The sequence below is a fragment of the Arachis stenosperma genome, chromosome 4, assembly GCF_014773155.1.
Source record: "Arachis stenosperma cultivar V10309 chromosome 4, arast.V10309.gnm1.PFL2, whole genome shotgun sequence".
Taxonomy (NCBI): domain Eukaryota; kingdom Viridiplantae; phylum Streptophyta; class Magnoliopsida; order Fabales; family Fabaceae; genus Arachis; species Arachis stenosperma.
This window is the reverse complement of record NC_080380.1, coordinates 37,020,075-37,092,163: the sequence shown is the minus strand read 5'-3', so window position 1 is coordinate 37,092,163 and position 72,089 is coordinate 37,020,075. Positions and strand designations below refer to the sequence as shown.

General features: G+C 39.7%; 2 non-coding genes across 2 annotated transcripts; one reads left to right on the top strand and one right to left on the bottom strand.

The window, feature by feature from the left end:
* Positions 1–10,929: 10,929 nt before the first annotated feature.
* Positions 10,930–11,037, bottom strand: LOC130978095 (small nucleolar RNA R71). The gene has a single exon (XR_009085758.1). It is a non-coding gene; the product is annotated as a small nucleolar RNA R71 (small nucleolar RNA).
* Positions 11,038–34,907: 23,870 nt separating this feature from the next.
* LOC130978808 (small nucleolar RNA R71) lies at positions 34,908–35,011 on the top strand. Its single transcript, XR_009086421.1, has one exon. It is a non-coding gene; the product is annotated as a small nucleolar RNA R71 (small nucleolar RNA).
* The last annotated feature ends 37,078 nt before the right edge of the window (positions 35,012–72,089 follow it).

Sequence of the window (72,089 nt, the reverse complement as noted above, 5' to 3'; positions counted from 1 at the left end):
ACTTGATTCTCTGTCCCTTTTCTGTCTCTTATTTCTATATCAAACTCCTGCAGAAGCAACACCCATCTTATGAGCCTGGGTTTTGAATCCTGCTTTGTGAGTAGATATTTAAGAGCAGCATGGTCAGTGTACACAATCACTTTTGATCCTACTAAATAAGATCTGAACTTGTCAAGGGCATAAACCACTGCAAGTAACTCCTTTTCCGTGGTTGTGTAGTTCTTCTGTGCATCATTTAGAATACGGTGGCCGTAATAAATGACGTGCAGAAGCTTACCATGCCTTTGTCCCAAAACTGCACCAATGGCATGGTCACTGGCATCACACATTAGTTCAAATGGTAATGTCCAGTTTGGTACAGAGATGACTGGTACTGTGACCAGCTTAGCTTTCAGAGTCTCAAACGCCTACAGACACTCATTATCAAAGATAAATGGAATGTCAGCAGCTAGCAGATTACTCAGAGGTTTGGAAATTTTTGAAAAATCCTTTATAAACCTTCTGTAGAATCCTGCATGCCCCAGAAAGCTTCTGATTGCCTTAACATTGGTAGGTGGTGGTAATTTTTCAATTACCTCCACCTTAGCTTGATCCACCTCTATTCCTTTGTTCGAAATTTTATGCCCAAGGACAATTCCTTCAGTCACCATGAAGTGACATTTTTCCCAGTTTAAAACTAGGTTGGTCTATTGGCATCTTTTCAGAACAAGTGCTAGATGGTTAAGGCAGGAGCTGAATGAGTCTCCAAATACTGAAAAGTCATCCATGAAGACTTCCAGAAATTTCTCTACCATATCTGAAAAGATAGAGAGCATGCACCTCTGAAAGGTTGCAGGTGCATTGCACAGACCAAAAGGCATCCTTCTATAGGCAAATACTCCAGAAGGACATGTAAATGCTGTTTTCTCTTGGTCCTGAGGATCTACTGCAATTTGGTTGTAACCTGAGTAGCCGTCCAAAAAGCAGTAGTATTCATGACCTGCCAGCCTCTCTAGCATCTGGTCTATGAATGGTAAAGGAAAATGATCCTTTCTGGTGACTGTATTGAGCCTTCTGTAATCAATACACATGCGCCACCCTGTAACTGTTCTTGTAGGAACCAGTTCATTCTTTTCATTATGAACTACTGTTATGCCTCCCTTCTTAGGGACAACGTGGACAGGGCTCACCCAGGGGCTATCAGAAATAGGATAAATAATCCCAGCCTCTAGTAACTTAGTGACCTCTTTCTGCACCACCTCCTTCATGGCTGGATTTAGCCGCCTTTGTGGTTGAACCACTGGCTTAGCATCATCCTCTAATAGGATCTTGTGCATGCATCTTGCTAGGCTAATGCCCTTAAGATCACTTATGGACCACCCAAGAGCTGTCTTGTGTGTCCTTAGCACTTGAATTAGTGCTTCCTCTTCCTGTGGATTTAAAGCAGAGCTTATGATCACTGGAAAAGTGTCACCTTCTCCCAGAAATGCATATTTTAGGGATGGGGGTAGTGGCTTGAGCTCCGGTTTAGGAGGCTTATCTTCTTCTTGAGGAATTTTTAGAATTTCTTTTATTTCCTTTAGTTCCTCCAGATCAGGCTGAACATCTTTAAAGATGTCCTCTAGCTCTGATTCAAGACTTTCAGTCATATTGACCTCCTCCACCAAAGAGTCAATAATATCAGTGCTCATGCAGTCATTTGATGTGTCTGGATGCTGCATAGCTTTGACAACATTCAACTTGAACTCATCCTCATTGACTCTCAGGGTTATTTCCCCTTTTTGTACATCAATGAGAGTTCGTCCAGTTGCTAGGAAAGGTTTTCCTAGAATGAGAGTTGCACTCTTGTGCTCCTCCATTTCCAGCACTACAAAGTCAGTTGGAAAGACAAATGGCCCAACCTTGACAATCATGTCCTCAATTATGCCTGATGGATATTTAATGGAGCCATCAGCAAGTTGGAGGCATATCTGGGTTGGTTTGACTTCTTCAGTCAACCCAAGCTTTCTGATAGTGGATGCAGGTATTAGGTTGATGCTTGCTCCAAGATCACATAGGGCTGTCTTGGTGCAGGCACCTTCTAATGTGCATGGTATCATAAAGCTCCTTGGATCTTGAAGCTTTTCTGGTAAGCTTTTCAGAATGACTGCACTGCATTCTTCAGTGAGAAACACTTTTTCAGTTTCTCTCCAATCCTTCTTATGACTTAAGATCTCTTTCATGAACTTAGCATAAGAAGGTATTTGCTCCAGTGCCTCTACAAACGGAATCTTTATTTCAAGAGTCCTTAGATAGTCTGCAAAGCGGGCAAATTGCTTATCCTGTTCCGCTTGGCGGAGTTTCTGAGGATAAGGCATCTTGGCTTTATATTCTTCAACCTTAGTTGCTGCAGGTTTATTCCTTACAGAAGTGGTTGAAGAAGCCTTTTTAGAGGGATTACTGTTAGCACTCTCAGGTGTCTGATCCTCCCTTGACGTCTGAACGCCAGGCATGGGTGAAGATTGGGCGTTTAACGCCAACTTCTCTCCCTTTTCTGGCGTTTGAACGCCAGAACTGGGCAAGGAATGGGCGTTTAATGCCAGCTTTCCTCCCCTTTCTGGCGTTTGAACGCCAAAAGTACTCCTCTCCGGGCTCTTACTGTCCTCAGAGGGATTTTGGACAGTGGTTTGGTTATCCTCTGTCAATTGTTCCTTCATTGACTTTTTGCTACTTTGAGCAGTGTTATTCAATGTCTTCCCACTCCTCAGTTGAACTGCTTGGCATTCTTCTGTTATCTGTTTAGATAGCTGCTGTTTTGTCTGATTCAACTGTGATTCTATGTTCTTGTTAGCAATTTGAGTTTCTTGGAGCATCTCTTTAAATTCTGCTAACTGTTTTGTCATCAAGTGTAGTTGCTGATTAAGCTCAACCATCTGTTCTTGAGGATTAGGATCAGTGACTACTGCCATAACTTCTTCTTTTGTAGAGAACTCATTGCTAGAGTACAAATGTTGATTTCTAGCAACAATATCTATAAGCTCTTGAGCCTCCTCAATCGTCTTCCTCATATGCATAGATCCACCAGCTGAGTAGTCTAGAGACATCTGAGCTTTTTCTGTAAGCCCATAGTAGAAGATGTCTAACTGTACTCACTCTGAAAACATTTTAGAGGGGCATTTTCTTAGCATACCTCTATACCTCTCCCAGGCATTATAAAGGGATTCATTATCCTCTTGTTTAAAGCCTTGGATGTCCAGCCTTAGCTGTGTCATCCTTTTTGGAGGGTAAAAGTGATTCAGGAATTTGTCTGATAAATGTTTCCATGTCTTTATGCTTGCTGTAGGTTGGTTATTCAACCACCTCTTAGCTTGATCTTTTACAGAAAATGGAAACAGTAATAGTCTGTAGACATCCTGATCCACCTATTTATCACGCACTGTGTCAGCAAGTTGTAAGAATTGTGCCAGAAACTCAGTAGGTTCTTCCTGTGGAAGACCGGAATACTGGCAATTTTGCTGCACTATGATAATGAGTTGAGGATTTAGCTCAAAGCTGCTTGCTTTAATGGGAGGTATACAGATGCTACTCCCATATGCAGCTGTAATGGGGTTAGCATATGATCCCAGAGTCCTTCTGGACTGTTCAATTCCACTTAGGTCCATGATGGAGAAAGGGAAATGATATGGATTGCAAGTAGATTATTTATTTTTTTTTTGATTTTTTGATTTTTTTTAAAGTGACCGAAAAAATATAAAATAAAAATAAATAGAGAATAAAATAAAATTTCGAAAATTAACAGAAAATAAGATCAAAGCAAATTGAAAACTGAATCAATTAGTTAATTAAAAAGATTTTGGAATTAGCAATTAAAAAGATATGATTGAGAATTATTTTGAAAAAGATATGATTGAGAAGATATGATTGCAAATAAAAATGATTGAAAAGATATGATTTTGAAAATCTTTGACTAAATTAATGCAAAATTTCGAAAATTATGAGTAAAACAAGGAAAGGATATTTTTTTATTTTTAAATTTTAATGAGGAAAGAGAAAAACAACAGAACGACACTAAACTTAGAAATTTTAGATCAAAACAAAGAGAACAAACAAGAAAACTTTGAATGTCAAGATGAACACCAAGAACACTTTGAAGATCAAGATGAACACCGAGAACAAATTTTTGAAAAATCTTTAAGTGAATAAAAGCACAAAAGACACCAAACTTAAAATTTTTAGAAAATCAAACACAAATTTTCGAAAACTTAAAGGAAAACACAAAGAAGACACCAAACTTAAAATATAAAACTAAACTCAAATAAAAGACTCTAAACCAACAAAAATAAAATAGTCCTAATCTAAGCAACAAGAAAGCCGTCAGTTGTCCAAACTCGAACAATCCCCGGCAACGGCGCCAAAAACTTGGTGGGCGAAATCGCAATCACACTTTTGCAACCCCGCACAACTAACCAGCAAGTGCACTGGGTCGTCCAAGTAATACCTTACGTGAGTAAGGGTCGATCCCACGGAGATTGTCGGCTTGAAGCAAGCTATGGTTATCTTGTAAATCTTAGTCAGGATATCAGAAATTATCAGGGTTGATTGTGAAAAGCAAAAGAACATGAAATAAGTACTTGTTATGCAGTAATGGAGAATAGGTTGAGGTTTTGGAGATGCTCCATCTTTTGAATCTCTGCTTTCCTACTGTCTTCTTCATCAAACACGCAAGTCTCCTTCCATGGCAAGCTGTATGTAGGGTTTCACCGTTGTCAATGGCTACCTCCCATCCTCTCAGTGGAAATGTTCAACGCACCCTGTCACGGCACGACTATCCATCTGTCGGTTCTCGATCAGGCCGGAATAGAATCCAGTGATTCTTTTGCGTCTGTCACTAACGCCCCGCCTTCAGGAGTTTGAAGCTCGTCACAGTCATTCAATCATTGAATCCTACTCAGAATACCACAGACAAGGTTTAGACCTTCCGGATTCTCTTGAATGCCGCCATCAGTTCTAGCTTATACCACGAAGATTCTGATTAAAGAATCCAAGAGATATCTACTTAATCTAAGGTAGAACGGAGGTGGTTGTCAGGCACACGTTCATAGTTGAGAATGATGATGAGTGTCACAGATCGTCATATTCATCCGGTTTAAGAACAAGTAATATCTTAGAATGGAAGCAAGCATGATTGAATGAGAAACAGTAGTAATTGCATTAATCCATCAAGACACAGCAGAGCTCCTCACCCCCAACCATGGGGTTTAGAGACTCATGCCGTGGAAGGTACACAAAGAAACGTGTAAAGTGTCATGAGGTACAGATACAATATCAAAAGATCCTATTAATAGTGAACTAGTAACCTAAGGTTTTACAGAAATGAGTAAATGACGTAAAAATCCACTTCCGGGCCCACTTGGTGTGTGCTTGGGCTGAGCATTGAAGCTTTCATGTGTAGAGACCTTTTCTGGAGTTAAACGCCAGCTTTCATGCCAGTTTGGGCGTTTAACTCCAATTTTTATGCCAGTTCCAGCGTTAAACGCTGGAAATTCTGAGGCTGATTTGCAACGCCGGTTTAGGTCATCAAATCTCGGGCAAAGTATAGACTATTATACATTGCTGGAAAGCCCAGGATGTCTACTTTCCAACGCCGTTGAGAGCGCGCTAATTGGGCTTCTGTAGCTCCAGAAAATCCACTTCGAGTGCAGGGAGGTCAGAATCCAACAGCATCTGCAGTCCTTTTCAGTCTCTGAATCAGATTTTTGCTCAGGTCCCTCAATTTCAGCCAGAAAATACCTGAAATCACAGAAAAACACACAAACTCATAGTAAAGTCCAGAAAAGTGAATTCTAACTAAAAACTAATAAAAATATACTAAAAACTAACTAAATCATACTAAAAACATACTAAAAACAATGCCAAAAAGCGTATAAATTATCCGCTCATCACTTATAAATGCACATAGATTTGTAATCTTTCTTTTATGGTTTCACGTTAGTAGGTACCCAAATTCCCATTATTTTATCATGACACATTTCTTTATTAACCTTTGTTCCCATAATCTTTCCATACTCAATTAACACACAATTTCTATCTTAAGCTAACCAAAGATTCAATTGGGATATTTAATTATTTTTCTGCTTAAGGCTAATAATGTGGTAAGATTTAGAACAAATGGGATTAAAACGGCTCAAAGTGGCTAACAAAGGTGATTAAAAGGGTAGGCTTAATTGGGATAAGTGAGCTAACAAACAATGACTTCAATCATATGCATGCATATAACACATTAACATTGGATATATAGGATAAAACAAAATTCAGATTGCAATTATAGAGAAGTAAACACACAAGAAAAAATATTTATGGCTAAATAATGTAACCATGTATTTAGGCTCAAAGTTTCACGGGTTGTGTGTTCTCTAGCTCCGAAACCATGTTCCAATTACAACTTTAAAGAAATTTAACATAAAGGTTTTAATTCAAATTAGTGAAATTTTTCAAAAATAGGGTCTTAAAAGAAACTTATTATCTTTTCAATCAAGTAGAACATGCATGCAATTAATCCTATTATTATGCAATCTATCCTATTCTAAGAAAAGAGAAAATTGGTGTTAGGAAAGAAAAATTACCTCCGGAAGTCAGGTACTGACCGATCTCCCCACAACTAAGGCTTTGCATCGTCTTCGGTGCCATCTATCAGGAACAAAGATGTGCTGGTAGTAGTATCTCCACAGTCGGGACCGTCATGGCTCCCCGTGCTGGTAAAGGAAGTGGAGTCCGAAGTGTCTGGATCTTTGTCAGCTCTGTGGTTGCCTGTGAGTAGCTCCTTGAGGTATTTGAATCGGTGTTGGTTGTGGCGCTCTCATAGCTTCACTTTCTGTTCTTACCGGTCCAACCTCTCTAGTATTTGCTGGAGCAGCTGACTCGATGAAGGTGCTTGTGGTGTTGAAGGAGGAATGTCTATAGCTTGTTCTACGGACTGGGTGGTAGTGGCTTATGGTGGCCTGAGATATTTCCCGATAGGGATGTAATGATCATCCTATGGAAGCAAGGCTTTGGTGTCCCCAGCTCTGTAGGAGACTCCGGCTGCTGACACAAGATCCAAGACCAAGGCGGGAAAAGGTAGGTTGCCCACTATTTGTACGTGTCCCATGGCATTCCAGATGTGTCTTGGTAGGTTTAGAGGCTGGTCCGTGAGGATGCACCATAGTAGAACGGCCATGTCTGCAGTAAAGGAGGACTTATGAGTGCTCAGAAAGACGTAATGGGACATAATCTTTGCCCATACGCGAGTGATGAGCAGATAATTTGTACGCTTTTTGGCATTGTTTTTAGTATGTTTCTAGTAGGATTTAGTTAGTTTTTAGTATATTTTTATTAGTTTTTAGTTAAAATTCACTTTTCTGGACTTTACTATGAGTTTGTGTGTTTTTCTGTGATTTCAGGTATTTTCTGGCTGAAATTGAGGGACCTGAGCAAAAATCTGATTCAGAGACTGAAAAGGACTGCAGATGCTGTTGGATTCTGACCTCCCTGCACTCGAAGTGGATTTTCTGGAGCTACAGAAGCCCAATTGGCGCGCTCTCAACGGCGTTGGAAAGTAGACATCCTGGGCTTTCCAGAAATATATGATAGTCCATACTTTGCCCAAGATTTGATGGCCCAAACCGGCGTTCAAAGTCACCCTTAGAATTCCCAGCGTTAAACGCCGGAACTGGCACCAGAGTGGGAGTTAAACGCCCAAACTGGCATAAAAGCTGGTGTTTAACTCCAAGAAGAGTCTCTACACGAAAATGCTTCATTGATCAGCCCAAGCACACACCAAGTGGGCCCGGAAGTGGATTTTTATGTCATTTACTCATCTCTGTACACCCTAGGCTACTAGTTCTCTATATATAGGACCTTTTACCATTGTATTTTCATCTTCGGATCTTTGGAATCATCTGATATTTGGAATCTTTTGATCTTTAGATCTTTTGATCACTTTGGGAGGCTGGCCATTCGGCCATGCCTAGACCTTGTTCTTATGTATTTTCAAAGGTGGAGTTTCTACACACCATAGATTAAGGTGTGGAGCTCTGCTGTACCTCGAGTATTAATGCAATTACTATTGTTCTTCTATTCAATTCCACTTGTTCTTATTCCAAGATATCACTTGTTCTTCAACTTGATGAATGTGATGATCTGTGACACTCATCATCATTCTCACCTATGAACGTGTGCCTAACAACCACCTCCGTTCTACCTTAGATTGGGTGGATATCTCTTGGATTCTTTAACCGGAATCTTCGTGGTATAAGCTAGAACTGATGGCGGCATTCAAGAGAATTCGAAAGGTCTAAACCTTGTCTGTGGTATTCTGAGTAGGATTCAATGATTGAATGACTGTGACGAGCTTCAAACTCCTGAGGGCGGGGCGTTAGTGACAGACGCAAAAGAATCACTGGATTCTATTCCGGCCTGATTGAGAATCGACAGATGGATAGCCGTGCCGTAACAGGGTGCGTTGAACATTTCCACTGAGAGGATGGGAGGTAGCCACTGACAACGGTGAAACCCTTGCATACAGCTTGCCATGGAAAGGAGCAAGAAGGATTGGATGAAGACAGTAGGAAAGCAGAGAGACGGAAGGGACCAAGCATCTTCACACGCTTATCTGAAATTCCTACCAATGAATTACATAAGTATCTCTATCTTTATCTTTATGTTTTATTCGTATATCACCCATATCCATTTGAGTTTGCCTGACTAAGATTTACAAGGTGACCATAGCTTGCTTCATACCAACAATCTCTGTGGGATCGACCCTTACTCGCGTAAGGTTTATTACTTGGACGACCCAGTACACTTGCTGGTTAGTTGTGCAAAGTTGTAGTGATCCCAATTTCATGCACCAAGTTTTTGGCGCCGTTGCCGGGGATTGTTTCGTGTATGGACAACTGACGGTTCATCTTGTTGCTTAGATTAGGTATTTTTCAGAGTTCTTAAGAATGAATTCTAGTGTTTCAAGGTGATGTTCTTATCATCACCAAAGCTGATTGATTATCATCAATTTAGCTCTTGAATGCAATGTCCTGCTGAAGCTTGGCTAGCTATGTCTAATTCTTTTAGACTAAAGCTTTAGACTAACATTGCATGATTCTTGGAATTCTCATTAAGAATTTTGATACCTTTATTTTCTTTTCCACTTAATTTTCGAAAAATCCAAAAAAAAAATATTCTCATGTTTCTTGTGAGTCTAGTGTCTCATTTTAAGTTTGGTGTCAACTGCATGTTTCTGTTCTTCTTGCATTTTTCGAATTCATGCATGTGTCTTCATTAATCTTCAAGATGTTCTTGATGACTTCCTTGCTCTGATCTTTGAATTCTCTTGACTTGAGTGTTTTGTTGTTTCTCATGTGCATTCTCATGTTGTTAGTGTCCGTAGTATACAAACTGCTAAGTTTGGTGTCTTGCATGCATTGTTATTTGATTTTAGTTGCATTTTGATTATTCCTCATTATTAAAATTCCAAAAATATTTTTAATTTGTGTCTTTTCAAGTCAATAATACAGAGAATTGAAGATTCAGAACATACAGCAGAGGAATTATACAGAAAAAGCTGGGCGTTCAAAACGCCCAGTGAGGAAGGCAAACTGGCGTTTAAACGCCAGCCAGAGTGCCTGGCTGGGCGTTTAATGCCCAAAAGGGTAGTGCTTTGGGCGTTAAACGCCAGAATGTGCACCATTCTGGGCGTTTAACGCCAGGATGGCACAAGAGGGAAGATTTTGTTTTCAAATCAATTTTTTTCAAGCTTTCAAAGTTTTTCAAAATCAAATCTTTTCCAAATCATATCTTCTCAATCAAATCTTTTTCAAAATCAATTTCTTTCCTTTTTCAAAGATACTTGCTAACAATTAATGATTTGATTGAACATTTCAAGTATGTTGCCTTTTCTGTTGAGAAAGGTTTAATGTTTGAATCATATCTTTTCTTGTTAGGCAAGTCATTCATTTTTAAAATCAAATCTTTTTAAAATTATTTTCAAATCATATCTTTTCAATCATATCTTTTTAAAACCATAATTTTTCAAACATATCTTTTTAATCATATCTTTTTCAAAATAGTTTTCAATCATATCTTTTTTTTCTAATTTCAAAATCTTTTTCAAAAATTACTTGATTTCTTTCCCACTCTTGGTTTTCGAAAATCAATTAAAGTTTTTCAAAATGTTTTTAAAATCTTTTTAATTTAATTTTCGAAATTTCTTCCCCTCTTCTCGCATCCTTCTATTTATGGAGTACCACTCCTCCTCAATGCACAATTTGAACTCTATCTCACTAAGTTCGAATTCTTCTACCTCTTCCTTCTATTTTTCTTTTCCTCTGACACCTCAAGGAATCTCTATACTGTGACATAGAGGATTCCATATTTTCTTGTTCTCTTCTCTTTCATATGAGCAGGAACAAAGACAAAGGCATTCTTGTTGAAGCTGACCCTGAACCTGAAAGGACCTTGAAGCGAAAGCTAAGAGAAGCTAAGGCACAACTCTCTGTAGAGGACCTAACAGAAATCTTCAAAGAAGAAGAACCCATGGCAGCCGAAAACAACAACAATGCCAACAATGCAAGGAAGGTGCTGGGTGACTTTACTGCACCTACTCCCGACTTCTATGGGAGAAGCATCTCTATCCCTGCCATTGGAGCAAACAACTTTGAGCTTAAGCCTCAATTAGTTTCTCTAATGCAACAGAATTACAAGTTCCATGGACTTCCATTGGAAGATCCTCATCAGTTCTTAGCTGAATTCTTGCAAATCTGTGACACTGTCAAGACTAATGGGGTTGACCCTGAGGTCTACAGACTAATGCTATTCCCTTTTGCTGTAAGAGACAGAGCTAGGACATGGTTAGACTCACAACCTAAAGAAAGCCTGAACTCTTGGGAAAAGCTAGTCAATGCCTTCTTGGCAAAGTTCTTTCCACCTCAAAAATTGAGTAAGCTTAGAGTGGAAGTCCAAACCTTCAGACAGAAGGAAGGAGAATCCCTCTATGAAGCTTGGGAAAGATACAAACAATTGATCAGAAAGTGTCCCTCTGATATGCTTTCTGAATGGAGCATCATAGGTATTTTCTATGATGGTCTCTCTGAACTGTCCAAGATGTCTTTGGATAGCTCTGCTGGAGGATCTCTTCATCTGAAGAAGACGCCTGCTGAAGCTCAAGAACTAATTAAAATGGTTGCAAATAACCAATTCATGTACACTTCTGAAAGGAATCCTGTGAACAATGGGACAAGCCAGAAGAAAGGAGTTCTTGAGATTGATACTCTGAATGCCATATTAGCTCAGAACAAGATATTGACTCAGCAAGTCAATTTGATTTCTCAAAGTCTGTCTGGAATGCAAAATGCACCAAGCAGTACTAAGGATGCTTCATCTGAAGAAGAAGTTTATGATCCTGAGAACCCTTCAATGGAAGAGGTGAATTACATGGGAGAACCCTATGGAAACACCTATAATTCTTCATGGAGAAATCATCCAAATTTCTCATGGAAGGATCAACAGAGACCTCAACAAGGTTTCAACAACAATAATGGTGGAAGAAACAGGTTTAGCAATGGCAAGCCTTTCCCATCATCTTCTCAGCAACAGACAGAGAATTCTAAGCAGAGCCACTCTGACTTAGGAACTATGGTCTCTGATCTAATCAAAACCACTCAAAGTTTCATGACTGAAACAAGGTCCTCCATTAGGAATTTGGAGGCACAAGTGGGACAGCTGAGCAAGAAAATTACTGAACTCCCTCCTAGTACTCTTCCAAGCAATACAGAAGAAAATCCAAAAGGAGAGTGCAAGGCCATCAACATGGCCGAATGTGGAGAGGAGGAAGAGGCAGTGAACGCCACTGAGGAAGACCTCAATGGACGTCCACTGGCCTCCACTGAGTTCCCCGATAAGGAACCATGGGAATTTGAGGCTCAAAATGAGACCATAGAGATTCCATTGGACCTACTTCTGCCTTTCATGAGCTCTGATGAGTATTCCTCCTCTGAAGAGGATGAGTATGTCACTGAAGAGCAAGTTGCTAAATACCTTGGAGCAATCATGAAGCTGAATGACAAGTTATTTGGAAATGAGACTTGGGAGGATGAACCCCCTTTGCTCACCAAAGAACTGGATGACTTGTCTAGGCAGAAATTACCTCAAAAGAGGCAGGACCCTGGGAAGTTCTCAATACCTTGTACCATAGGCACCATGACCTTCAAGAAGGCTCTGTGTGACTTAGGGTCAAGTGTAAACCTCATGCCTCTCTCTGTAATGGAGAAGCTAGGGATCTCTGAGGTACAAGCTGCAAGAATCTCACTAGAGATGGCAGACAATTCAAAGAAACAACCCTATGGACTTGTAGAGAATGTTCTGGTAAAAATTAAAGACCATTACATCCCTACTGATTTCATAGTCCTAGAGACTGGGAAGTGCATGGATGAATCCATCTTCCTTGGCAGACCCTTCCTAGCCACAGCAAAGGCTGTGATTGATGTTGATAGAGGTGAACTGATCATTCAAGTGAATGAGGAATCCTTTGTGTTTAAGGCTCAAGGATATCCCTCTATCACCATGGAGAGGAAGCATGAAGAGCTTCTCTCAAAGCAGAGTCAAACAGAGCCCCCACAGTCAAATTCTAAGTTTGGTGTTGGGAGGCCACAGCCAACTTCTAAGTTTGGTGTTGAACCCCCACACTCAAACTCTAAGTTTGGTGTTGGGAGGTCCCAACATTGCTCTGAGTATCTGTGAGGCTCCATGAGACCCCACTGTCAAGCTACTGACATTAAAGAAGCGCTTGTTGGGAGGCAACCCAATGTTATATTTTATCTATTTTCCTTTGTTATTTTATATTTTCTGTAGGTTGATGATCATGAGAAGTCACAAAATCAATTGAAAAAGCAAAAACAGAATGAAAAATAGGAAGAAAAACAGCACACCCTGGAGGAAGAACCTACTGGCGTTTAAACGCCAGTAAGGCTAGCAGATGGGCGTTTAACGCCCAGTCTGGCACCATTCTGGGCGTTTAACGCCAGAAAGGGGCACCAGACTGGCGTTAAACACCAGAAAAGGGCAAGCACTTGGCGTTAAACGCCAGAAATGGGCACCAGCCCGGTGTTTAACGCCAGAATTGGCTCAAAACGCATTTTTGCATGCCATTTGGTGCAGGGATGACTTTTCCTTGACACCTCAGGATCTGTGGACCCCACAGGATCCCCACCAACCCCACCACCCTCTCTCTTCTTCTTCACCCATTCACCAATCACTTCAATACCTCTTCCCCAAAAAACCCCTCACCTATCAAATCCCACTATTCTCTTCACCACTCACACCCATCCTTCATAAAACCCCACCTACCTCACCATTCAAATTCAAACCACTTTCCCTCCCAAACCCACCCATAATGGCCGAACCCTACCCCTCCCTTCACCCCTATATAAACCCATCTTCACTCCTTCATTTTCACACACCCTAAACACTACTTCTTCCCCTTTTTGGCCGAACCACAAAGCCATCTCCCTCTCCTCCATTTCTTCTTCTTCTACTCTCTTCTTTCTTCTTTTGCTCGAGGACGAGCAAACCTTTTAAGTTTGGTGTGGTAAAAGCATTGCTTTTTGTTTTTCCATAACCATTTATGGCATCTAAGGCCGGAGAAACCTCTAGAAAGAGGAAATGGAAGGCAAAAGCTTCCACCTCCGAGTCATGGGAGATGGAGAGATTCATCTCAAGGGTGCATCAAGACCACTTCTATGAAGTTGTGGCCTTGAAGAAGGTTATCCCCGAGGTCCCTTTCAAACTCAAAAAGAGTGAATATCCGGAGATCCGACATGAGATTCGAAGAAGAGGTTGGGAAGTTCTCACCAACCCCATTCAACAAGTCAGAATCTTAATGGTTCAAGAGTTCTATGCCAATGCATGGATCACCAAGAGCCATGATCAAAGTGTGAACCCGAACCCAAAGAATTGGCTTACAATGGTTCGGGGGAAATACTTAGATTTTAGTCCGAAAAATATAAGGTTGGCATTCAACTTGCCCATGATGCAAGGAGATGAACATCCTTACACAAGAAGGGTCAACTTTGATCAAAGGTTGGACAAAGTCCTCACTGACATTTGTGAAGAGGGCGCCCAATGGAAGAGAGATTCAAGAGGGAAGCCGGTTCAATTGAGAAGGCATGACCTCAAGCCCGTAGCTAGAGGATGGTTGGAGTTTATCCAACGCTCAATCATTCCCACTAGCAACCGGTCCGAAGTTACTCTAGACCGGGCCATCATGAATCATAGCATCATGATTGGAGAGGAAGTGAAAGTTCATAAGGTTATAGCCCAAGAACTCTATAAGGTGGCGGACAAGTCCTCTACCTTAGCAAGGTTAGCCTTTCCTCATCTCATTTGTCACCTCTGTTATTCAGTAGGAGTTGACATAGAAGGAGACATCCTCATTGATGAGGACAAGCCCATCACTAAGAAAAGGATGGAGCAAACAAGAGACCCCTCTCATCATGAGATCCCTGAGATGCCTCAAGGGATGCACTTTCCTCCACAAAACTACTGGGAGCAAATCAACACCTCCCTAGGAGAATTAAGTTCCAACATGGGACAACTAAGGGTGGAGCACCAAGAACATTCCATCCTCCTCCATGAAATTAGAGAGGATCAAAGAATCATGAGAGAGGAGCAACAAAGACAAGGAAGAGACATTGAGGAGCTCAAGCACTCCATAGGATCTTCAAGAGGAAGAACAAGCCGCCATCATAAAGGTGGACCCGTTCTTTAATCTCCTTGTTCTTTATTTTCTTGTTTTTCGAATTTTCATGCTTATGTTTATCCATGTTTGTGTCTTATGATCATTAGTGTCTTAGTGTCTATGCCTTAAAGTTATAAATGTCCTATGAATCTATCACCTTTCTTAAATAAACAATGTTCTTAATTGAAAAAGAGAAGAATTGCATGAATTTTGAATTTTATAACAAATTAATTATTTTGATGTGGTGGCAACACTTTTGTTTTCTGAATGAATGCTTAAACAGTGCATATGTCTTTTGAATTTGTGGTTCATGAATGTTGGCTCTTGAAAGAATGATGAAAAAGGAGACATGTTACTGAGGATCTGAAAAATCATAAAAATGATTCTTGAAGCAAGAAAAAGCAGTGAATACAAAAAAAAAGGAGGAGAAAAACGAAAAAAAAAGAGACGAAAAAAAGAAAAAAAAAGAAAGAAATAAAGTTGTGATCCAAGGCAAAAAGAGTGTGCTTAAGAACCCTGGACACCTCTAATTGGGGACTCTAGCAAAGCTGAGTCACAATCTAAAGAGGTTCACCCAATTATGTGTCTGTGGCATGTATGTATCCGGTGGTAATACTGGAAGACAGAGTGCTTTGGGCCACGACCAAGACTCAATAAGTAGCTGTGTTCAAGAATCATCATACTTAACTAGGAGAATCAATGACACTATCTAGATTCTGAGTTCCTAAAGAGGCCAATCATTCTGAATTTCAAAGGATAGAGTGAGATGCCAAAACTGTTCAGAGGCAAAAAGCTAAAAGCCCCGCTCATCTAATTAATACTGATCTTCATAGATGTTTTTGGAAATCATTGCATATTCTCTTCTTTTTATCTTATTTGATTTTCCGTTGCTTGGGGACAAGCAACAATTTAAGTTTGGTGTTGTGATGAGCGGATAATTTGTACGCTTTTTGGCATTGTTTTTAGTATGTTTCTAGTAGGATTTAGTTAGTTTTTAGTTAAAATTCACTTTTCTGGACTTTACTATGAGTTTGTGTGTTTTTCTGTGATTTCAGGTATTTTCTGGCTGAAATTGAGGGACCTGAGCAAAAATCTAATTCAGAGACTGAAAAGGACTGCAAATGCTATTGGATTCTGACCTCCCTGCACTCGAAGTGGGTTTTCTGGAGCTGCAGAAGCCCAATTGGCGCGCTCTCAACGGCGTTGGAAAGTAGACATCCTGGGCTTTCCAGCAATATATGATAGTCCATACTTTGCCCAAGATTTGATGGCCCAAACCGGCGTTCAAAGTCACCCTCAGAATTCCCAGCGTTAAACGCCGGAACTGGCACCAGAGTGGGAGTTAAACGCCCAAACTGGCATAAAAGCTGGCGTTTAACTCCAAGAAGAGTCTCTACACGAAAATGCTTTATTGCTCAGCCCAAGCACACACCAAGTGGGCCCGGAAGTGGATTTGTATGTCATTTACTCATCTCTGTACACCCTAGGCTACTAGTTCTCTATATATAGGACCTTTTACCATTGTATTTTCATCTTCGGATCTTTGGAATCATCTGATCTTTGGAATCTTTTGATCTTTAGATCTTTTGATCACTTTGGGAGGCTGGCCATTCGGCCATGCCTAGACCTTGTTCTTATGTATTTTCAACGGTGGAGTTTCTACACACCATAGATTAAGGTGTGGAGCTCTGCTGTACCTCGAGTATTAATGCAATTACTATTGTTCTTCTATTCAATTCCGCTTGTTCTTATTCCAAGATATCACTTGTTCTTCAACTTGATGAATGTGATGATCCGTGACACTCATCATCATTCTCACCTATGAACGTGTGCCTGACAACCACCTCCGTTCTACCTTAGATTGGGTGGATATCTCTTGGATTCTTTAACCAGAATCTTCGTGGTATAAGCTAGAACTGATGGCAGCATTCAAGAGAATCCGGAAGGTCTAAACCTTGTCTGTGGTATTCTAAGTAGGATTCAATGATTGAATGACTGTGACGAGCTTCAAACTCCTGAGGGCGGGGCGTTAGTGACAGACGCAAAAGAATCACTAGATTCTATTCCGGCCTGATTGAGAACCGACAGATGGATAGCCGTGCCGTGACAGGGTGCGTTGAACATTTCCACTGAGAGGATGGGAGGTAGCCACTGACAACGGTGAAACCCTTGCATACAGCTTGCCATGGAAAGGAGTAAGAAGGATTGGATGAAGACAGTAGGAAAGCAGAGAGACGGAAGGGACCAAGCATCTTCACACGCTTATCTGAAATTCCTACCAATGAATTACATAAGTATCTCTATCTTTATCTTTATGTTTTATTCGTATATCACCCATATCCATTTGAGTTTGCCTGACTAAGATTTACAAGGTGACCATAGCTTGCTTCATACCAACAATCTCTGTGGGATCGACCCTTACTCGCGTAAGGTTTATTACTTGGACGACCCAGTACACTTGCTGGTTAGTTGTGCGAAGTTGTAGTGATCATAATTTCGTGCACCAGCGAGCCTCCAAGGTGAGAGTGGAAGCTGATATTCCCTTAGGCCGGGAACAATGGTATCCAAAAGACCATCTGCTGCCAGGTTGTGTGATAACTCTGAGAAAATCGTCCCAGTCAAATTGGTATGTCTGGTGCTTGAGTGCGGCTTCTTAAAATGCGTCCAGTTCTTCTGGAGCAGGGGGGAGATCTAAGGCTCGTTGAATGGCCTCTTCTGCAGGGATGTCAGGTGGAAAAATAGAGTAGAACTCAACCACCCATGATAGATTAACCTGCCGCGGCTGCCTCTGTAGGAATCCTCAGTGTCTGTGTCCGATGCGTGGCTCAACAAATATAGCAATACGGGGCGGGTGGATAAGAAAGTGTTCATTGTTGTAGTTCCTTGCTGCCAGAATGGGGAACATCTGCTCACAGTAGCGGTTGGGAAATCGCACAGTGTCCTTTGCTGGGAAGGCTTTCTCTTTTTCATCGACCTTTATAATCCTCTTAATTCTTTTTGTTGAGGGCTTACCTATAGTTGAAGATGGCTCTGCCACTAATGCTCTTTTTGTTCCTCTCCTTGCTGTTGATTTGGGAATAGCTTTCTCCTTGCCTTTCTTGGTGGCCATCCTGAAAGGGAACGAGTAAAGACATGAAAATTTCAAGGGTTATAGCAAGGAAAAGAATGGGAAAGGTGGTAATCAATGCACAATAAAGAAGAATAGCGTTAACACATGGTCATGACTACATGTGAAAAGTCATCAATGGAAATATAGCAAGTGCATATGATGACAGTTAAATGCAAGGGGTTTATTGGCATGCCGGCAAAGGCATGAGTAACATAGATCAAGCATTCAATGTCCAAGTTAGATTACCAAGTCTGTCAAACTAACAATCAGTTTATAATAACAATTATATTTAATCAATAAAATATAGAAAGGGTATTTGTGAAAAGCAAGCATTTAGAGTAGTAGATTGAAAGAAATCTAAAAATAGTGCAAAATGCCATACGGGCGTTTTCACAAACACATAGCATGCATGGTGAATAAGGTATAGAAAGTATTAAATTGAACATGCATGCAACCCTATAAAAATAATATATAATTGTCAAATAATTTCTCAACAATCCACAAGAAAAGTATAGAAAATAATTAATGACCCAAATAAATATCCAACACCAATTACAAGAAGAAGAGAGAAGAAGAGAACATAGATAATGAAGGTAAAAAGAAAAAAGAAAAAAGAAAACATAAAAATAAGAATAAGAATAGAAGAGGGAAGAAGAAAAGAAAAACCTTGATAATGGTGGTGAGAGAGGGAGTGGAAGGGAAGAAAGAAGGAAGAAGGAAGAAGGGGGGAAAAGAAATAAGAAGGGGGGAAAAAGTAGGATTTGGGGAAGAAAAGATAAGATAATCTGGCAAATTTGAAAAAGTTGTGCGGCGCATGCGACGCGGACGCATGGGTCACGCGTTCGCGCGGGTAGCGCTTAAGTGAGGTGACACGGACGCGTCGGTCACGCGGACGCGTGACAGGATTTATGCTAGTGGCGCGAGGGTAGCCTCGCGCTCGCACAACTCTCTGTTCGAAAATCATATTGCCACTTTTGAGGGTGACGTGTTCGCGTGGTTGACGTGATCGCGTAAGTGGCCAAACTTTGAAAACGGCGTGGACGCGTGGGGCACGCGTACGCGTGGTAGGGCTTGTGCATCTAGCACGTGTTCAGCCCAGCTCCAGCGCAACTTACTGCCAGACACCCTTTTTACATCGAATTGCAGGGCCACGCGTTCGCATGGTTGATGCGGATGCGTGGAGAGGCTATTGCGCACATGACGCGGACGCGTCATTGACGCGGTCGCGTGGATCCATTTGTGCCAAAGGCACACCTCCAGCCACACTCTCGCGTGACTCTCCTGTTCGATTTACTTTTCTTCCCATTGCACGTGCGACGCGGACGCGTCGGCGATGCTTGCGAGTCGCGTGCGTGTTTTTTTTATGCAATACGCAAATAAAATGCAAAATATAGGCAGTAGTACTGAGAAAAGTTATTGAAGCAGGAAATAAGGAGAGAGAAAGGAACATTCATACCATGGTGGGTTGTCTTCCACCCAGCACTTTACTTTAATGTCCTTAAGTTGGATGCTCCACTAGCTCAGTCTTCTGCTGTTGGTGGATCTTCCAAGAGGAAGATCTCGAGCTCCTTCTTTTTCTTCATCTTCTCACCATGATACAGCTTTAAACGATGTCCATTGACTTTGATGAATTCAGAGCTTGAAGGATGACTCAGGTGAACAACTCTGTATGGCTCAGCCTTCTCTACTCTATAAGGGTCGTCCCATCTTGATCTCAACTTGCCTGGCATGAGTCGCAATCTGGAGTTGTAAAGGAGGACTAAGTCTCCAGGTTGGAACTCTCTCCTCTTGATGTGCTTATCATGCACAGCCTTCATATTTTCCTTGTAACGCTTGGAGTTCTCATAAGCTTCTAGGCGAAGGCTTTCTAATTCCTGCAGCTGCAACTTCCTTTCAGCTCCGGCCTTCTCAACTCCCATGTCACACTCCTTCACTGCCAAAAGGCTTTGTGCTATATCTCAACTGGGAGGTGACAGGCTTTTCCATAGACTAAGCAGAAAGGACTCATCCCAATGGGTGTCTTGTATGCTATCCGATATGCCCAAAGCGCATTGATGAGCGGATAATTTATACGCTTTTTGGCATTGTTTTTAGTATGTTTTTAGTAGTTTTAGTTGAGTTCTTAGTATATTTTTATTAGTTTTTAATTAAAATTCACTTTTCTGGACTTTACTATGAGTTTGTGTGTTTTTCTGTGATTTCAGGTATTTTCTGGCTGAAATTGAGGGACCTGAGCAAAAATCTGATTCAGAGACTGAAAAGGACTGCAGATGCTGTTGGATTCTGACCTCCCTGCACTCGAAGTGGATTTTCTGGAGCTATAGAAGCCCAATTGGCGCGCTCTCAACGGCGTTGGACAGTAGACATCCTGGGCTTTCCAGCAATATATGATAGTCCATACTTTGCCCAAGATTTGATGGCCCAAACCGGCGTTCAAAGTCACTTACAGAATTTCCAGCGTTAAACGCCGGAACTGGCACCAAAATGGGAGTTAAACGACCAAACTGGCATAAAAGCTGGCGTTTAACTCCAAGAAGAGTCTCTACACGAAACATGCTTCATTGCTCAGCCCAAGCACACACCAAGTGGGCCCGGAAGTGGATTTTTATGTCATTTACTCATCTCTGTACACCTTAGGCTACTAGTTTTCTATAAGTAGGACCTTTTACTATTGTATTTTCATCTTTCAATCTTAGGATCTTTTGATCATGTTTTTATGATTGAACCCTCTTTGGGAGGCTGGCCTCACGGCCATGCCTAGACCTTGTTCTTATGTATTTTCAACGGTGGAGTTTCTACACACCATAGATTAAGGTGTGGAGCTCTGCTGTACCTCGAGTATTAATGCAATTACTATTGTTCTTCTATTCAATTCCGCTTGTTCTTTGTCCAAGATATCACTTGTTCTTCAACTTGATGAATGTGATGATCCGTGACACCCATCATCATTCTCACCTATGAACAAAGTGACTGACAACCACTTCTGTTCTACAAGCAAACAAGGCTCTAGTGTTTATCTCTTGGATTCCTGATACACGATGCATGGTTGATCGCCTGACAACCGAGTGCTCGCCTGACAATCGAGCCAGCCATTCCGTGAGATCAGAGTCTTCGTGGTATAGGCAAGAACTGATGGCGGCATTCAAGAGAATCCGGAAGGTCTAACCTTGTCTGTGGTATTCTGAGTAGGATTCAATGATTGAATGACTGTGACGTGCTTCAAACTCCTAGCAGGCGGGGTGTTAGTGACAGACGCAAAAGAATCAATGGATTCTATTCCGGCCTGACCGAGAACCGACAGATGATTAGCCATGCTGTGATAGAGCATAGGAACGTTTTCACTGAGAGGATGGGAGGTAGCCACTGACAACGGTGAAACCCTTGCATAAGCTTGCCATGGAAAGGAGTAAGAAGGATTGGATGAAGACAATAGGAAAGCAGAGAGACGGAAGGGAAAGCATCTTCATACGCTTATCTGAAGCTCTCACCAATGATATACATAAGTATCTCTATCTTTATCTTTATGTTTTATTCATCATCTATACCCATTTGAGTCTGCCTGACTAAGATTTACAAGGTGACCATAGCTTGCTTCATACCAACAATCTCCGTGGGATCGACCCTTACTCGCGTAAGGTTTATTACTTGGACGACCCAGTGCACTTGCTGGTTAGTTGTGCGAAGTTGTAGTGATCACGATTTCGCGCACCACGCATCTTGGAGCCTGGTGCTCCAGTCCTTTCTATGAGGCTTGACTATCTTTTGCAGTATACGCTTTATCTCTCTGTTAGACACCTCTGCTTGCCCATTGGTCTGGGGGTGATAGGCTATTGATACCTTATGAATTATTCCATGACTCTTTAGTAATCCTGTTATTCTCCTATTACAAAAATGGGTGCCTTGATCGCTCACGATTGCTCGTGGGGATCCAAAGCGACAAATAATATGGTTTCTAACAAAGGAAACAATAGTGTTAGCATCATCAGTGCGGGTAGGAATTGCTTCCATCCATTTTGAAACGTAATCCACAGCTAACAATATATAAAAGTAACCATTAGAATTTGGAAATAGACCCATGAAGTCAATGCCCTAAACATAAAAAATTTCACAAAAAAAGCATAATTTGTTGAGGCATCTCGTCCCTCTTGGATATATTACCAAACCTTTGGCTTGGGAAACAAGATTTACAAAATTCAGCAGCGTCTTTAAAAAGAGTAGGCCACCAGAATCCACAGTCTAAAATTTTTCTAGCTGTTCTTTGAGGGCCAAAATGTCCTCCACTCCCAGAAGAGTGGCAAGCCTCCAAAATAGACTGTAATTCTGATTGAGGCACACATTGTCTAATTACCTGGTCAGCACCACACCTCCATAAATATGGATCATCCTATATATAATATTTGGACTCGCTTTTCAGCTTATCTCTTTGATGCTTAGTAAAATTTGGGGGAAAAGTGTGGCTGACTAGATAATTAGCTACAGGCGCATACCAAGGGACTACTTCAGATACTGCTTGTAAGTTGTCAAATGGGAAATCATCGTTTATAGGAGTGGAGGCATCCTTAATGTGCTCAAGGTGACTCAAGTGGTCTGCCACTAGATTCTGGTTACCACTCCTATCTTTAATTTCTAAATCAAAGTCTTGTAGAAGCAGTATCCAACGTATAAGCATTGGTTTGGACTCTTTTTTAGCTAATAAATACTTTAGAGCTACGTGATGAGCGGATAATTTATACGCTTTTTGGCATTGTTTTTAGTATGTTTTTAGTATCTTTTAGTTAGTTTTTAGTATATTTTTATTAGTTTTTAGTTAAAATTCACTTTTCTGGACTTTACTATGAGTTTGTGTGTTTTTCTGTGATTTCAGGTATTTTCTGGCTGAAATTGAAGGTTCTGAGCAAAAATCTGATCCAGAGACTGAAAAGGACTGCAGATGCTGTTGGATTCTGACCTCCCTGCACTCGAAGTGGATTTTCTGGAGCTACAGAAGCCCAATTGGCGCGCTCTCAATGGCATTGGAAAGTAGACATCCTGGGCTTTCCAGCAATATATGATAGTCCATACTTTGCCCAAGATTTGATGGCCCAAACCGGTGTAGCAAATCAGCATCAGAAATTCCAGCGTTAAACGCCAGAACTGGCATAAAACTTGGAGTTAAACGCCCAAACTGGCATGAAAGCTGGCGTTTAACTCCAGAAAAGGTCTCTACACGAAATTGCTTCATTGCTCAGCCCAAGCACACACCAAGTGGGCCCGGAAGTGGATTTTTCTGTCATTTACTCATTTCTGTAAACCTTAGGATACTAGTTTACTATTTATAGGCTCTTTTGACATTGTAATCGGTACCTTATGACCTTATGACCTTATGACATTTTTTACACGTTTCTTGTACACTTTCCACAGCATGAGTCTCTAAACCCCATGGTTGGGGGTGAGGAGCTCTGCTGTGTCTTGATGGATTAATGCAATTACTACTGTTTCTTATTCAATCATGCTTGATTCCATTCTAAGATATCACTTGCTCTTAATCCGGATGAATGTGATGATCTGTGACACTCATCATCATTCTCTACTATGAACATGTGCCTGACAACCACCTCTGTTCTACCTTAGATTAAGTAGATATCTCTTGGATTCCTTAACAAGAATCTTCGTGGTATAAGCTAGAACTTATGGCGGCATTCAAGAGAGTCCGGAAGGTCTAAACCTTGTCTGTGGTATTCTGAGTAGGACTCAATGATTGAATGACTGTGACGTGCTTCAAACTCCTGAAGGCGGGGCGTTAGTGACAGACGCCAAAAGAATCACTGGATTCTATTCCGGTCTGATTGGGAACCGACAGATGATTAGCCTATGCTGTGACAGAGCATCAGGGACGTATTTTCACTGAGAGGATGGGAGGTAGCCATTGACAACGGTGAAACCCTACATACAGCTTGCCATGGAAGGAGCCTTGCGTGTTTGATGAAGATGACAGTAGGAAAGCAGAGATTCGGAAGATGGAGCATCTCCAAAGCCTCAGCCTATTCTCCATTACTGCAAAACAAGTACCTTTTTCATGTTCTTTTGCTTTTTACAATCAATCCTGATAATTTCTGATATCCTAACTAAGATTTACAAGGTAACCATAGCTTGCTTCAAGCTGACAATCTCCGTGGGATCGACCCTTGCTCACGCAAGGTATTACTTGGACGACCCAGTGCACTTGCTGGTTAGTTGTGCGGGATTGCAAAAGTGTGATTGCAATTTCGTGCACCACTACGTGGTCTGAGTACACTACTACTTTAGTACCAAGTAAATAGGCTCGGAATTTATCCAGAGTGAACACAATAGCTAAGAGCTCTTTTTCATTAGTAGTGTAATTAGACTGAGCAGCATCTAAAGTCTTAGACGCGTAAGCGATTACGAAAAGATCCTTACCTTCATGCTGAGCTAGCGCTGCTCCTACTGCATGATTGGAAGCATCGCACATGATTTCAAATGGCTGGCTCCAGTCTGGTCCTCTCACAATTGGAGCTTGAGTCAGGGCGTCCTTCAGCTTGTCAAAAGCTTGCTCACAATCTTCACTGAACTCGAACTCGATGTCTTTCTATAGCAATCTGGATAAAGGTAATGCTACCTTACTAAATTCCTTAATGAATCTCCTGTAAAAACCTGCATGCCCAAGGAACGAACGGACTTCCCTCACGGAAGAGGGGTAAAGTAAACTAGAAATAACATCCACCTTTGCTGGGTCTACAGAGATACCACTATCAGAAACAACATGTTCTAGAACAATTCCTTGTTTCACCATAAAATGACACTTTTCAAAATTTAAAAAAAGGTTTGAACTAACACACATGTCCAATAATCTAGATAAACTATCCAAGCAAAGGCTAAATGAATCACCATATACGCTAAAGTCATCCATAAAAACTTCCATACAGGTCTCAATGAGATCAGAGAAAAGACTCATCATACACCTTTGGAAAGTAGCTGGGGCATTGCATAAGCCAAAGGGCATTCTTTTATAAGCATAAGTTCCAAAAGGACATGTAAAAGTAGTCTTTTCCAGATCTTCAGGGGCTATATGAATTTGAAAATAACCTGTATAACCATCTAAAAAGCAGTAATGAGATTTACCTGACAGGCGATTAAGCATCTGATCAATGAATGGCAAGGGGTAATGATCCTTGCGAGTGGCTTGGTTGAGACGCCTATAGTCAATGCAAACTCTCCATGAATTCTGCACTCTAGTTGTCAGAAGCTCTCCTTTCTCATTTCTTATTGTTGTGACTCCAGATTTCTTGGGCACCACTTGTACTGGACTTACCCATTCGCTATCTGAAATGGGGTAAATGATATTTGCTTCAAGTAGTCTAGTCACTTCCTTCTTGACAACTTCTAAGATGGTTGGATTCAATCTTCTCTGAGGTTGACGGACATGCTTTACTCCTTCTTCTAAGAATATTCTATGTTCACAAACTTGAGGGCTAATGCCTACTATATCCGCCAAGCTCCATCCAATTGCTTTCTTATGCGTCCTCAATACACCAAGCAGTTGTTCTTCTTATTGGGAAGTGAGCTCCCTTGCAATAATAACTGGGAACTTCTGCTTGTCCTCAAGGTAAGCATACTTGAGGTGTGGAGGAAGGGGCTTTAATTCTATTTTCTGCTCAGGGCTTGGCTCTGGGTCATCCGGGGTTGGTGATAATGGTGAAGTGCTTTCATTATCACCACACTTGGACCTTGCCCTATGTACTTTTCTTCTAATTCTTCCTGGTGAACTTCAGCTACGGTTTCATCAATGATATCGCACTGGGAGATAGAATGATCTTCCGGAGGATGCTTCATAGCTTCATTTAAACTGAATTTCACTGTTCTGCCATCTATTTCAAAAGAATAAGTTCCTGAAAATGCGTCTAGCTTGAGCTTTGAAGTCTTCAGGAATGGTCTTCCAAGCAGGATTGATGATGGCCTCCCAGAGTCATTAGGGGGCATTTCTAGGATATAGAAATCAATGGGAAATGTGAGCTCCTTGATGCTCACCAATACATCTTCAGCAACTCCAATCACTGTAATAATGCTTTTATCTGCCAACACAAAACAAGCTGCCGACCTTTTTAAGGGAGGGAGCCTTAAAGCATTAAATATAGATAAAGGCATTATACTAACACACGCTCCTAGATCACACATGCAGTCAGAAAATATCACACCTCCAATAGTACAGTTGACCATACATGGACCTGGATCATTATATTTTTTAGATATACCCCCCATTAAAATAGAGATAGAGCTACCTAAAGGAATAGTTTCTAATTTATTAATTTTATCCTTATGTATACATAAAGCCTTTAGAAAATTCGCGTATTTAGGTACCTGTTGAATGACATCAAAAAGGGGAACATTTACCACAACCTTTTTTAATATTTCTACCATTTTGGGTTCAAGTTCCATCTGCTTCCTGGGCTTCTTTATGAGTTGTGGAAAGGGGACAGGACGGGCGTTATCTGCAGCTTCAACATCCTTTGGTGCTTCACCCTGTGGTTGAGTTTCCTCTTCTTCAACTATGTCCTGTATGTCCTCTTCCTCTTCAGCATCTTCCACTTCTACTGTATCTTCAGCTGGGGTGTGTTCTGATGGACTTGGCTCCTCTTGGTGCCTCTCCTGCAATGTGGTTCTGGATCTCAGAGTGATGGCATTGATGCCACCCTTGGGATTAGGTAAGGGTTGAGAAGGAAGTCCACTAGAGCTCGAAGGTTGATTGGTGGAGGTATTTAGTGATCCAATCTGTGAGACAATAGCTTGCAAGGTAGAGTTCAGACCATTTAGAGTAGAAGTAAGGTTATTTTTCATGGCCTGCTGTCTCTGATCAATAGAGTGTAATAACTCATCATTAGAAGATGAAGAGGGATAAGTGAGCTGAGGGGTCTGCTGATATGCTTGAGGCTGCTTTAGATAAGGTGCTCTATAGGCCTGAATCATATTCTGCTATCTGGTGTTATTACTGTTATTGCACCTCTGGTTTCTATTATTATCGCTGCCTCCTCTGTTATGATTGTCCCTCCAACCCTGGTTAGAATTATCTCTCCAACCTTAGTTGAAATTATCTTGCCATCCATGGTTGTAGCTGCCACCGTGATTGTATCCTTGATTGGGGTGGTCGTAGAAGTTATAAGTGGCTGCCACAGTGTTGTCTTCCTGCTGGAGCTGCGGGCATTCATCAGTATAATGACTATAATTAGCACAGATCCCGCATACTCTTTGTGGAACCAACTGTTGGTTTTGCTGTGGTGGAGAAGGCTGAGCTTGCTGAGCTTGTTGTTGACTCAATTGCATCTGCTTCAATAAGTTGGTCATTTCACATATGCTCTAAGATAGAGCAACAGTCTGCTAGAGGATACCTCTGCAACAGCTCTTGACCGACTTTGTTTTTGCCTGTGATTCCTAGTAGATTCAGCTAAGTCGCTGATCAATTGCCATGCCTCATCAGTAGTTTTGTACTTTTTCATAGACCCATTGCTAGCACCTTCCAATGTGGTCTTATCTTGAGGCTTTATGCCCTGTGTAAAGTAGCTGAACAACACTATCTTGTCAATCATATGGTGGGGACATGCTTCCAGAAGATTATTGAAGCACTCCCAATATTCGTAGAGAGTCTCAGATTCGTCCTGAACAATCATGGAAATGTCTTTCCTCAGTTTATTGGTAACCTCAGCTGGAAAGAATTTTTCCAAAAATTCTCTTATAAGCGTATCCCAGTTAGAAACAGTTGCTCTGGGTTGAGTGTAGTACCACTCTCTTGCCTTTCCCTCAAGAGAGAATGGGAAGGCTTTTAACAGAATAGAAGTTTCGTCAGCACCATCACGCTTAACAGTAGAACAAGCTGTCTGGAAATCCCTAAGGTGCTTCATAGGCTCTTGAGCAGGTAAGCCATCAAACTTGGGCATCAAGTTGAGTAGTGCAGTCTTTATTTCAAAATCTACAGCCACCGCTGGGTGATGCGCTTGATACGGCTGCAGTGTTAAATCTGGGGCTCCAGCTTCCTGGATAGTAATTCTCCTAGGTGCTGCCATGTTATCTGCACGTGAATCAACTGAATCAGTAGTAGCTGAGCTTGTTTCTTCCTCAAATGGCGGTTCAGATTTGCCCTTGGATGAGACTGGTGAATTGACGTTAATCACTTATCCACCCTCAGAGGCTAGCCGACGTCGAGCTCGCCTAATACGTAAAATAGTTCTTTCGATTTCGGGATCAAAAGCGGCTAAGCTCGAATCAGGCAATGAACGAGTCATTCCGTGGAAAAGACATATACCCCATGATAACAAAAACAAAATAAAATGAAAATAAATAAATTCCAATCAATAAATTAGCACACTATTGCAACTCCCCGGCAACGGCGCCAAAAATTGACGTGGCAAAAATTGGCAGATTAAGAAATTAATATGAGTGATACGTTGCAAGTACAGTTCTTAACCAATAAAAATTCACTTATCAATTTAGAAGGGTTGTCACAAAATTAGAATTAAAATACTGGGAGTATGAATCCTAGGTCGTCTCCCAACGAGTTGCAGGAAGATGTGCTATCTTATTGATCAGAGGTTTTCCAAAATGGTTTTGAGTTTGATAAACGGGAAATTAAATTAGAGAATTGATGTAATTTAAATAAAAATCTTGACCGGGAGTAGATTAATCGGGAGTTCTATCCTTGTTGGAGTTTTCCCAAGATCAATTGATAATTGAATGTTGTTCTACTTAGTTATCCTTTACTAGGTAAAGGAAAGTCAAGTAAGTTGGAAGTCTACTTCTATTCACAAGTTCTAATCCTCTCCCTTGGGAAGGATTAGTGTCAGTGATTAGAGAGCCATCCAACAATAAACCCAATTACAATTTTACTCTTGAGTATTCCAACTCAAGGGTCTCCTTTCAATCAACCCCCAATCAAGTTAGAGAACTACTCGCTCATCATGGATGTAACTTTCAGAAAATAAAAATAAGGAATAAGGAAAGACACAATAGACAATAATCAAAAAGATCAATTAAAAATAAAAATGGTTCTTGTATTAATAAATTCTAAAAATAATGCAATTGTAACTCTGAACAAATTAAGGATATGAAAGAGTAAGCAACAAGTAAAGAGAACAAACTAGAGTGATGAAGTCTTGCGGAGGTAATAACTCTTCTCAATATCCCAAGCCAAAAAGCTATAAAAATCAAATCCTAAGAACTATGAATGTGTAGAGAAAAAATCTAGAGGAGGAGTAAAATCAGATCTAAAAACTAAGAATTCTCTTGAATGAATGTTGTTCCTTGTTTCTGCATGTTTCCTGGCTCTAATCTGCGTTTCTAGGCCAAAAATTGGATTAAAATGCGGCCCAGAATCTATGCCAGCGGCTTCTGTAATTCTGTAGATCGCGCACATCATGCAACCGCGTCGTCCACGTGTTCACGTCACTCAGCGTTTTCTGTGCCACGCGTGTGGTGCACGAAATTGTGATCAATACTTTTCACAGCTCAAATAATCCCCGGTAATGAATCCAAAAACTTGGTGCTCAATACCATGGCATAAACACAACTTCGCACAACTAACCAGCAAGTGCACTGGGTCGTCCAAGTAATAAACCTTACGCGAGTAAGGGTCGATCCCACGGAGATTGTTGGTATGAAGCAAGCTATGGTCACCTTGTAAATCTCAGTCAGGCAGACTCAAATGGGTATAGTGATAAACGAATAAAGCATAAAGATAAAGATAGAGATACTTATGTATATCATTGGTGAGAGCTTCAGATAAGCGTATGAAGATGCCTTCCCTTCCGTCTCTCTGCTTTCCTACAGTCTTCATCCAATCCTTCTTACTCCTTTCCATGGCAAGCTCATGTAGGGTTTCACCGTTGTCAATGGCTACCTCCCATCCTCTCAGTGAAAATGTTCCTATGCTCTGTCACAGCATATGGCTAATCAGCTGTCGGTTCTCGGTCAGGCCGGAATAAAATCCATCGATCCTTTTGCGTCTGTCACTAACGCCCCGCCTGCTAGGAGTTTGAAGCACGTCACAGTCATTCAATCATTGAATCCTACTCAGAATACCACAGACAAGGTTAGACCTTCCGGATTCTCTTGAATGCCGCCATCAGTTCTCGCCTATACCACGAAGACTCTGATCTCACGGAATGGCTGGCTCGTTTGTCAGGCGAGCACTCGGTTGTCAGGCGATCAACCATGCATCGTGTATCAGGAATCCAAGAGATAAACACTAGAGCCTTGTTGCTTGTAGAACAGAGTGGTTGTCAGTCACTTTGTTCATAAGTGAGAATGATGATGAGTGTCACGGATCATCACATTCATCAAGTTGAAGAACAAGTGATATCTTGGACAAAGAACAAGCGGAATTGAATAGAAGAACAATAGTAATTGCATTAATACTCGAGGTACAGCAGAGCTCCACACCTTAATCTATGGTGTGTAGAAACTCCACCGTTGAAAATACATAAGAACAAGTGTGATCATTGGTTTCGGCCCCAGAGAGGGAACCAGAAGAACCAAGATGTCTAATACAATAGTAAAAGGTCCTACTTATAGAAAACTAGTAGCCTAAGGTGTACAAAGATGAGTAAATGACATAAAAATCCACTTCCGGGCCCACTTGGTGTGTGCTTGGGCTGAGCAATGAAGCATTTTCGTGTAGAGACTCTTCTTGGAGTTAAACACCAGCTTTTATGCCAGTTTGGGCGTTTAACTCCCATTTTGGTGCCAGTTCCAGCGTTTAACGCTGGAATTCCTGAGGGTGACTTTGAACGCCGGTTTGGGCCATCAAATCTTGGGCAAAGTATGGACTATCATATATTGCTGGAAAGCCCAGGATGTCTACTTTCCAACGCCGTTGAGAGCGCGCCAATTGGGTATCTGTAGCTCCAGAAAATCCACTTCGAGTACAGGGAGGTCAGAATCCAACAGCATCTGCAGTCCTTTTCAGTCTCTGGATCAGATTTTTGCTCAGGTCCCTCAATTTCAGCCAGAAAATACCTGAAATCACAGAAAAACACACAAACTCATAGTAAAGTCCAGAAAAGTAAATTTTAATTAAAAACTAATAAAAATATACTAAAAACTAACTAAATCATACTAAAAACATACTAAAAACAATGCCAAAAAGCGTATAAATTATCCGCTCATCACAACACCAAACTTAAATTGTTGCTTGTCCTCAAGCAACTAAAAATCAAATAAGATAAAAAGAAGAGAATATACTATAAATTCCAAATTATCAATGAAACTTAGCTCCAAATTAGATGAGCGGGACTAGTAGCTTTTTGCCTCCGAACAGTTTTGGCATCTCACTCTATCCTTTGAAATTCAGAATGATTGGCTTCTTTAGGAACTCAGAATCCAGATAGTGTTATTGATTCTCCTAGTTAAGTATGATGATTCTTGAACACAGCTACTTATTGAGTCTTGGCCGTGGCCCAAAGCACTCTATCTTCCAGTATTACCACCGGATACATACATGCCACAGACACATAATTGGGTGAACCTTTTCAGATTGTGACTCAGCTTTGCTAGAGTCCCCAATTAGAGGTGTCCAGGGTTCTTAAGCACACTCTTTTTGCCTTGGATCACAACTTTATTTCTTTCTTTTTCTTTCTTTTTCTTTCTTTTTCTTTTTCTTCCCTTTTTTTTTCGTTTTTTTTTTGTATTCACTGCTTTTTCTTGCTTCAAGAATCATTTTTATGATTTTTCAGATCCTCAGTAACATGTCTCCTTTTTCATCATTCTTTCAAGAGCCAACAATTTTAACATTCATGAACAACAAATTCAAAAGACATATGCATTGTTCAAGCATACATTCAGAAAACAAAAAGTATTGTCACCACATCAAACTAATTAAGCTAGTTTTAAAGATGAATTTGAAATCCTGTACTTCTTGTTCTTTTGTGATTAAAAACAGTTTTCATTCAAGAAAGGTGATGGATTCATAGGACATTCATAGCTTTAAGGCATAGACACTAAGACACTAATGATCATAAGACACAAACATAGACAAACATAAGCATGAAAATTTCGAAAAACAGGAAAATAAAGAACAAGGAGATTAAAGAACGGGTCCACCTCAGTGATGGCGGCTTGTTCTTCCTCTTGAAGGTCTTATGGAGTGCTTGAGCTCCTCAATGTCTCTTCCTTGTCTTGTTGCTCCTCTCTCATGATTCTTTGATCTTCTCCAATTTCATGGAGGAGAATGGAGTGTTCTTGGTGCTCCACCCTTAGTTGTCCCATGTTGGAACTCAATTCTCCTAGGGAGGTGTTAATTTGCTCCCAATAGTTTTGTGGAGGAGAGTGCATCCCTTGAGGTATCTCAGGAATTTCATGATGAGTGGGGTCTCTTGTTTGCTCCATTCTTTTCTTAGTGATGGGCTTGAGGTCATGCCTTCTCAGTTGAACCGGCTTCCCTCTTGAATCTCTCTTCCATTGAGCGCCCTCTTCACAAATGTCTGTGAGGACTTGGTCCAACCTTTGATCAAAGTTGACCCTTCTTCATGGCCACAACTTCATAGAAGTGGTCTTGATGCACCCTTGAGATGAATCTCTCCATCTCCCATGACTCGGAGGAGGAAGCTTTTGCCTTCCTTTTCCTCTTTCTAGAGGTTTCTCTGGCCTTGGATGCCATAAATGGTTATGGAAAAATAAAAAGCAATGCTTTTACCACACCAAACTTAAAAGGTTTGCTCGTCCTCGAGCAAAAGAAGAAAGAAGAGAGTAGAAGAAGAAGAAATGGAGGAGAGGGAGATGGCTTTGTGGTTCGGCCAAAAGGGGAAGAGGTAGTGTTTAGGGTGTGTGAAAATGAAGGAGTGAAGATGATAGTGGGATTTGATAGGTGGAGGTTTTTGGGAAAGAGGTGTTGAGGTGATTGGTGAATGGGTGAAGAAGAGAGAGAGTGGTGAGGTTGGTGGGGATCCTGTGGGGTCCACAGATCCTGTGGTGTCAAGGAAAAGTCATCCCTGCACCAAATGGCACTCAAAATCACGTTTTAAGCCATTTCTGGCGTTAAACGCCGGGCTGGTGCCCATTCCTGGCGTTTAACGCCAGGTTCTTACCCTTTTCTGGCGTTTAACGCCAGTCTGGTGCCCCTTTCTGGCGTTAAACGCCCAGAATGGTGCCAGACTGGGCGTTAAACGCCCACCTGCTAGCCTCACTGGCGTTTAAACGCCAGTGGGTTCTTCCTTCAGGGTGTGCTGTTTTTCTTCCTGTTTTTCATTCTGTTTTTGCTTCTTCAATTGATTTTGTGACTCCTTATGATCATCAACCTACAAAAAATATAAAATAACAAAGAAAAATGGATAAAACATAACATTGGGTTACCTCCCAACAAGCGCTTCTTTGATGTCAGTAGCTTGACAGAGGGCTCTCATGGAGCCTCACAGATACTCAGAGCAATGTTGGAACCTCCCAACACCAAACTTAGAGTTTGAATGTGGGGGTTCAACACCAAACTTAGAGTTTGGTTGTGGCCTCCCAACACCAAACTTAGAGTTTGACTGTGGGGGCTCTGTTTGACTCTGATTTGAGAGAAGCTCTTCATGCTTCTTCTCCCTGGTGACAGAGGGATATCCTTGAGCCTTAAACACAAAGGATTCTTCATTCACTTGAATGATCAGTTCACCTCCATCAACATCAATCACAGCCTTTGCTGTGGCTAGGAAGGGTCTGCCAAGGATGATAGATTCATCCATGCACTTCCCAGTCTCTAGGACTATGAAATCAGCAGGGATGTAATGGTCTTCTATCTTTACCAAAACATCCTCTACAAGTCCATGAGCTTGTTTTCTTGAGTTGTCTGCCATCTCTAATGAGATTTTTGCAGCTTGCACCTCAAAGATCCCTAGCTTCTCCATTACAGAGAGAGGCATGAGGTTTACACTTGACCCTAAGTCACACAGAGCCTTCTTGAAGGTCATGGTGCCTATGGTACAAGGTATGGAAAACTTCCCAGGATCTTGTCTCTTTTGAGGTAATTTCTGCCTAGACAAGTAATCCAGTTTTTTGGTGAGCAAAGGAGGTTCATCCTCCCAAGTCTCATTTCCAAATAACTTGTCATTTAGCTTCATGATTGCTCCAAGGTATTTAGCAACTTGCTCTTCAGTGACATACTCATCCTCTTCAGAGGAAGAATACTCATCAGAGCTCATGAAAGGCAGAAGTAAGTCCAATGGAATCTCTATGGTCTCATTTTGATCCTCAGATTCCCATGGTTCCTCATTGGGGAACTCTGTGGAGGCTAGTGCACGCCCATTGAGGCCTTCCTCAGTGGCGTCCACTTCCTCTCTTTCCTCTCCAGATTCGGCCATGGTTATGGCTTTGCACTCTCCTTTTGGATTTTATTCTGTATTGCTTGGAAGAGTACTTGGAGGGAGTTCAGTAATTTTCTTACTCAACTGTCCCACTTGTGCCTCCAAATTCCTAATGGAGGACCTTGTTTCAGTCATGAAACTTTGAGTGGTTTTGATTAGATCAGAGACCATGGTTGCTAAGTCAGATTGGTTCTGCTTAGGATTCTCTGTCTGTTGCTGAGAAGATGATGGAAAAGGCTTGCCATTGCTAAACCTGTTTCTTCCACCATTATTGTTGAAACCTTGTTGAGGTCTCTCTTGATTCTTCCATGAGAAATTTGGGTGATTTCTCCATGAAGAATTATAGGTGTTTCCATAGGGTTCTCCTAGGTAATTCACCTCTTCCATTGAAGGGTTCTCAGGATCATAAGCTTCTTCTTTAGATGAAGCATCCTTAGTACTGCTTGGTGCATTTTGCATTCCAGACAGACTTTGAGAAATCAAATTGACTTGTTGAGTCAATATCTTATTCTGAGCCAGTATGGCATTCAGAGCATCAATCTCACGAACTCCTTTCTTCTGACTTGTCCCATTGTTCACAGGATTCCTTTCAGAAGTGTACATAAATTGGTTATTTGCAACCATTTCAATGAGTTCTTGAGCCTCTGTAGGCGTCTTCTTCAGATGAAGAGATCCTCCAGCAGAGCTATCCAAAGACATCTTGGATAGTTCAGAGAGACCATCATAGAAAATACCTATGATGCTCCATTCAGAAAGCATGTCAGAAGGACATTTTCTGATCAATTGTTTGTATCTTTCCCAAGCTTCATAGAGGGATTCTCCATCCTTCTGTCTGAAGGTTTGGACTTCCACTCTAAACTTACTCAATTTTTGAGGTGGAAAGAACTTTGCCAAGAAGGCATTGACTAGCTTTTCCCATGAGTCCAGGCTTTCTTTGGGTTGTGAGTCCAACCATGTCCTAGCTCTGTCTCTTATAACAAAAGGGAATAGCATAAGTCTGTAGACCTCAGGGTCTACCCCATTAGTCTTGACAGTGTCACAGATTTGTAAGAATTCAGCTAAAAACTGATGAGGATCTTCTAATGGAAGTCCATGGAACTTGCAATTCTGTTGCATTAGAGAAACTAATTGAGGCTTAAGCTCAAAGTTGTTTGCTCCAATGGCAGGGATAGAGATGCTTCTCCCATAGAAGTTGGGAGTAGGTGCAGTAAAGTCACCCAGCACCTTCCTTGCATTGTTGGCATTGTTGTTGTTTTCGGCTGCCATATCTTCTTCTCCTTTGAAGAATTCGGTTAGGTCCTCTACAGAGAGTTGTGCCTTAGCTTCTCTTAGCTTTCGCTTCAAGGTCCTTTCAGGTTCAGGGTCAGCTTCAACAAGAATGCCTTTGTCTCTGCTCCTGCTCATAAGAAAGAGAAGAGAACAAGAAAATATGGAGTCCTCTATGTCACAGTATAGAGATTCCTTGAGGTGTCAGAAGAACAGAAAATTAGAAGAAAGAAGGAGAAGAATTCGAACTTAGTGGGATATAGTTCAAATTAGTGCATTGAGGAGGAGTGGTACTCCACAAATAGAAGGATATGAGAAGAAGGGAAGTAATTTTCAAAAATTAAGTAAAAGATTTTAAAAACATTTTTGAAAAACACTAATTGATTTTCGAAAACAAAAGTGGGAAAGAAGTAAAGTGATTTTTGAAAAAGATTTTGAAATTAGAAATTAAAAAGATATGATTGAAAACTAGTTTTGAAAAAGATGTGATTCAAAAGATTTGATTGAAAAGTTATGCTTTTAGAAAAAAGATATGATTGAAAAGATATGATTTGAAAACAATTTTAAAAAGATTTGATTTTAAAAATTAATAACTTGCCTAACAAGAAAAGATATGATTCAAACATTAAACCTTTCTCAACAGAAAAGGCAACAAACTTGAGATGTTCAATCAAATCATTAATTGTTAGTAAGTATCTTTGAAAAAGGAAAGAAATTGACTCTGAAAACATTTGATTGAAAAGATATGATTTGAAAAAGATTTGATTTTGAAAAACTTTGAAAACATGAAAAAAATTGATTTTGAAAACAAAATCCTCCCCCTTGTGCCATCCTGGCGTTAAACGCCCAGAATGGTGCACATTCTGGCGTTTAACGCCCAATGCACTACCTTTTTGGGCGTTAAACGCCCAACCAGGTGCCCTGGCTGGCGTTTAAACGCCAGTCTGTCCTTCTTCAGTGGGCGTTTTGAACGCCCAGCTTTTTCTGTATAATTCCTCTGCAGTATGTTCTGAATCTTCAATTCTCTGTATTATTGACTTGAAAAGACACAAATTAAAAATATTTTTGGATTTTTAATAATAAAAAATGCAACCAAAATCAAATAACAATGCATGCAAGACACCAAACTTAGCAGTTTATTGACACTAACAAAATGAGAATGCATATGACAAACAACAGAAATATTCAAGTCAATAGAATTCAAAGATCAAAACAAGGAAATCGTCAAGAACAACTTGAAGATTAATGAAGACACATGCATAAATTCGAAAAATGCAAGAAGAACAGAAACATGCAATTGACACCAAACTTAAAATGAGACACTAGACTTAAACAAGAAATATTTTTGGTTTTTATGATTTTGTAATTTTTTTTGGATTTTTGTGCTTTTTCGAAAATTATATGGAAAAAGAAAATAAAGGTATCAAAATTCTTAATGAGAATTCCAGGAATCATGCAATGTTAGTCTAAAGCTTTAGTCTAAAGGAATTAGACATAGCTAGCTAAGCTTCAGCAGGACATTGCATTCAAGAGCTAAATTGATGAAGATCAATCAGCTTTGGTGATGATAAGAACATCACCTTGAAACACTAGAATTCATTCTTAAGAACTCTGAAGAAAAATACCTAATCTAAGCAACAAGATGAACCGTCAGTTGTCCATACACAAAACAATCCCCGGCAACGACCCCAAAAACTTGGTGCACGAAATTGTGATCAATACTTTTCACAGCTCAAATAATCCCCGGTAATGAATCCAAAAACTTGGTGCTCAATACCATGGCATAAACACAACTTTGCACAACTAACCAGCAAGTGCACTGGGTCGTCCAAGTAATAAACCTTACGCGAGTAAGGGTCAATCCCACGGAGATTGTTGGTATGAAGCAAGCTATGGTCACCTTGTAAATCTCAGTCAGGCAGACTCAAATGGGTATAGTGATAAACGAATAAAGCATAAAGATAAAGATAGAGATACTTATGTATATCATTGGTGAGAGCTTCAGATAAGCGTATGAAGATGCCTTCCCTTCCGTCTCTCTGCTTTCCTACAGTCTTCATCCAATCCTTCTTACTCCTTTCCATGGCAAGCTCATGTAGGGTTTCACCGTTGTCAATGGCTACCTCCCATCCTCTCAGTGAAAATGTTCCTATGCTCTGTCACAGCATATGGCTAATCAGCTGTCGGTTCTCGGTCAGGCTGGAATAAAATCCATCGATCCTTTTGCGTCTGTCACTAACGCCCCGCCTGCTAGGAGTTTGAAGCACGTCACAGTCATTCAATCATTGAATCCTACTCAGAATACCACAGACAAGGTTAGACCTTCCGGATTCTCTTGAATGCCGCCATCAGTTCTCGCCTATACCACGAAGACTCTGATCTCACGGAATGGCTGGCTCGTTTGTCAGGCGAGCACTCAGTTGTCAGGCGATCAACCATGCATCGTGTATCAGGAATCTAAGAGATAAACACTAGAGCCTTGTTGCTTGTAGAACATAGTGGTTGTCAGTCACTTTGTTCATAAGTGAGAATGATGATGAGTGTCACGGATCATCACATTCATCAAGTTGAAGAACAAGTGATATCTTGGACAAAGAACAAGCGGAACTGAATAGAAGAACAATAGTAATTGCATTAATACTCGAGGTACAGCAGAGCTCCACACCTTAATCTATGGTGTGTAGAAACTCCACCATTGAAAATACATAAGAACAAGTGTGATTATTGGTTTCGGCCCCAGAGAGGGAACCAGAAGAACCAAGATGTCTAATACAATAGTAAAAGGTCCTACTTATAGAAAACTAGTAGCCTAAGGTGTACAAAGATGAGTAAATGACATAAAAATCCACTTCCGGGCCCACTTGGTGTGTGCTTGGGCTGAGCAATGAAGCATTTTCGTGTAGAGACTCTTCTTGGAGTTAAACGCCAGCTTTTATGCCAGTTTGGGCGTTTAACTCCCATTTTGGTGCCAGTTCCAGCGTTTAACGCTGGAATTCCTGAGGGTGACTTTGAACGCCGGTTTGGGCCATCAAATCTTGGGCAAAGTATGGACTATCATATATTGCTGGAAAGCCCAGGATGTCCTCTTTCCAACGCCGATGAGAACGCGCCAATTGGGCTTTTGTAGCTCCAGAAAAGCCACTTCGAGTGCAGGGAGGTCAGAATCCAACAGCATCTGCAGTCCTTTTCAGTCTCTGGATCAGATTTTTGCTCAGGTCCCTCAATTTCAGCCAGAAAATACCTAAAATCACAGAAAAACACACAAACTCATAGTAAAGTCCAGAAAAGTGAATTTTAATTAAAAACTAATAAAAATATACTAAAAACTAACTAAATCATACTAAAAACATACTAAAAACAATGCCAAAAAGCGTATAAATTATCCGCTCATCAGCGTGCACGTCGTCCACGCATTCACGTCACTCGTGCAACTTTCAATCCACGTGTTCACGTCAGGTACGCGTTCGCATCGCGGTGAATTTCTCCATTTCGCGCGGTCGCATGAGCTATGCGCCCGCGTCACTTCTCACTGGTCATCTCCTCAATTTCTTATGTTCCTTCCATTTTTACAAGCTTTCTTTCCATTTTCTAAGCTATTCCTGCCCTATGAAGCCCGAAACACTTAACACATAGATCACGGCATCGAATGGTATAAAGCAGATTAAAAATATACAATTAAAAGATCTTTAGGAAGCAAGTTTTCAACCATAGAACATTTTCAGGAAGGAATTGTAAATACATGCAAATCATATGAATAAGTGGTTGAAGACTTGATAAAACCACACAATTAAACATAATATAAATCATAAATATACAATTCAAATCTTTTTCAACTAACTAATTTACTTTTTGTTTGTTTTACTATTTCTTATCTTTTTCAAAACCAAACCAATTTTTCAAAAATTTATTTTAAATTTTATTCTTTTTATTTTCGAAAATTCTTTCCCCTCTCTTATCTTTTTCTATTTAAACACTAAAATTCCTCCTCCATTGTCAATTCGAACTCCATCTCTCTTTGTGTGTTCGAATCCTTCCTTACCCACCTCATCCTTCCATTCTTGTTTTTCTCTGACACCTCAAGGAATCTCTATATTGTGACATAGAGGATTCTATATTTTCTTTATTTTCTTCTCTTTCATATGAGCAGGAAAAAAGATAAAGGCATACTTGTTGAAGCTGATCTTGAACCTGAAAGAACTCTGAAGAGGAAGCTAAGAGCAGCTAAAGCACAAAACTCTGAAGAGGACCTCACTGAAATTTTCAAAAAGGAAGCAGCAAAAGAAACAATTATGGCTGAACCAAACAACAATGCAAGGAAGATGCTTGGTGATTTTACTACACCAACTTCCAACTTCTATAGAAGAAGCATCTCAATCCCTGCCGTAGGAGCAAACAATTTTGAGCTAAAGCCTCAATTAGTTTCTCTACTACAACAGAACTGCAAGTTTTATGGACTTCCATCAGAAGACCCTTATCAATTGTTAATTGAGTTCTTGCAGATCTGTGATATTGTTAAGACCAATGGAGTTGATCCTGAGGTCTACAAGCTTATGATTTTCCTTTTTGCTGTAAGAGACAGAGCTAGAACATGGTTGGACTCACAACCTAGAGATAGCCTGGACTCTTGGGATAAGCTGGTCACAGCTTTCTTAGCCAAGCTCTTTTCTCCTCAAAAGCTGAGCAAGCTTAGAGTGGATGTTCAAACCTTCAGACAAAAAGATGGTGAGTCCATCTATGAAGCTTGGGAAAGATACAATCAGCTGACCAAAAAGTGTCCTTCTGACATGCTTTCAGAATAGACCACATTAGATATATTCTATGATGGTCTGTCTGAATTTTCCAACATGTCATTGGACCACTCTGCAGGTGGATCCATTCACCTAAAGAAAATGCCTGCAGAAGCTCAAGAACTCATTGAAATGGTTGCAAATAACTAGTTCATGTATACCTCTGAGAGGAATACTGTGAGTAATGGGACGCCTCAAAAGAGAGGAGTTCTTGAAATTGATGCTCTGAATGCCATATTGGCTCAATATAAAATATTAACCCAACAAGTCATTATGATCTCTCAGAGTCTGAATGGATTACAAAACGCATCCAACAGTACTAAAGAAGCATCTTCTGAAGAAGAAGCTTATGATCTTGAGAACCCTGCAATGGCAGAGGTGAATTACATGGGTGAAGCCTTTGGCAACACCTATAATCCTTCATGGAAAAATCATCCAAATTTTTCATGGAAGGATCAACAGAAGCAAGGCTTCAATAATAACAATGGTGGAAGAAACAGGTTTAGCAATAGTAAACCTTTCCCATCATCATCTCAGCAACAGACAGAGCATTCTGAGCAGAATTCTTCTAGCTTAGCAAACATAGTATCTGATGAGCGGATAATTTATACACTTTTTGGCATTGTTTTTAGGTAGTTATTAGTAGGATCTAGCTACTTTTAGGGATGTTTTCATTAGTTTTTATGCAAAATTCACATTTCTGGACTTTACCATGAGTTTATGTGTTTTTCTGTGATTTCAGGTATTTTCTGGTTGAAATTGATGGACCTGAGCAAAAATCTGATAGGAGGCTGACAAAGGACTACTGATGTTGTTGGATTCTGACCTCCCTGCACTCGAAATAGATTTTTTGGAGCTACATAACTCTAAATGGCGAGCTCTCAATGGCGTTGGAAAGTAGACATCCATAGCTTTCCAGCAATATATAACAGTCAATACTTTGTTTGAATCAAGATGATGCAAACTGGCGTTCAACGCCAGTTCCATGCTGCATTCTGGAGTAAAACGCCAGAAACACGTCACAAACCAGAGTTAAACGCCAAACAGACGTTACAACTTGGCGTTTAACTCCAAGAGAAGCCTCTGCACGTGTAAAGCTTAAGCTCAGCCCAAGCACACACCAAAGTGGGCCCCGGAAGTGGATTTCTGCACTTAGACTTATTTCTGTAAACCCTACTAGCTAGTTTAGTATAAATAGAACTTTTTACTATTATACTAGTGTCTAGTCTTTTGACCATTCGGTCTTTTGATCATTCAAGGGGGGTGGTCATTCGGCCATGTTTGGACCATCACTTATGTATTTTCAACAGTGAAGTTTCTACAAACGATAGATTAAGGGTGTGGAGCTCTGCTGTACCTCGAGTTTTAATGCAATTACTACTATTTTCTATTCAATTCAGTTTATTCTTGTTCTAAGATATTCGTTGCACTTCAACATGATGAATGTGATGATCCGTGACACTCATCATCATTCTCGCCTATGAACGTGTGACTGACAACCACTTCCGTTCTACCTTAGAACGAGCGAGTATCAGATCTCTTGGATTCCTTAATCAGAATCTTCGTGGTATAAGCTAGAACCCTTTGGCAGTCATTCTTGAGAATCCGGAAAGTCTAAACTTTGTCTGTGGTATTCCGAGTAGGATTCAGGGATTGAATAACTGTGACGAGCTTCAAACTTGCGATTGTTGGGCGCGATGACAGACGAAAAAGAATCAATGGATTCTATTCTGACATGATCGAGAACCGATAGATGATTAGCCGTGCTGTGACAAGAGCATTTGGACCATTTTCACTGAGAGGATGGAAAGTAGCCATTGACAACGGTAATGCCCTACATACAGCTTGCCATGTAAAGGAGTTAGAAGGATTGGATGAATGTAGTAGAAAAGCAGAGATTCAGAAGGAACACAGTATCTCCATACACTTATCTGAAATTCCTACCAATGATTTACATAAGTATCTCTATCTTTATTTTATGCTTTATTTATTATTAATTTCGAAAACCATTATTATCAATTGAATTAGCCTAACTGAGATTTACAAGATGACCATAACTTGCTTCATACCAACAATCTCCGTGGGATCGATCCTTACTCACGTAAGGTTTATTACTTGGACGACCCAGTGCACTTGTTGGTTAGTTGTGCGAAGTTGTGACAAAGTGTGATTCACGTTTGAGAGCGCTACCAAGTTTTTGGCGCCATTGTTGATGGTCACAATTTCGTGCACTAAGTTTTTGGCGCCATTGCCGGGGATTGTTCGAGTTTGGACAACTGACGGTTCATCTTGTTGCTCAGATTAAGTAATTTTTTTTTCAAAAAAAGTTTTCAAAAATCTTTCAAAAATTTTTTATTTATTTTCGTTTTTCCAAAAATTAATTTTCAAAAATTCCAAAAAAAATAATAAAATCATAAAAACCAAAAATATTTTTGTGTTTCTTGTTTGAGTCTATTGTCAATTTTTAAGTTTGGTGTCAATTGCATGTTTTAAAAACTTTTGCATTTTTTTTCGAAAACTCATGCATGGTGTTCTTCATGATCTTCAAGTGTTCTTGGTAAGTCTTCTTGTTTGATCTTCACATTTTCTTGTTTTTTGTTTTTTGTTGTTTTTCATATGCATTTTTGCATTCATAGTATCTAAGCATTGAAGATTTCTAAGTTTGGTGTCTTGCATGTTTTTCTTTTCTTGAAAATTTTTAAAAAATATGTTCTTGATGTTCATCTTGACATTCAAAGTGTTCTTGGTGTTCATCTTGACATTCATAGTGTTCTTGCATGCATTATGTGTTTTGATCTTGCATTTTCATGTTTTGGGTCATATTTGTGTTTTTTATTATTTTCGAAAATTTTTAAAATTTATTTTGAAAATCTTTTTCTTATCTTTATTTCAAAATTTTGAAAACTTTACTAACAATTAATGTGATTGATTCAAAAATTTGAAGTTTGTTACTTTCTTGTTAAGAAAGGTTCAATCTTTAAATTCTAGAATCATATCTTTTAGTTTCTTGTTAGTCAAGTAATCAAATTTTAATTTTAAAAATCAAATCTTTTCCAAAATATCTTTTTCAATCATATCTTTTCAAAATATCTTTTTTTTTTCAAATTATATCTTTTTCAAATTCAATTTCAATATCTTTTCTAACTTTTTATCTTTTCAAAATTGATTTTCAAATCTTTTTCAACTAACTAATTGACTTTTTGTTTGTTTCTTATCTTTTTCAAAACCACCTAACTACTTTCCTCTCTCTAATTTTTGAAAAATACCTCCCTCTTTTTCAAAATTCTTTTAATTAACTAATTGTTTCAAATTTTAATTTTAATTGTTTTTCTTCTCTTAATTTTCGAAAATCACTAACCCTTTTTCAAAATTTATTTCAAATTTCTCCCTCTCTCATCTCTTTCTATTTATTTATTCATTTACTAACACTTCTCTTCCACTCAAGAATTTGAACTCACTCTTCCCCCTTGTGTTTGGATTCTTACTTTTTCCCTCTTCTATTCTTTTCTTCTTCTACTAACATAAAGGAATCTCTCTACTATGGTAAAGAGGATCCCTATTATTATTATTTTCTGTTCCCTTTTTTTTTCATATGAGCAGGAGCAAGGACAAGAATATTCTTACAAGCTTGGTGACTATACTACACCCACTTCCAAGTTTGATGGAAGAAGCATCTCAATCCCTGCTATTGGAGCAAATAATTTTGAGCTGAAACCTCAACTAGTTGCTCTAATGCAACAGAACTGCAAGTTCCATGGACTTCCATCAGAAGATCCCTATTAGTTTTTAACTGAATTCTTACAGATCTGTGAGACTGTTAAAACTAATGGAGTAGATCATGAAGTCTACAGGCTCATGCTTTTCCCTTTTGCTATAAGAGATAGAGCTAGAACATGGTTGGACTCAAAACCTAAAGATAGCCTAGACTCCTGGGATAAGCTGGTCACGGCCTTCTTGGCTAAGTTCTTTCCTCCTCAAAAGCTGAGCAAGCTTAGAGTGGATGTTCAGACCTTCAAACAGAAAGATGGTGAATCTCTCTATGAAGCTTGGGAAAGATACAAGCAGATGACCAAAAGGAGTCCTTCTGACATGCTTTCAGAGTGGACCATTCTGGATATATTCTATTATGATCTATCTGAGTTCTCTAAGATGTCACTGGACCATTCTGCAGGTGGATCTATTCACCTAAAGAAAACACCTGCAGAAGCTCAAGAACTTATTGACATCGTTGCAAATAACCAATTCATGTACACTTCTGAGAGGAATTCTGTGAATAATGGGACGCCTCAGAGGAAGGGAGTTCTTGAGATTGATGCTCTGAATGCCATATTGGCTCTGAATAAAATGTTGACTCAGCAAGTCAACATGATTTCTTAAAGTCTGAATGGATGGCAAAATGCATCCAACAGTACTAAAGAGGCATCTTCTGAAGAAGAAGCCTATGATCCTAAGAACCCTGCAATGGCAGAGGTAAATTACATGGGTGAACGTTATGAAAACACCTATAATTTCTCATGGAGAAATCATCAAAATTTCATATGGAATGATCAACAAAAGCTTCAACAAGGCTTTAATAATGGTGGAAGAAACAGGCTTAACAATAGCAAGCCTTTTCCATCATCTTCTCAGCAACAGATAGAGAATTCTAAGCAGAGCTCCTCTAGCTTAGCAAATATAGTCTCTGATCTGTCTAAGGCCACTTTAAGTTTCATGAGTGAAACAAGGTCCTCCATCAGAAATTTGGAGGCACAAGTGGGCCAGCTGAGTAAGAAAATCACTGAAACTCCTCCTAGTACTCTCCCAAGTAATACTGAAGAGAATCCAAAAAGAGAGTGCAAGGCCATTGATATAATCAAAATGGCCGAACCTAGAAAGGAAGGGGAGGACGTGAATCCCAATGAGGAAGACCTTATGGGACGTCTCCCAGACAAGAAGGAGTTCCCTATTGAGGACCTAAAGGAATCTGAGGCTCATATAGAGACCATAGAGATTCCTTTAAACCTCCTTCTACCATTCATGAGCTCTGAAAACTATTCTTCCTCTGAATAGGATGAAGACGTAACTGGAGAGCAAGTTGCTCAATATCTAGGAGCTATCATGAAGCTGAATGCCAATTTGTTTGGTAATGAGACTTGGGAAGATGGACCTCTCTTGCTCATTAGTGAACTAGATACATGGGTTCAGCAAACTCTACCTCAAAAGAAACAAGATCCTGCTAAATTCTTAATACCCTGTACCATGGGCACCATGACCTTTGAGAAGGCTCTTTATGACCTAGGGTCAGGTATAAATCTTATGCCACTCTCTGTAATGGAGAAACTAGGGATCTTTGAGGTACAGGCTACCACATTCTCATTACAGATGGCAGACAAGTCAGTAAGACAAGCTTATGGATTGGTAGAGGACGTGTTAGTAAAGGTTAAAGGCCTTTACACCCCTACTGATTTCATAATCTTAGACACTAGGAAGGAGGAGGATGAATGCATCATCCTTGGAAGACCCTTCCTAGCCACAACAGGAGCTGTGATTGATGTTGACAGAGGAGAACAAGTCATTCAATTAAATGGGAAATACCTTGTGTTTAAAGCTCAAGGATATTCCTCTACAACCATGGAGAGGAAGCATGAAAAGTTTCTCTCAATACAGAGTCAAACAAAGCCCCTACAACCAAACTCTAAGTTTGGTGTTTTGAGGCCACAACCAAACTCTAAGTTTGGTATTGAACCCTGATGAGCGGATAATTTATACGCTTTTTGGCATTGTTTTTAGGTAGTTTTTAGTAAGTTCAAGCTACTTTTAGGGATGTTTTCATCAGTTTTTATGTTAAATTCACATTTCTGGACTTTACTATGGGTTTGTGTGTTTTTTTGTGATTTCAGGTAATTTCTGACTGAAATTGAGGGACTTGAGCAAAACTCTGAAAAAGGCTGACAAAAGGACTGCTAATGCTGTTGGAATCTGACCTCCCTGCACTCAAAATGCATTTTCTGGAGCTACAGAACTTTAAATGGCGCGCTCTCAATGGATTTGGAAAGTAGACATCCAGAGCTTTCCAGCAATATATAATAGTCCATACTTTATTCGGAAATTGACGACGTAAATTGGCGTTGAACACCAAGTACATGATGCTGTCTGGAGTTAAACGCCAGAAACACGTCATAACTTGGAGTTCAACTCCAAGAAAAGCCTCAGCTCGTGGATAGATCAAGCTCAGCCCAAGCATACACCAAGTAGGCCCCGGAAGTGGATTTATGCATCAATTACTTACTCATGTAAACCCTAGTAGCTAGTTTAGTATAAATAAGACTTTTTACTAATGTATTAGTCGTCTTTTTGACCACGTTTCATCTTTGGTCTCAATTTTGTTTTATTCTTCATCTGAGGAGACTATTGATCATGTTTTAGGGGGCTGGCCATTCGGCCATGCCTGAACCTTTCACTTATGTATTTTCAACGGTGGAGTTTCTGCACACCATAGATTAAGGGTGTGGAGCTCTGCTGTACCTCAAGTTTCAATACAATTACTGTTACTTTCTATTCAATTCTCTTTTATTCTTATTCCAAGATATACGTTGCACAACACTTTGATGAATGTGATGATCCGTGACACTCATCATCATTCTCACCTATGAACGCGCGGGATTGACAACCACATCCGTTCTACTCTAGGCCGGGCGCATATCTCTTAGATTCCCCAACAGAATCTTCGTGGTATAAGCTAGATAGATGGCGGAATTCATGGGGATCCGGAAAGTCTAACCTTGTCTGTGGTATTCCGAGTAGGATCCTGGGAATCCGGAAAGTCTAACCTTGTCTGCGGTATTCTGAGTAGGATTCCAGTATTGAATGACTGTGACGAGCTTCAAACTTCTGAAGGTTGGGCGTGATGACAAACGCAAAAGAATCAATGGATTCTACTCCAACCTTATTGAGAACCGACAGATGATTAGCCATGCTGTGACAGAGCATTTGGACCGTTTTCACTGAGAGGATGGGATGTAGCTATCAACAAGGGTGATGCCTCCAGACGATTAGCCGTGCAGTGACAGCGCATAGGACCATTTTCCCGAGAGGATTAAAAGTAGCCATTGATGATGGTGATGCCCTACATACAGCTTGCCATGGAAAGGAGTAAGAAGGATTGGATGAATGTAATAAGAAAATAGAGATCCGAGAGGAGCACAGCATCTCCACACGCCTATCTGAAATTCCCACTATTGATTTACATAAGTATTTCTATCCCTTTTTATTTTCTATTTATTATTAATTATTCGAAAATCCATAAACCAATTTAATCTGCCTAACTGAGATTTACAAGGTGACCATAGCTTGCTTCATACCAACAATCTCTGTGGGATCGACCCTTACTCGCGTAAGGTTTATTACTTGGACGACCCAGTACACTTGCTGGTTAGTTGAACGGAGTTGTGAATTCAAATAGAGCAAATTATTAAATTTCATACAAGTACAAAGAGCATGGATCACAATTTCGTCCACCAAGTTTTTGGCGCCGTTGCCGGGGATTGTTCGAGTATGGACAACTGACGGTTCATCTTGTTGCTCAGATTAGGTAATTTTCTTTTCAAAAACTTTTCAAAAATCTTTTCAAAATTTTTCTTTTCTTTTTCGTTTTTCCAACTTTGTTTTCGAAAAAATTAATAAAAATCCAAAAAAAAAAATTAATAAAATCATAAAAATAAAAAATATTTTGTGTTTCTTGTTTGAGTCTTAAGTCAATTTTTAAGTTTGGTGTCAATTGCATGCTTTAAAAATTTTCTTGCAATTTTTTTGAAAATTTCATGCATTCATAGTGTTCTTCATGATCTTCAAGTTGTTCTTGGTAAGTCTTCTTGTTTGATCTTGATGTTTTCTTGTTTTGTGTTGTTTGTTGTTTTTCATGTGCATTTTTCGTTTGTTAGAGTCCATGCATTAAAGGTTTCCAAGTTTGGTGTCTTACATGTTTTCTTTGCATCAAAAATTTTTCAAAATTATGTTCTTGATGTTCATCATGATCTTCAAAGTGTTCTTGGTGTTCATCTTGACATTCATAGTGTTCTTGCATGCATCTTGTGTTTTGATCCAAAATTTTTATGTTTTGGGTCATATTTGTGTTTTTCTCTTTCATCATTAAAAATTCAAAAATCAAAAAAATATATCTTTTCCTTATTTTTCTCATAATTTTTGAAAATTTGAGTTGACTTAGTCAAAAAATTTTTTTTAAATTAGTTGTTTCTTACAAGTCAAGTCAAATTTTCAATTTTAAAAATCTTATCTTTTCAAAATCTTTTTCAAAAATTATATCTTTTTCATTTTTTTTCTATTTTTCGAAAATTTCAAAAATCTTTTTCAACATATTTTCAAAATCTTTTTCTTATCTTTATATCAAAATTTTCAAAAACTCACTAACAATTAATGTGAGTGATTCAAAAATTTGAAGTTTGTTACTTTCTTGTTAAGAAAGGTTCAATCTTTAAGTTCTAGAATCTTATCTTGTAGTTTCTTGTTAGTGAAGTAAGTAATTTTAAATTTTTGAATTAAATCTTTTTATCTTTTATCATATCTTTTTCAAAAATTTTATCTTTTTAAATTTTGATTTCAAATCTTTTTCAATCAACTAACTAACCTTTTGTTTGTTTCTTATCTTTTTCAAAACCACCTAACTACTTTTCCCTCTCTAATTTTCGAAAATATCTCACCTCTTTTTTTCAAAAATTCTTTTTTGTTCTAAATTTTAATTTTAATTATATCTTATATTTAATTTTCGAAAATACTAATCCCTTTTTTTAAATTATTTTCGAAATTCTCCCTCTCTTTTATTATTATATTTAATTATTTACTAACACTTCTCTTCACCTCTCTTCATCTAAAAATCCGAACCCATTCTTCTTCACTCTTCTCCCCTTTCTTTTTCTACTAACATAAAGGAATCTCTATACTGTGACATAGAGGATTCCTCTTCTTTTTCTTATTTTCTTCTCTTTCATATGAGCAGGAACAAGGAAAAAGGCACTCTTGTTGAAATTGATCCAGAACCTGAAAGAACCCTGAAGAGAAAATTAAGAGAAGCTAAATTACAACAATCTAAAGGTAACCTTTCAGAAACATTAGAACAAGAGAAGGAGATGGCAGCCAAAAATAATAATAATACAAGGAGAATGCTTGGTGACTTCACAAAGCCAACGTCCAAATTTGATGGAAGAAGCATCTCCATTCCTGCCATTGGAGCCAATAATTTTGAGCTTAAGCCTCAACTAGTTGCTTTAATGCAACAGAACTGCAAGTTTTATGGACTTCCATCTGAAGATTCTTACCAGTTTTTAACTGAGTTCTTGCAGATTTGTGAGACTGTTAAAACGAATGGAGTTGATCCTGAAGTCTACATACTCATGCTTTTCCCTTTTGCTGTAAGAGACAGAGCTAGAATATGGTTGGACTCACAACCTAAAGATAGCCTGGACTCCTGGAATAAGCTGGTCACTGCCTTCTTGGATAAATTCTTTCGTCCTCAAAAGCTGAGCAAGCTGAGAGTGGATGTTCAAACCTTCAAACAAAAAGATGGTGAATCCCTCTATGAAGCTTGGGAAAGATACAAGCAGCTGACCAAAAGATGTCCATCTTACATGTTTTCAGAATGGACCATATTAGATATATTCTATTATGGTCTATCTGAATTTTCGAAAATGTCATTGGACCATTCTGCAGGTGGATCTATTCACCTAAAGAAAACGCCTGAAGAGGCTCAAGAACTCATTGATATGGTTGCAAACAACCAATTCATGTACACTTCTGAGAGGAATTCCGTGAATAATGGGATACCTCAGAAGAAAGGAGTTCTTGAAATTGATGCTCTGAATGCCATATTGGCTCAAAACAAAGTGTTGACTCAACAGGTCAACATGATCTCTCAATATCTGAATGGATGGCAACATGTATCCAACAGTATTAAAGAGGCTGTTTCTGAAGAAGCTTATGATCCTGAGAACCCTGCCATGGCAGAGGTTAATTACATGGTTGAACCTTATGGAAACACCTATAACTCATCATGGAGAAATCATCCAAATTTCTCCTGGAAGGATCAACAAAAGCCTCAACAAGGCTTTAACAATGGTGGACGCAATAGGCTGAGCAATGGCAAGCCTTTTCCATCATCTTCTCAGCAACAGACAGAGAATTCTAAACAAAACACTTCTAATTTAGCCAATCTAGTCTCTGATCTGTCAAAGGCCACTTTCAGTTTCATGAGTGAAACAAGATCCTCCATTAGAAATCTGAAGGCACAAGTGGGCCAGCTGAGTAAGAAAGTCATTGAAACTCCTCCCAGTATTCTCCCAAGAAATACAAAAGAGAATCCAAAAGGAGAGTGCAAGGCCATTGATATAATTAACATGGCCGAATGCACAAGGGAGGAGGAGGACGAAAATCCTAGTGAGGAAGACCTCCTGGGACGTCCCTCAAGCAAGAAGGAGTTTCCTATTGAGGATCCAAAGAAATCTGAGGCTCATATAGAGACCATAGAGATTCCATTAAATCTTCTTCTGCCATTCATGAGCTCTGAAGACTATTCTTCCTCAGAAGAGGATGAAGATGTAACTGGAGAGCAAGTTGCTCAATACTTAGGAGCTATCATGAAGCTGAATGCCAAGTTGTTTGGTGATGAGACTTGGGAAAGTGAACCTCCCTTGCTCATTAGTGAACTAGATACCTGGATTCAGCAAATTCTACCTCAAAAGAAACAAGATCATGGCAAGTTATTGATACCTTGTACCATAGGCACCATGACCTTTGCAAAAGCTCTGTGTGACCTGGGGTCAGGGATAAATCTTATGCCACTCTCTGTAATGAAGAAGCTGAGGATCATTGAGGTACAACCTACCTTGTTCTCATTACAATTGGCAGACAAGTCATTGAGACAAGCTTATGGAATAGTAGAGGACGTGCTAGTAAAGGTTAAAGGCCTTTACATCCCTGCTGATTTCATAATCTTAGACACTAGGAAGGAAGAGGATGAGTGTATCATCCTTGGAAGACCTTTCCTAACCACAGCAAGAGCTATGATAGATGTCAACAGAGGTGAATTAGTCCTTCAATTAAATGGGGACTACCTTGTGTTTAAGGCACATGGCCATCCCTCTGTGACAAAAGAGAGCAAGCATGAAGAGCTTCTCTCAGTTCAGAGTCAAGAAGAGCCTCCACAGTCAAACTCTAAGTTTGGTGTTGGGAGGCCACAACCCAACTCTAAGTTTGGTGTCAAGACCCCATATCCAAACTCTAAGTTTGGTGTTGGGACTATACAACATTGACCTGATCACCTTGTGGCTCTATGAGAGCCACTGTCAAGCTATTGACATTAAAGAAGCGCTTGTTGGTAGGCAACCCAATTTTATTTATCTAATTTTTATTTTATTTTATTCTATTGTTATTTTGTGTTTTATTAGGTACATGATCATGTGGAGTCACGAAAAAAATATAAAAATTAAAAACAGAATCAAAAACAGCAGAAGAAAAATCACACCCTGGAGGAAGCACAGACTGGCGTTCAACACCAGTAAGAAGCATCTGGCTGGCGTTCAACGCCAGAACAGAGCATGAACCTGGCACTGAACGCCAGAAACAAGCAACATTCTGGCGCTGAACACCAGGAATGTGCCTAGAGGAAAAGCTGGCGCTGAACGCCAGTAACAAGCATAAAACTGGCGTTCAACGCCAGAAACATGTTACATGTGGGCGTTGAACGCCCAGAACATGCACCACTCGGCGTTTAAATGCCAGAATGGTATGCAAAGGCATTTTACATGCCTATTTGGTGCAGGGATGGAATTCCTTGACACCTCAGGATCTGTGGACCCTACAGGATCCCCACCTAACATATTCCCACCTTACCTCCTAATCCTATTTTACTCTTCCCAATAAACACTCCTTCCCAAAACCCCACAGGATCACCTCAGGATCTGTGAACCCCACAGGATCCCCACCTACCTCACCCTCTCTCTCTATTCATGGTCATCCCTTCTATTTTTCATTCACCACCTACATCTATTCACTCTGCCCCATACACCCCACCTACCTTTAAAATTCAAATTCTCTTTCCCACCCAATCCCACCCATATAGCCGAATACACACATCCCTCAATCTCCTCCATATCTTCTTATTCTTCATCTTTTCTTTCTTCTCTTGCTCGAGGGCGAGCAATTTTCTAAGTTTGGTGTGGTAAAAGCATAGCTTTTTGCTTTTCCATAACCATTAATGGCACCTAAGGCTAGAGACATTCAAAAAAAAAAAGAGAGAAGAAAAGAAAAAAAAAGGGAAGACAAAAGCTTCCACCTCTGAGTCATGGGAGATGGAAAGACTCATGTAAATGATTTATAGCTCAGTGGTAGAACATTTGACTGCAAATCAAGAGATCCCTGAGATACCTCAGGGGATAAATTATCCTCCACACAATTATTGGGAGCAACTAAGGATAGGAACACCAAAATTACTAGGGATCATGCAACAGAAGCAAGGAAGAGACATAAAAGAGCTCAAGAAGCACCATTGGTCCTTCAAGAAGGCGCCACTCTCACTCAGGTGGATTTATTCCTTGTTCTTATTTCTTTCTGCTTTTCATTTTTTGTTATATGTTTATCTATGTTTGGGTCTTTATTACATGATCATTAGTATTTAGTAACTATGTCTTAAAGCTATGAATAAAATCTATAAATCCTTCACCTCTCTTAAATAAAAAAAATGTTTTTTAATTCAAAAGAACAAGAAGTACATAAATTTCGAAAATTGTCCTTGAATTTAATTTAATTATATTGATGTGGTGACAATACTTTTTGTTTTCTGAATGAATGCTTGAACAGTGCATAATTTTGATCTTGTTGTTTATGAATGTTAAAATTGTTGGCTCTTGAAAGAATGATGAACAAAGAGAATGTTATTGACAATCTGAAAAATCATGAAAATTGATTCTTGAAGCAAGAAAAAGCAGTGAAAAAGCAAAAGCTTGCGAAAAAAAAATTGACGAAAAAAATATAGAAAGAAAAAGAGAAAGCAAGCAGAAAAAGACAATAGCCCTTAAAACCAAAAGGCAAGGGTAAAAGGGATCCAAGGCTTTGAGTATCAATGGATAGGAGGGCCCAAGGAAATAAAATCCAGGCCTAAGCGGCTAAATCAAGCTGTCCCTAACCATGTGCTTGTGTCATGAAGGTCCAAGTGAAAAGCTTGAGACTGAGTGGTTAAAGTCGTGATCCAAAGCAAAAAGAGTGTGCTTAAGAGCTCTGGACACCACTAATTAGGGACTCTAGCAAAGCTGAGTCACAATCTAAAAAGGTTCACCCAGTTATGTGTCTGTGGCATTTATGTATCCGGTGGTAATACTGGAAAACAAAGTGCTTAGGGCCACGGCCAAGACTCATAAGTAGCTGTGTTCAAGAATCAACATGCTTAACTAGGAAAGTCAATAACACTATCCAAAATTCTAAGTTCCTAGAGAAGCCAATCATTCTAAACTTCAAAGGAAAAAGTGAGATGCCAAAACTGTTCAGAAGCAAAAAGCTACAAGTCCCGCTCATCTAATTATAATTAATATTCATTGATATTCTGGAATTTATAGTATATCTCTTCTTTTTATCCTAATTGATTTTCAGTTGCTTGGGGACAAGCAACAATTTAAGTTTGGTGTTGTGATGAGCGGATAATTTATACGCTTTTTGGCATTATTTTTAGGTAGTTTTTAGTAAGTTCAAGCTACTTTTTGGGATGTTTTCATTAGTTTTTATGTTAAATTCATATTTCTGGACTTTACTATGAGTTTGTGTGTTTTTCTGTGATTTCAGGTAATTTCTGGCTGAAATTGAGGGACTTGAGCAAAACTCTGAAAAAGGCTGACAAAAGGACTGCTGATGCTATTGGAATCTGACCTCCCTGCACTCAAAATGGATTTTCTGGAGCTTTAGAACTCCAAATGGGGCGCTCTCAACGGCGTTGGAAATTAGACATCCAGAGCTTTCCAGCAATATATAATAGTCTATACTTTATTCGGAAATTGATGACGTAAATTGGCATTGAACGCCAAGTACATGCTGCTGTCTGGAGTTAAACGCCAGAAACACGTCATGATCCGGAGTTGAATGCCCAAAACACGTTATAACTTGGAGTTCAACTCCAAGAAAAGCCTCAGCTCGTGGATAGATCAAGCTCAGCCCAAGCATACACCAAGTGGGCCCCGGAAGTGGATTTATGCATCAATTACTTACTCATGTACACCCTAGTAGCTAGTTTAGTATAAATAAGACTTTTTACTAATGTATTAGTCGTCTTTTTGACCACGTTTCATCTTTGGTCTCAGTTTTGTTTTATTCTTTATCTGAGGAGACTATTGATCACGTTTTAGGGGGCTAGCCATTTGGCCATGCCTGAACCTTTCACTTATGTATTTTCAACGGTGGAGTTTCTGCACACCATAGATTAAGGGTGTGGAGCTCTGCTGTACCTCAAGTTTCAATACAATTACTGTTACTTTCTATTCAATTCTCTTTTATTCTTATTCCAAGATATACGTTGCACAACACTTTGATGAATGTGATGATCCGTGACACTCATCATCATTCTCACCTATGAACGCGCGTGATTGACAACCACTTCCGTTCTACTCTAGGCCGGGCGCATATCTCTTAGATTCCCCAACAGAATCTTCGTGGTATAAGCTAGATAGATGGCGGCATTCATGGGGATCCGAAAAGTCTAACCTTGTTTGTGGTATTCCGAGTAGGATCCTGGGAATTCGGAAAGTCTAACCTTGTCTGTGGTATTCCGAGTAGGATTCCGGTATTGAATGACTGTGACGAGCTTCAAACTCCTGAAGGCTGGGCATGATGACAAACGCAAAAGAATCAATGGATTCTACTCCAACCTGATAGAGAACTGACAGATGATTAGCCGTGCTGTGACAGAGCATTTGGACCATTTTCACTGAGAGGATGGGATGTAGCTATCAACAAAGGTGATGCCTCCAGACGATTAGCCGTGCAGTGACAGCGCATAGGACCATTTTTCCGAGAAGATTAAAAGTAGCCATTGATGATGGTGATGCCCTACATACAGCTTGCCATGGAAAGGAGTAAGAAGGATTGGATGATTGTAATAAGAAAATAGAGATCCGAGAGGAGCACAGCATCTCCACACGCCTATCTGAAATTCCCACTATTGATTTACATAAGTATTTCTATTCATTTTTATTTTCTATTTATTATTAATTATTCGAAAATCCATAAACCAATTTAGTCTGCCTAACTGAGATTTACAAGGTGACCATAGCTTGCTTCATACCAACAATCTCTGTGGGATCGACCCTTACTTGCGTAAGGTTTATTACTTGGACGACCCAGTACACTTGCTGGTTAGTTGAACAGAGTTGTGAATTCAAATAGAGCCAATTATTAAATTTCATACAAGTACAAAGAGCATGGATCACAATTTCGTCCACCAAACCCCCACATTCAAACTCTAAGTTTGATGTTGGGTGATGTGTGGAAAACGATCCAACACAAAACTCACCGGCAAGTGTACCGGGTCGCATCAAGTAATAATAACTCACATGAGTGAGGTCGATCCCACAGGGATTGAAGGATTGAGCAATTTTAGTTTAGTGGTTGATTTAGTCAAGCGAATCAAGCTTTGGTTGAAGGATTTGTGTTTAGCAGGAAGTAAATGACAGTAAATGTAAAGGGGAAAGGGATAAGTGCAGTAAATTAAAGAACAGGAAAGTAAATGTTGCAGAATCTTAAAGAACAGGAAAGTAAATGACTGAAACTTAAAGTGCAAGAAATGTAAATTGCAGTAACTTAAATGGCAAGAAATGTAAATTGCTTGAATGTATAAGGGATTTGAGGACTGGGATTGCAGAATCTAAACAAAGAGAAAGTAAATTGCAACAATTAAGAGAGCAAAAATGAATTGGAAGCAATGAGAATTCAAACAGAAATTGAAATTAAAATGCAGCAAGGTTCACAGAAGAACCAAAAGTAAAATGGGGTCTCAGGTCTCAAGAGACTAGGTAGCAGAGCCTAGATCTCTATTGGCCTTCCCAGATCCAAGTTCACAAAGCAATTGACAAGAAATTGAAGAAGAAGCAGTAAAGGAAATTGAAATTGGATGTAATTATGCAGAAAGTGATTAAAGAGATTGTGAATGGAGGTTGAGACAGAATTTCCTCAACTCTTCACATCCAAAACTCAAAACAAGAAGAGTAGAATTGCTCAGGCAAGAATGAGGAAGAAGAGAGATCAATTCTCTTCCCCAATTCTCTGAAATCTCAGTGGAGTCACCAAGAGAAGTTGCAGAATTCAAAATCAAGTAAAAGGTAAAAATTCCAAAATGAGAACCAAGGTAAAAGTGGAAGTAAAAGTGAAAAGTTCAAAAGTGAAAGTAAAGGTCCTAATTACATCAAACTAACTCCTATTTATACACTTTCTATTCTTGGATTTTTGGATTTGGATGGGCTTTTGAATTGGTGAAGAAATGAATTAAAATGGGGATTTAATTTGAATTTTCGGCCCATGAGAAGTTGCTCCCAGGAGGCTGCCCTGCCCTTGTGGAGGGCAGGGCAGAAAATTGATGCTTGGTGCGGAAGATTGGTGCGGCTGGTGCATGCTTGGCGCGCAAAACGCTGCCCTGCCCGCGCCAAGGGCAGGGCAGAAAAATATGGTGCTGCCAGATTGTGCGTGGTGCGCGAATGGTGCTGCCAGGGTCGAGAGTTGGTGCGCCAGAATTGTTTCTTGGTGCGCCACACACAAAATGCTGCCCTGCCCTCGCGGAGGGCAGGGTAGTTTCCAAAATGCATTCCCGTGTTCGAACCTGGGCGGACGCACACGCTACATCATTTTCCTTGGCTTCTTGGCACGGTAATGGGTCTTAAGTCCTAGCTTCCTCATGGTCCTGTGTTCAACTCTTGTGGCATGCATGGGTGATATTTTTCCTTTGATTTTCTTCCTTGGAGAGCCCGATACTGCCCTTGTGGAGGGCAGGGCAACATTCTATTCCTCTTGGTTCCAAGGCACAAAATTGTGCTCTGCCCTTGGAGTGGGCAGGGCAGAGTTGCCTTCTCTTCTTGGTTTTCTTATGTTGCCCTCCTAGAGGGCAGTGTGCCCTTGTGGAGGGCAAACATTGCCTCCCCTTTGCATGCGGCACACTTCCTTTCTCTTTGACCACACTTTCCTTTCCTTGGGCTACACTTCTTAGGCCACGCTTTTCCTTTTCTTTTCTTTTCTTCACCTATAATAAACCAAAACAACCACTCAAAGTATCACTAAATTCAAGAGGCTTATAAATCAATTAAAATTCAATTAAAATTAGCTTAAACCTCATGATTTAACATTAATTTCATGGTGGTTGCTTGATTTAAAGGAGTTGTGCATTTTCACTCCAAATCACTTACTTAGGATGCAAGAAAGTGCATAAATGCTAACAAAACAAGTGAAATTAGCTTGAAAAATGGGTATATGATGACTTGTCATCACAACACCAAACTTAAATCTTGCTTGTCCCCAAGCAAGCATAAAAAATAAGAGTAAATGGCATGAATAAGAAAAGAACACATATCCTTATTAGGCATATAGCAGAACTTGATTTATGGGGTCTTTATGCAGACAATGACGACTCACTTATTGTTGCTGCTGCATAATACACATCTTTCCTCAAAGGCTTGCTAAACTTGCTGTTAGAAGACTCACTTTTTAATTACTCCCTTGCTAACTTTTCTTGGCTTACAATGCTTAACAAGCTTATTATTCTTTTAGAGGTTTGGTGTCAAATGTTGCAGTATTAGCCTTTGGCTTTATTTGTTTCTTTATTTTACTCAACATCTCTCCACCACAGACACTTGGCTCACTAATTCTTCCTAGGATCATTGATGCCCAGCATCTCTTTGGATAACTAAATGTTTTGTATCTAAGTTGCTCTTTATTGTGGATTTTCAATTGGCCATCCCAAATCAGTTGATCTAAGTGACCGGGTTTTAAAATACCCCTTAGAATTTACTCATCCAAGCAGATCTTAGTACAAGAACACCACAGGCATGTGTCCTAGGGTCCAAGCTATTGGTGTCCAACCTTTATTCTTTGTTTTTCTTGCCATTTTGGCTTTTTCTTTCTTCCTTTTCTTTCTGTTTTCGTTACCAAGGGCTTTTTCATTATTGATAAGAGTCTTTACAACAGCAAGCTAACTCACACTTGAATGAAAATGATATTATGCAACAATTATTTCATGAGTTATGCATTTAATCAAACACATATACCACCACCAACTTCCATTCATACTTATGCAACATTGGATATTTCACTTTTCAATTCAGATCAAACTCTTTTATTTAAGCATATGGGAAACAGAACAATTTTTAAGCTAAGTGATGGATAACAAGCATTATGCAGATTTAGCATTTTTAACAAACAATTTCACTTGTAGCTAGATAAACACTTTAGCAAGACATACAATGGTATCCAGATTCAAAGCATTTCACAGCAGCAAGGATTAAGTTTTAGATACAACCTTTGAAGTTGCAGCCCTTTGATTTTTCCTTCTGTTGTGTTCTCTTTGAGTCAAGATGCATAATGTCTTCAATTGTTGACTCATGTCCTGCATAATCCTCAAAGTTGCTTGCTTCTCAAGCCCTTAATTATATGGTTAGTATGCATAAACTGAGTGTGGTTCCAGGATTGATGTTTGGTGTAGGGACACCAAACTTAATTGTTTGCCACTACCTCAGATGCAACAAGTCAACCATATTTGAAACCATGTATCCTTGCTAAAGGTTAATGAAATCAAAGCTAGAAAATAATTCAACAGTTGAATAATGTGTTTGATTGCTTGGGGCTAGAATCATGCAAGAGGTGAGAATGTGTTTTTAAATGAAATTTTTTTTTTTTGTGGAACACCAAACTTAGAAGTTTTCATTCTCCCTCAAATTTTTTTTTGTGTGCAACACCAAACTTAGCTCCTTGCAATACATACCAATTATTCAACATTTTTATTGGAAAAGCTATGAAAAAGACAACTACCTTAGGTTGGGTTGCCTCCCAACAAGCGCTCTTTTATTGTCACTAGCTTGACATCTTCTATTTTTGCTTCAAGAGGGATTTAGGTTCTGGACCTCCTTTTCTTTGTTCCATTGCCCCCCTAGGTATGGTTTTGCTCTATGACCATTTGCTGTAAACCGACTCTTTGTTGCTTCATCTAGCAATTCAATACTCCCATAAGGAAAAACCTTAGTCACCAAGTATGGACCAGTCCATTTAGACTTAAGCTTGCCAGGGAATATCTTGAGCCGTGAGTTATACAGGAGTACTTGTTGTCCAGGTTTGAATTCTTTCTTCAAAATCTTCCTGTCATGCCATCTTTTAGCTTTCTCCTTGTATATCTTGGTATTTTCATAGGCTTCTAGCCTAAACTCATCTAGCTCATTCAGCTGCAACAATCTTTTCTCTCCTGCTGCTTCAGAATCCAAATTTAGAAGTTTAGTGGCCCAAAAGGCTTTGTGCTCAAGCTCTACAGGGAGATGACAAGATTTGCCATATAACAGTTGAAATGGGGACTTCCCAATAGGAGTTTTGAAAGCTGTTCGGTATGCCCAAAGTGCATCTTCCAACTTCCTAGCCCAATCCTTTCTTGTGCTACCAACTGTTTTTTCTAGGATCTTCTTCAGTTCCCTGTTTGCTAATTCTGCCTGCCCATTAGTTTGAGGATGATATGGTGTGGCTACCTTATGAATAACTCCATATTTGTGGAGAAGTTTCTCCATTTGTCTATTACAAAAATGGCCACCACCATCACTGATGAGACCCTTGGGCACTCCGTATCTAGTAAAGATGTGCTTCTTTAGGAATTGAAGGACAATTTGTGCATCACAGGTAGTTGTGGCTATGGCTTCCACCCATTTTGAAACATACTCCACTGCTACCAAGATATATCTAAATGAATAAGAAGGAGGAAAGGGTCCCATGAAATCAATGCCCCATAGATCAAACAATTCTACTTCCAAAATGAAGTTCTGTGGCATCTCGTTCCTTCTTGTTAGTCCTCCTGCTCTTTGGCATTCATTACATTGGTGGACAAACTCCCTGGCATCTTTGAAGATGGTTGGCCAATAGAACCCACTTTGTAGTATCTTTGCTGCTGTTCTTTCTGGACCAAAGTGTCCACCATAAGCTGAGCCATGGCAATGCCATAATATGTCTCTTATTTCACTTTCAGGAATACATCTCCTGATTATTCCATCAGAACACCTTCTGAATAGATAGGGTTCATCCCACAAGAACTTCTTTGCTTCATTGATTAGTTTCCTCACTTGTTGCTTAGTGAATTCTTGCGGTATCTTTCTCCCTACTTTGTAGTTTGCTATATCAGCGAACCATGGTGTTTGTTGGATCAGCATAAGATGTTCATATGGGAAACTTTCATTCACAGGCAATGAGGCCTTTTGAATTGTTTCTGGTGGCAGCCTTGACAAATGATCAGCAACTAAATTTTCAGTGCCTTTCCTGTCCCTTACCTCAATGTCAAATTCTTGTAAGAGTAGAATCCACCTGATAAGTCTTGGTTTAGCATCCTGTTTTGACATCAAATACTTGAGAGCAGCATGATCAGTATAAACCACAATTTTAGATCCTATCAAGTACGATCTAAACTTATCAAATGCATAGACTACAGCTAACAATTCCTTCTCTGTTGTGGTGTAATTTTTTTGAGCTTCATTCAATACTTTACTTGCATAATATATGACATGATGCAAGTTTCCCTTCTTCTGCCCAAGTACAGCACCAATTGCAATTTCACTTGCATCACACATGAGTTCAAATGGTAAGCTCCAATCCGGGGGTGTGATAATTGGTGCTGTTGTGAGTTTATGTTTTAAAGTTTCAAAAGCATGCTGGCAATTTTTATCAAAAACAAAAGGTTGATCAATCATCAAAAGGTTACTCAAAGGTTTGGCTATTTTAGAAAAATCTTTGATAAACCTTCTATAAAATCCTGCATGCCCCAAGAAACTTCTAACAGATTTCACATTAGTTGGTGGAGGGAGTTTTTCTATTATTTCTACTTTTGCCTTGTCAACCTCTATTCCTCTTCTTGAAACTTTATGACCAAGAACAATCCCCTCAGGTACCATGAAATGGCACTTCTCCCAGTTCAAAACCAAATTAGTTTCTTGGCATCGTTTCAAGACAAGAGTTAGATGGTTTAAGCAAGTATTGAAATTATCACCAAAAATAGAGAAGTCATCCATGAAAACCTCTAAAAATTTTTCAACCATATCTGAGAAAATGGAAAGCATACACCTTTGAAAAGTGGCTGGGGCATTGCATAATCCGAATGGCATTCTTCTATAGGCAAAAACTCCAACTGGGCATGTGAATGAAGTCTTTTCTTGGTCTTTTAGATCTACCACTATCTGATTATACCCAGAATAGCCATCCAAGAAGCAATAATAAGCATGGCCAGCCAACCTTTCAAGCATTTGATCAATGAAAGGAAGTGGGAAGTGATCTTTGCGTGTGGCATCATTCAACCTTCTATAGTCAATACACATCCTCCACCCTGTCACAGTTCTGGTGGGAATGAGTTCACTCTTCTCATTAATAATGACTGTCATTCCACCTTTCTTTGGTACCACTTGGACTGGGCTTATCCATGAGCTATCGGAAATAGGATATATGATTCCTGCATTCCACAATTTCATTACTTCCTTCTGGACGACTTCCTTCATTGCAGGGTTGAGTCTTCTCTGAGGTTGAATTACTGCTTTGGAATTGTCCTCCAAAAGAATCTTATGCATGCATACTGTAGGGCTGATGCCTTTCAGGTCATCAATGGTCCATCCTAAAGCATCCTTGTGAGCTCTGAGAACATCAAGAAGCTCTCCTTCTTCTTTCTTTGTCAAGGACGAATTGATGATCACCGGGAGGCTTTCTGAAGTGCCAAGAAATGCATATTTGAGATGAGAAGGTAATGGCTTCAGTTCTTGCTTTTGCACCTCTTCTTTGCTTGGTTCCACCTCTTTGTTTATGAAAGCTTCAGCCACATGTTCCTCTATTGTTTCTTGATTGTCTTTTTCTTGCTCATGCTGATCAATATCTAATATTTCTTCCACCAGGCTCTCTATCATATCCACCCTCAAATGATCTTCTTGCTCTGGAGGGTGTTGCATTGACTTAAAAACATTGATGATCATTTGCTCATTGTGTACTCTGAAAATCATTTCTCCTTTTTCCACATCTATAATGGCTCTTGCAGTTGCTAGAAATGGTCTGCCCAAGATGATTGAATTATTGCCCTCCTCATCGGTATCTAGGATTACAAAATCTGCAGGGAAGATAAACTCTCCAACCTTTACTAGCAAATTTTCCACAATTCCATTTGGTGTCTTGATTGATCTGTCTGCCATGACTAGTGACATCCTGGTGGGTTTGAGTTCTTCTATGGCAAGCTTCTTTATCATGGACAAGGGCATTAAGTTGATACTAGCTCCAAGATCACAGAGAGCTTTGTCCAAGGATAGTTTGCCTATAGTGCATGACACTACAAAACTCCCTGGATCCTTAAGTTTTGGTGGGATTCCTTTTTGGAGCACGGCGCTACATTCCTCACTAAGCATCACCGTTTCTTTCTCATTCCAATCTCTTTTCTTGTTGATGAGCTCTTTTAAGAACTTGGCATACAGAGGCATTTGCTCCAAAGCTTCAGCTAAAGGTATGTTGATCTCCAACTTCTTAAAAGTCTCAAGAAATTTGTGGAAATGCTGATCCTTTGTTTCCTTGTGAAATCTCTGTGGATAAGGCAGTGGTGGTGTTGAGCTCTTCTCCACTTGATATTGTTTTGGAATTGCTTCTTCCAAGATTTGCTTTCCTTTCTTCAAATTCTGTGGCTTGTTGTCTTCCTCTGTGAGTTTTTCTGGAACATTCTCGGTTATCATGTCCTTGTTGATGGCTTCATCATTCTTTGTTGGCTCAGTGTCATTATGCTTGGTTGCCCCTTGGTTACCATCTGTTAACACTTTTCCACTTCTTAGTTGCACGACCTTGCATTCTTCCTTTGGGTTGGGAATGGTGTCACTAGGTAGTGAACTTGATGGTTTTTCAACAGAAATCTTCTTGGAGATTTGTCCAATCTGCCTCTCTAGGTTCTTCATGGAGGCTTCTTGGTTCTTTGTTGTTAATTCTTGGTTCTTCATCAGTTTCTCCATGAGCAGCTCTAGATTGGTGATTCTCTGTGAGTCTTGTGAGATGGGTTGATTTTGGGGTGTTGATGGATGATGATAGGTGTTTTGGTTAGTTGGGTGGTTATTGGATGGGTATTGGTTAGAATTGGGGTAGTTGTTTTGTGGTTTTCTGTATGTATTTTGACTAGTGTTTGGCTGGGGGTTGTGGTTTGTGTTTTTCCAATTGTTCTGACTTGTGTTTCTTTGCCATGGTTGTTGGTTTTGATTATGGTTGTCTCCCCATCTGAGGTTGGAATGGTTCTTCCAAGATGGATTGTAAGTGTCACCATAGACTTCATTTGTTCTAGGATTTTGGTTATGCATGTATTGGACTTGCTCTTGCTGTTGCTCTTCTTGAGTTTCTTCATTTTGCACCCAAGTGGTTGGAGGTTGGCTTGTGGTGCTCACTGCTGCCACTTGCAAGCCATCAATCCTTTTGGCCATTTGCTCAAATTGTTGTTGAATTTGCTGCTGCATCATCTTGTTCTGAGCCAGAATAGAATCAACTCCTTCCAACTCCATTACTCCTCTTCTTTGTGATGGTTGGCGTTGTCTTTGATGAGCAAAGAAATATTGGTTGTTGGCCACCATATCAATGAGGTTTTGAGCTTCCTCTGTGGTCTTCATGAGTTGTAATGAGCCTCCGGCAGAGTGATCAAGAGCTTCTTGAGCTTTAAGAGTGAGTCCCTCATAGAAGTTCTGTAACTTGTCCCACTCAGTGAACATCTCTGGTGGACATTTCCTCAATAGAGCCTTATATCTTTCCCATGCTTCATATAAGTTCTCAACCTCCAATTGAGTGAACGTTTGAACCTCAGTCTTCAACCTTATGATTCTTTGAGGGGGATAAAATTTGGCAAGGAACTTGCTCACCAAGTCATCCCAAGTGTTGATGCTTTCCTTTGGGAACGTTTCTAGCCATTGAGTGGCTTTGTCTCTGAGAGAAAATGGAAAGAGCAACAACTTGTAGCTATCAGGGGGTACACCATTGGTTTTCACTGTGTCACAGATTCTCAAGAAGGTGGATAAGTGTTGGTTTGGGTCCTCCAATGGTCCTCCTCCAAAAGAACAGTTGTTTTGAACCAAAGTGATGAGTTGTGGCTTTAATTCAAAGTTGTTTGCATTAACATTAGGAGGGAGGATGCTGCTTCCACAGTGTCTAGCATTGGCAAATGTGTATGAAGCCAAGACTCTTCTTTGATGTTGATTATTATTGGCTCCTCCTTCTGGTTGATTGGGATTTGAGGTATCCCCTTCCATTTCTTGGAATTCCTCCTCAGATTCTTCCTCTCCAATAACGTTCTTCCCTCTTTCAGCTCTTCTTATTCTCCGAAGAGTTCTTTGATCAATTTCAGAGAGGACAGGGGTAGATCTTCCTGTACCTGACATACAAACACATAACAATAAACACACAGACCCAGAAAATCAATAAAACTTCAATCTATTGCTAGAATGAGGTTTTAGTTAGTTTAAGCAAAAATTCAAACAGTTAGTGTGTTAGTAGGAATTAGAATAACAGAAAAGAAAAAGTGCTTAATCTAGACCTCCACTTCACTTAATCATTGTCAATCTATTTCAATCCCCGGCAACGGCGCCAAAAACTTGATGTTTGGAAAACGATCCAACACAAAACTCACCGGCAAGTGTACCGGGTTGCATCAAGTAATAATAACTCACATGAGTGAGGTCGATCCCACAGGGATTGAAGGATTGAGCAATTTTAGTTTAGTGGTTGATTTAGTCAAGCGAATCAAGCTTTGGTTGAAGGATTTGTGTTTAGCAGGAAGTAAATGACAGTAAATGTAAAGGGGAAAGGGATAAGTGCAGTAAATTAAAGAACAGGAAAGTAAATGTTGCAGAATCTTAAAGAACAGGAAAGTAAATGACTGAAACTTAAAGTGCAAGAAATGTAAATTGCAGTAATTTAAATGGCAAGAAATGTAAATTGCTTGAATGTATAAGGGATTTGAGGACTGGGATTGCAGAATCTAAACAAAGAGAAAGTAAATTGCAACAATTAAGAGAGCAAAAATTGAATTGGAAGCAATGAGGATTCAAACAGAAATTGAAATTAAAATGCAGCAAGGTTCACAGAAGAACCAAAAGTAAAATGGGGTCTCAGGTCTCAAGAGACTAGGTAGCAGAGCCTAGATCTCTATTTGCCTTCCCAGATCCAAGTTCACAAAGCAATTGACAAGAAATTGAAGAAGAAGCAGTAAAGGAAATTGAAATTGATTGTAATTATGCAGAAAGTGATTAAAGAGATTGTGAATGGAGGTTGAGACAGAATTTCCTCAACTCTTCACATCCAAAACTCAAAACAAGAAGAGTAGAATTGCTCAGGCAAGAATGAGGAAGAAGAGAGATCAATTCTCTTCCCCAATTCTCTGAAATCTCAGTGGAGTCACCAAGAGAAGTTGCAGAATTCAAAATCAAGTAAAAGGTAAAAGTTCCAAAATGAGAACCAAGGTAAAAGTGGAAGTAAAAGTGAAAAGTTCAAAAGTGAAAGTAAAGGTCCTAATTACATCAAACTAACTCCTATTTATACACTTTCTATTCTTGGATTTTTGGATTTGGATGGGCTTTTGAATTGGTGAAGAAATGAATTAAAATGGGGATTTAATTTGAATTTTCGGCCCATGAGAAGTTGCTCCCAGGAGGCTGCCCTGCCCTTGTGGAGGGCAGGGCAGAAAATTGATGCTTGGTGCGGAAGATTGGTGCGGCTGGTGCATGCTTGGCGCGCAAAACGCTGCCCTGCCCGCGCCAAGGGCAGGGCAGAAAAATATGGTGCTGCCAGATTGTGCGTGGTGCGCGAATGGTGCTGCCAGGGTCGAGAGTTGGTGCGCCAGAATTGTTTCTTGGTGCGCCACACACAAAATGCTGCCCTGCCCTCGCGGAGGGCAGGGCAGTGTTTCCAAAATGCATTCCCGTGTTCGAACCTGGGCGGACGCACACGCTACATCATTTTCCTTGGCTTCTTGGCACGGTAATGGGTCTTAAGTCCTAGCTTCCTCATGGTCCTGTGTTCAACTCTTGTGGCATGCATGGGTGATATTTTTCCTTTGATTTTCTTCCTTGGAGAGCCCGATACTGCCCTTGTGGAGGGCAGGGCAACATTCTATTCCTCTTGGTTCCAAGGCACAAAATTGTGCTCTGCCCTTGGAGTGGGCAGGGCAGAGTTGCCTTCTCTTCTTGGTTTTCTTATGTTGCCCTCCTAGAGGGCAGTGTGCCCTTGTGGAGGGCAAACATTGCCTCCCCTTTGCATGCGGCACACTTCCTTTCTCTTTGACCACACTTTCCTTTCCTTGGGCTACACTTCTTAGGCCACGCTTTTCCTTTTCTTTTCTTTTCTTCACCTATAATAAACCAAAACAACCACTCAAAGTATCACTAAATTCAAGAGGCTTATAAATCAATTAAAATTCAATTAAAATTAGCTTAAACCTCATGATTTAACATTAATTTCATGGTGGTTGCTTGATTTAAAGGAGTTGTGCATTTTCACTCCAAATCACTTACTTAGGATGCAAGAAAGTGCATAAATGCTAACAAAACAAGTGAAATTAGCTTGAAAAATGGGTATATGATGACTTGTCATCATTGGGAGTCCACAACATTGACCTGATCACTTGTGAAGCTCCATGAGAGCACACTGTCAAGCTAGTGATATTAAAGAAGCGCTTATTGGGAGGCAACCCAATTTTTATTTAATTTTATTTTTATTTTTTATTTTGTGTTTTATTAGGTTCATGATCATGTGGAGTCACAAAACAAATACTAAAATTAAAAACAGAATCAAAAATAGCAGAAGAAATAGCACACCCTAGAGGAAGAGCTTGCTGGCATTTGAACGCCAATAAGGAGCATCTGGCTGGCGTTCAACACCAGAACAGAGCATGAATCTGGCGTTGAACGCCAGAAACAAGCAACAAGCATCAGGTTGGCGTTAAACGCCAGAAACATGCGACATTTGGGCGTTTAACGCCAGAAACAAGCTTCAGTCTGGTGTTAAACGCCAGGATTGCAGGCAGAGGGCATTTTACACGCCTAAAGGGTGCAGGGATGAGAAATCCTTGACACCTTAGGATCTGTGGACCCCACAGAATCACCTCAGGATCTGTGGACCCCACAGGATCCCCACCTACCTTCTCCCTATCTCTCACACCTTTTCATAACACTCTTCCCCAAACACCCTTCACACCAATCACCTCAATCTCTCTTTCCCATCACCTCTTCACCACTCACATCCATCCACTCTTCTCCCTAAATGACCGAACCCAATTCCCTCTCCCTCCACTATATACACCCCTCTATCCTTCTTAAACATAACCCACACATCTATCCCTCTCCTCCATATCTTCTTCTTCTTCTTCTTCTAATCTTTCTTTTCTTTGCTCGAGGGCGAGCAACATTCTAAGTTTAGTGTGGTAAAAGCATAGCTTTTTTAATTTTTCATAACTATTTATGGCACCTAAGGCCGGAGAAATCTCTAGAAAGAGGAAATGGAAGACAAAAGCTTTCACCTCCGAGTCAGAGGAGATGGAGAGATTCATCTCAAGGGTCCATAGCTCAGTAATAGAGCATTTAACTGCACATCAAGAGAACCCACTGATAAACCACTATTTTATGGTTTATCTTATGCTCAATTGAGTGGTTTTTATCAACTCTTTACTCACTTATTCATACAATTCGCATGTTTTACATTTTCCTTCCTAATTTTGTGCTATGATTAAAAACATGCTTCTTTGATCTTATATTTACTTATTATTAAACCTCTCTTATTACCATTAGATGCCTTGATATATGTGTTAAGTGTTTTCAGATATTATAAGGCAGGAATGGCTTGGAGGATGGGAAGGAAGCATGCAAAAGTGGAAGGAATACAATAAGTTGGAGAAATTGCTAAGCTGTCCAGCCTGACCTCTTCGCACTCAAACGGCTATAACTTTAGCTACAGAGGTCCAAACGATGCAGTTCTAGTTGCGTTGGAAAGCTAACGTCCGGGGCTTCGATTTGATATATAATTTGCTATAGCTGCCCCAACGCCAGGCGACGCGAACGCGTGAGTCACGCGGACGCGTGACCTGGCAGGAACGCAACCCGCGCGGCTGCGTGAGCCATGCGGCCGCGCCACTTTTCCGCGACCTGTACGGACCAGAAAGCGCGGGAAGTGACTTCTGAGCTGTTTCTAACCCAGTTTTCAGCCCAGAGAACACAGATTAGAGGCTATAAAGTGGGGAAATGCATCCATTCATAATCATCCTATTCATAATTCACTTTTTATTATTTTAGATGTAGTTTTTAGAGAGAGAGGTTCTCTCCTCTCTCTTAGGATTAGGATTAGGATTCTTCTTAAAGGATTTATGATTTATTATTATTCCAACTTACAATTTTCTTCTGAATTCCAGGTTTAATATTTCCTTTACTTATTTTTCCAATTTAAGTTATGAACTCTTTTATGTTGAATTTGAATTTATGTTTAAACATAGTTTGATTGCTTTATTTACATGAATGCTTTTAATTTAATTTAGATATTTAGCCTTTCGGCTTTGGTTGAGTAATTGGTGACTCTTGAGCTGTCAAATAAAGCAGTGGTTGAAATTGGGAGTTGCTAATTAATTTGAGTTCCAATAACTCTAGCCTTTCCAAAGGAAAGACTAGGACTTTAGGTATCAAATTAATTAGTCCACTTGACCTTCCTTTATTTAGTAAAGGTTAACTAAGTGGGATTAAAATACAATTCTCATCACAATTGATAAGGATAGGACTTCCAGTTCTTATACCTTGCCAAGAGTCTATTTTACAATTATTTATTTATTTTTTATTGCTTTGAAAATATACCTGTGCCCATTGCCCAAATTCCAAAACCCCAAAACACACTTTTTCTTAACCAATAATAAGAACATACCTCCCTGCAATTTCTTGAGAAGATGACCCGAGGTTTAAATACTCGGTTATCAATTTTAAAGAGGTTTGTTACTTGTGACAACCAAAACGTTTGCACGAAGGGATTTCTGTTAGTTTAGAAGCTATATCTATAACGCGAATATTTTTATAAATTCTTTACTAGCAAAAATCCTAACGTCACCCACTCATGGACCTCAACAAGAGCATGAGGAATTCCCTCATCAAGAAATACCTGAGATACCTCAGGGGATACATTTTCCTCCACACAATTATTGGGAGAAACTAAGGATAGGAGCACCAAAATCACTAGGGATCAAGCAACAGAGGCAAGGAAGAGACATAGAGGAGCTTAAGAACACCATTGGTCCTTCAAGGAGAAGGCGCCACCATCACTAAGGTGGACTCATTCCTTAACTTCCTTGTTCTTATCTCTCTGTTTTTCGATTGTTGAGCTTCATATTTGTCTATGTTTGTGTCTTTATTACATGATCATTAGTGTTTAGTAACTATGTCTTAAGGCTATGAATAATTCCATGAATCCTTCACATTTCTTAAATGAAAAATGTTTTTAATACAAAAGAACAAGAAATACATGAGTTTCGAATTCATCCTTGAAATTAGTTTAATTATATTGATGTAGTGACAATACTTTTTGTTTTCTGAATGAATGCTTGAACAGTTCATATTTTTTATCTTGTTGTTTATGAATGTTAAAATTGTTGGCTCTTGAAAGAATGATGAATAAGAGAAATGTTATTGATAATCTGAAAAATCATAAAATTGATTCTTGAAGCAAGAAAAAGCAGTGAATATCAAAAGCTTGCAAAAAAAAAGTGGCAAAAAAAATATATAAAAAGAAAAAGAAAAAGCAAGCAGAAAAAGCCAATAGCCATTAAAACCAAAAAGGCAAGGGTAAAAAGGATCCAAGGCTTTGAGCATCAATGGATAGGAGGGCCCAAGGAAATAAAATCCAGGCCTAAATGGCTAAATCAAGCTGTCACTAACGACGTGCTTATGGCATGCAGGTCCAAGTGAAAAACTTGAGACTGAGTGGTTAAAGTTGTGATCCAAAGCAAAAGGAGTGTGCTTAAGAGCTCTGGACACCACTAACTGGGGAATTTAGCAAAGCTGAGTCACAATCTAAAAAGGTTCACCCAGTCATGTGTCTGTGGCATTTATGTATCCGGTGGTAATACTGGAAAACAAAGTGCTTAGGGCCACGACCAAGACCCATAAAAGTAGCTGTGTTCAAGAATCAACATACTTAACTAGGAGAATCAATAACACTATCTGAACTCTGAGTTCCTATAGATGCCAATCATTCTAAACTTCAAAGGAAAAAGTGAGATGCCAAAACTGTTCAGAAGCAAAAAACTACAAGTCCCGCTCATCTAATTAGAACAAATATTCATTGATGTTTTGAGATTTATAGTATATTCTCTTCTTTTTATCCTAATTGATTTTCAGTTGCTTAGGGACAAGCAACAATTTAAGTTTGGTGTTGTGATGAGCGGATAATTTATACGCTTTTTGGCATTGTTTTTAGGTAGTTTTTAGTAGGATCTAGCTACTTTTAGGGATGTTTTCATTAGTTTTTTTACAAAATTCACATTTCTGGACTTTACTATGAGTTTGTGTGTTTTTCTATGATTTCGAGTATTTTCTGGTTGAAATTGAGGGACCTGAGCAAAAATTTGATAGGAGGCTGACAAAGGACTGCTGATGCTGATGGATTCTGACCTCCCTGCACTCGAAATGGATTTTCTGGAGCTACAGAACTTCAAATGGCGCGCTCTCATCGGCGTTGGAAAGTCGACATCTAGAGCTTTCCAGAAATATATAATAGTCCATACTTTGTTCGAATCAAGATGACGCAAACTGGCGTTCAACGCCAGTTCCATGCTGCATTATGGAGTAAAATGCTAGAAACACGTCACAAACCAGAGCTAAACACCAAACAGACATTACAACTTGGCGTTTAACTCCAAGAGAAGCCTCTGCATGTATAAAGCTCAAGCTCAGCCCAAGCACACACCAAAGTGGGCCCCGGAAGTGGATTTCTGCACTTAGACTTATTTCTGTAAACCCTAGTAGCTAGTTTAGTATAAATAGAACTTTTTACTATTATACTAGTGTCTAGTCTTTTGACCATTCGGTCTTTTGATCATTCAAGGGGGTGGCCATTTGGCCATGCCTGGACCATCACTTATGTATTTTCAACGGTGGAGTTTCTACATACCATAGATTAAGGGTGTGGAGCTCTGCTGTACCTCGAGTTTTAATGCAATTACTACTATTTTCTATTCAATTCAGCTTATTCTTGTTCTAAGATATTCATTGCACTTCAACATGATGAATGTGATGATCCATGACACTCATCATCATTCTCGCCTATGAACGCGTGATTGACAACCACTTCCGTTCTACCTTAGAACGAGCGAGTATCTCTTGGATTCCTTGATCAGAATCTTCGTGGTATAAGCTAGAACCCTTTATTTGGAGGCCATTCTTGAGAATCCAAAAAGTCTAAACCTTGTCTGTGGTATTCCAAGTAGGATTAAGGGATTGAATGACTGTGACGAGCTTCAAACTCGCGATTGTTGGGCGTGGTGATAGACGCAAAAGAATTAATGGATTCTATTCCGACATGATCGAGAACCGACAGATGATTAGCCGTGCTGTGACAAGAGCATTTGGAGCATTTTCACTGAGAGGATGGGAAGTAGCCATTGACAACGGTGATGC